This window comes from Vicia villosa, linkage group LG5 (assembly GCF_029867415.1).
Source record: "Vicia villosa cultivar HV-30 ecotype Madison, WI linkage group LG5, Vvil1.0, whole genome shotgun sequence".
In the NCBI taxonomy this organism is placed as follows: Eukaryota; Viridiplantae; Streptophyta; class Magnoliopsida; order Fabales; family Fabaceae; genus Vicia; species Vicia villosa.
The window spans coordinates 20981611-21053699 of NC_081184.1; the positions used below are offsets into that span (position 1 = coordinate 20981611).

At 35.7% G+C, this 72089-nt stretch overlaps 2 protein-coding genes, 1 long non-coding RNA gene and 2 other non-coding genes across 5 annotated transcripts; 2 read left to right on the plus strand and 3 right to left on the minus strand.

Annotated features, from left to right (window-relative positions):
* Positions 1–12890: 12890 nt before the first annotated feature.
* LOC131604340 (uncharacterized) lies at positions 12891–14732 on the minus strand. The gene has a single exon (XM_058876785.1). The coding sequence runs from the start codon at positions 14730–14732 to the stop codon at positions 12891–12893; it is 1842 nt and encodes a 613-aa protein (XP_058732768.1).
* On the plus strand, positions 14626–14732 carry LOC131608424 (small nucleolar RNA R71). Its single transcript, XR_009285686.1, has one exon. It is a non-coding gene; the product is annotated as a small nucleolar RNA R71 (small nucleolar RNA).
* Positions 14733–25670: 10938 nt separating this feature from the next.
* LOC131606378 (uncharacterized) lies at positions 25671–28736 on the plus strand. Its single transcript, XR_009284827.1, has 10 exons — positions 25671–26027; positions 26127–26296; positions 26405–26460; positions 26725–26833; positions 26971–27137; positions 27520–27585; positions 27677–27746; positions 28145–28264; positions 28349–28423; positions 28532–28736. It is a non-coding gene; the product is annotated as an uncharacterized LOC131606378 (long non-coding RNA).
* A 1653-nt stretch (positions 28737–30389) lies between these two features.
* Positions 30390–31230, minus strand: LOC131606380 (non-specific lipid-transfer protein 1-like). The gene is made up of 2 exons (XM_058878614.1): positions 30848–31230; positions 30390–30558 (listed from the first exon to the last, which is right to left on the minus strand). Exons 1-2 carry the CDS (start codon positions 31189–31191, stop codon positions 30546–30548), a joined length of 357 nt encoding a protein of 118 aa, XP_058734597.1. The 5' UTR covers positions 31192–31230; the 3' UTR covers positions 30390–30545.
* Positions 31231–67675: 36445 nt separating this feature from the next.
* On the minus strand, positions 67676–67782 carry LOC131608400 (small nucleolar RNA R71). Its single transcript, XR_009285663.1, has one exon. It is a non-coding gene; the product is annotated as a small nucleolar RNA R71 (small nucleolar RNA).
* Between the last annotated feature and the right edge of the window lie 4307 nt (positions 67783–72089).

Here is a 72089-nt window from a genome sequence, read left to right on the forward strand (position 1 = left end):
TCAAGTGGGTCAACTTGCTAAGCAGATTGCGACTAATCAATCAAATGCAACTTTCTCGGCCAACACTCAAGAGAACCCAAAGGAGCATTGCAAAGCGGTGGTGACAAGGACTGGACAGAAAGGTGGTAAGGATGAAACGGAAACGAATGAGGTTGAGGATGATAAAGAAAAGGAAGATGAAAAACATGATGGAGAAGACGAAGAATATGAAATTATTAACAATGGGGATGAAGAAGAAGATGTGAATAAAGAAGTCAAGAAGGAGAAATTAAAAAGAAGGAGTGCTAAAGATAAGATGGCGAACAACACGATTCCAAGTCAACATTTGCCATACCCCCATGCTCCATCAAAGAAAGACAACGCTAGACAATGTGCCAGGTTTATGGAAATTTTTAAGCAACTACAAATTAATATTCCATTCTCTGAAGCTATTGCTCAAATGCCAAAATATGCGAAATTTATGAAAGATATCTTGACAAAGAAGAAAAGACCGGAAGAAGAAGAGGTTATTATACTTGATGCACAATGTAGTGCTATAATATCATGCCTCCCCCAAAAGGCGAGAGATCCTGGAAGAGTCACATTGCCGGTTACAATTGGGAATCAAAATATTGGGAATGGATTGATTGATCTAGGATCAAGCATCAATTTAATCCCTTTATCAATAGTGAAGCGGCTGGGAAATATTGAAATAAAGTCAACAAGAATGACTTTGCAACTAGCAGATAAATCTACCACTCTTCCGTATGGAATTGCACAAGACATGTTAGTAAAAGTTGACAAATTTTTGTTTCCGGTAGATTTTGTGGTGATTGATATGGAAGAAGACAAAGATTCACCTATCATTCTTGGAAGGCCATTCATGAAAACAGCCCGGATGATGATCGATATCGATGATGGTATAATGAAGCTAAGAGTCCAAGATGAAGAGGTATGTTTTAATCTTTTCGATGCCATGAAACAACCCAAAGACAAGAATGATTGCTTTCGCATGGATGTAACTGAAGAGATTGTGGAAGAAGTGGCAAGCCAAATTCATCTTTCTAACCCTTTAGAGAGATCTCTTGTTGATTCTTTTAATGTACTTACTCAAGAAGAAGGAAAAAGAAATTGAGTTGTTTCTAAAGGAATTAGAGAAAGGTGGCAACACATCCACAAAGGAAAACAAAGTGGAAGATCTGGGGCTGAAAAAAGAAGTGAAAGAGTCGAAGATGGAATTAAAACTACTCCCAACTCATTTGAAATATGTATTTTTAGATGAAGAGGGAAGTAAACCGGTCGTTATTAGCTCGAAGTTGAATACTAAAGAAGAAGCAAGACTCATCCAAATCCTTCATAAGAATAAAGCTGCAATCGGATGGGTATTAGCAGATTTGAAAGGTATAAGTCCCGCATATTGCATGCACAAGATCATGTTAGAGGAAGAATTCAAACCGGTAGCTCAACCGCAAAGAAGACTAAATCCAACAATGAAAGAGGTAGTAAGAAAAGAGGTGATCAAACTCCTAGAAGCAGAAATGATTTACCTAATTTCTGATAGTGCATGGGTAAGTCCGGTACAAGTTGTTCCGAAGAAGGGAGGCATGAAGGTAATTCGTAATGAAAAAAATGAACTCATACCAACTAGAACTGTGACCGGGTGGCGAATGTGCATAGATTACCGGAGACTCAACAAAGCTACGAGAAAAGACCATTTTCCACTACCATTCATGGATCAAATGCTTGAGAGGTTATCGGGGCAGAATTACTATTGCTTTCTAGATGGATATTCCGGATACAATCAGATCGTGGTAAACCCAGAAGATCATGAGAAAACAACATTTACATGTCCATTTGGAATTTTCGCATATAGGAGGATGCCATTTGGATTATGTAATGCCCCAGCAACTTTTCAAAGGTGTATGCAAGCCATATTCTCCGACCTTATTGAAAAAAGTATTGAAGTATTCGTGGATGACTTTTCGGTATTCGGAAAGACTTTTGATGCATGCTTGAATAATCTGGATGTGGCACTTGAAAGGTGTATTGAGACCAATTTGATCCTAAATTGGGAGAAGTTCCATTTTATGGTAACGGAAGGAATTGTACTCGGACACAAATTATCTTCACGAGGACTTGAAGTAGACCAAGCCAAGGTGGAGGTAATTTCAAAGCTTCCACCTCCAATAAATGTCAAAGGAGTACGAAGCTTCTTAGGTCATGCAGGATTCTACAGAAGGTTTGTTAAAGATTTTTCAAAGATCACCAAGCCCTTGAGTAATTTACTCAACCAAGGTACGCATTTTAATTTTGATGAATCTTGTGTTCAAGCTTTCAATGACCTAAAATAACGGCTAGCCACCGCACCTGTGATTGTAGCACCCGATTGGAAAAACCATTTTGAACTCATGTGTGATGCTAGCGACTATGCCATAGGTGCGGTATTAGGCCAGAGGAAAGGAAAAAATTTTCATGTCATACACTATGCAAGCAAGGTGCTAAACGATGCTCAAGTCAATTATGCTACCACAGAAAAAGAGTTTTTAGCTATAGTGTATGCCCTTGAAAAATTTAGATCCTATCTCATTGGGTCAAAGGTGGTGATTTACACAGACCATGCGGCCATTAAATATCTGCTCACCAAACCGGATTCGAAGCAAAGACTCATTCGTTGGGTCCTTCTTTTACAAGAGTTTGACATAGAAATCCGGGACAAAAAAGGTTCAGAAAATGTGGTAGAAGATCATTTATCCCGTTTGGTCAATGTAAATGTCACCAACCAAGAAGCTGAAATAAATGAGACATTTCCGGATGAACAACTATTTGAAATACAAACAAGATCATGGTTCGCCGATTTGGCTAATCATAAAGCAACCGGTATGATACCGGAGGATTTTGACTGGAACAAGAAGAAAGAGTTGTTAGCCGATGCAAAATACTATGTGTGGGACGACCCATACTTGTTCCAAATAGGTAAGGATGGAATTCTAAGAAGATGTGTTACTGAAGAAGAAGCCCAACAAATCTTGTGGCATTGTCATAATTCACCGAGTGGTGGACATTTTAATGGATGGAGGACGGCAACAAAAGTCCTCCAATCCGGATTTTTCTGGCCAACTATTTTCAAAGACGCCCATCACCATGCAAAGAATTGTGACAAATGTCAAAGAGTTGGTGGGATAAGTAAACGAGATGAGATGCCACTTCAAACCATTATTGCAGTAGAAGTTTTTGATTGTTGGGGCATCGATTTTTTGGGGCCATTTCTTCCCTCTTTTGCTAATGAATACATTCTAGTTGCAGTGGATTATGTCTCTAAGTGGGTAGAAGCCATCGCTACACCAAAAGCGCATGCCAGAATGGTGCTAAAATTTTTAAACCGTAACATATTCACACGTTTTGGCATGCCTAGAGTGATCATAAGCAGAAATTTCAAATAGAGCAATCAAGAATATTCTCGAGAAGACTGTGTCAGAATCCCGTAAAGACTGGTCGGTAAGGATTGATGATGCCTTGTGGGCATATAGGACAACATACAAAGCACCGACTGGTGCATCGCCTTTTCAAATGGTTTATGGTAAGGCATTTCATTTACCGGTAGAGGTGGAGCACAAAGCACTATGGGCCTTACGTTTCTTCAATAGAGATGATAGTTTGGCGTATAAGAGGAATAATCAACTCCATGAGCTTGAGGAATTCAGGTACCTAGCATATGAGTCTAATAAAATGTATAAGGAAAATATGAAAAGGTACCATGATAAGAGAATCAAGAAAAAAGAGTTCAAGGTGGGCGACCTTGTGTTACTATTCAATTCTAGGCTCAGGCTCTTCCCAGGAAAATTGAAGTCTAAGTGGTCAGGACCGTTCATAATTAAGGAAGTTAAACCATACGGTGCCATTACTATCGAGGATAGTAAGACTAAAGAAAGTTGGACCGTTAATGGAGAACGGTTAAAGAACTACCTTGGGGGAGAGTTTGATAGAGAAGTGTGCACAATCTCACTTTTGAACACCTAGTTAAAGGAGTTCGACCGTCGAGCCATGCGACGTTAAACGAAGCGCTTATTGGGAGGCAACCCAACAGAGTAAGTTCTTTTATTTTTCTGTTAATGGAGAACGGTTAAAGAACTACCTTGGGGGAGAGTTTGATAGAGAAGTGTGCACAATCTCACTTTTGAACACCTAGTTAAAGGAGTTCGACCGTCGAGCCATGCGACGTTAAACGAAGCGCTTATTGGGAGGCAACCCAACAGAGTAAGTTCTTTTATTTTTCTGTTAGTTTTATATATATATATATATATATATATATATATATATCATTAAATCAGTGCAATGAGAGAAAGGAAGAGTATAAAATATTGAAGTGGGGAAGTGCTAGCAGAAAAGAGTAAAAAAAAATATTTTTTACACCGCGCCGCGAACCTTAAGTGGGCGCCGCGACGCCAAACAGAGACTTTTGCGCGTCGCGGGAGTAACCTTGCACGCCACGGTAGTGTGAAAAAAATAGATTTTAATTTGAAACTGCTCACTTCCCCCTCATTCTGTTTTTTTGAAACTTCCAAATCCTCAGAGCGAAATATCTCGAATCTGCAGTATCACCCACTAATCTTGTTCATTCTCACTCATCATTACTCAATCTACAGCAAGGTATGTTCTTCGTTCTCTACTCTTGTGTTCTAACCATTTTTTTCTCGAAGGTAACCCTAAATCTTAGGTATTAGGAACCTAATGACATTTGTGCAAACCCTAGGGTAGATGACATTGATCTGTACGTTCAATTGTTTTTCCATGGTCTGATTAAGGGTGTTAGGGCTTCAGAGAAGAACCCATTGCAGGGAAACTCTTTCAGAAGCGCCGCAGCTGGAAAAAAATTTGAGAAAAGTTGTTTTGTTTTTCTGACCCTATCTATTGCTCTGTCATTTGTTGTGATAATTGCAGATGAATCCTGCCAAGAGAGTACGCACAAAGTCAACAAGTTCTGGTCCTAAAGGAACACGTGCTACGGCAAACCAATCTGATCGATTTCTAGGTCGGGCCCAAGCAGACAGGTTCAAGAATCTGGGTTCCCGAACCATTTTAACTGAGAAAGTGGTTGTTCCCTTAGGACAAGGAGGAGGTCCTTATGCTACTATGTGGGATTATCTTGAGAATAGGAACTGGCAACGTGTGTTTGAACCACACACCGTCATTGACTATGACATAGTAAAGGAATTCTATGCAAACGCTATCAAAACCACCGATGAATCAGTAGCCTACACATATCAATCCTATGTAAGAGGAAAAACTGTGGAATTTGATAGAGCTTCAATCAGTGACTTTTTAGGAGAACCCCTCCAATTGACGGAGAATGAGAGGTGTTTCTACAGGCAAAATGTAACTAACTGCGCAAATCTTGTGGAGCTGATGTCTGAAACAATTTGTATTCCAGGGAGAGGACCAGAACTTAGCTGGCAAGGAAATCCAACTCACTATAACAGGAAGGATCTGAGCATCCATGCAAGGGGCATTTTATTTGTGATCCTGTACAACATCAGGCCAAGGACACATGTTACCACGGTTCCACTCGATGTGGCATTTTTGATAACCGCCATCATGACCGAGAATACTGTTGATGTTGCCTTCATTCTCTCGAATGGACTGCGCCGAGCAGCATTGAGTGACACACAACATGGCATCAATGCCAAATGTGTGCTACCCCTACCCGGTCTAATTATGGGATTATGCAAAGAGGCAGGGGTAGAAATTTCGGGACAGGGGCACCATGTGATTAACACTTTTATTGATGATGTTTTTATTGACAGGTTTTGTGCAAAGCCATATTATAGGGATCAATCAGCGGCCACTTCTCAAGCTGGACCTTCTGTCTCTGCAGCACCACCTAATAGTAGTGCAGCCCCTTTTGATCCTCTAGTGGCTCATCACTACTATTCAGCCATGTTTGAGGCGAACAAGAGGTCCTAGATCTTCTTGCATGATGCTATGCAACAGCAGTACAGGAACCTTTCTGCTGCCCCTAAGGAGAGAACTTTCCCAACCCGGGAAAGCTATTTCACATATTGTGGTTGGCCGGAGACCAACCCTTTTCCTGTTGGGGGGGATGCAGGTGCAGGTGATGCAGGTGCAGGTGGCGCTGGGAATAATAACCCAGAGCAAGAGGATGAAGACATTGATGTCGATATTGATTCGATGTTTGTGTGAGGTGATGTGAGAGAGAAGTGAAAATAGTTTATTTCTGGTAACTGATGAGATGATATTACTACTGCTGTTTTATTTGTTTTTATCTGACCTGTACTCTGGTGAACCTTAGGGTCACTATGACTTGTTTATTTCTTTAAAGTTTATGTTAAGCATTGCAATTAGTTTGTTTCTTTTCTATCCATTTCGATTTAGAGTGAGTAGTCCCACAACAGAGTGAGAATCTCAAGCAAAGCACCAACAACGGAGCAACATGCGTGAAAGTGGTAGTGAGTGAAGTGAATTTTTTTTGAAAATTTTTTAGTTCACTTACTTTTTCAATAAAGTGACAAAGCAGGTATGGATTTTTGAACTCAAACTCCTAATGTGTGCATGAAATTTAGGTTGTTAGTAAATACTTAACAGAAGTTCTTTATGGTACACTATTTTATTGGATCGGTTTAGCCTTAACCATTGTGAGGAAAGCCTTCCATTGTTTACTATATGCAGGAGACCATCAATTGTTTTGACTTGTTTGTATCATGCTAAACCGTTTGTCGCATCGTTTGTGGAAATCTGTGAAAGTGATTTAGGCACTTGTTTGAATCTGAGAGTTTCTTTAAGCCTATTCCAACATAAAACTTATTTTCTTCTGTGAGAGTGTGATCCTTTGCTAACCATTCTTTGAGCCTGAGGTCAAGATAAGCATCATAATATGCACCAAGGAAAATACCTGGTGAGTTTTGATCTCAATAAAAAGTTTTGTTTCGAACCATCAACCATAAAATTGGGTGATGTGTTTTTCTCTTTGACCTTTCTTAGAAAGTAGGGGAGCATTCACATAATCTAAGTACAGGTTGATCTCCAAGTTGGGGAGAATCACAATCCAAAGAAAAGTAAGTACAAGAGGTAAGCGGTGAAGGACAAAAGAAATTCGTAGCTCGAAAAAAAAAACTTATTTGTATATGAAAAAAAAAAGAACAACGTTTGAATATAACGGCTGTTGAAAAAAAAGAGTGAAAAAGAAAAACCGAGCTACGAATGAGAAAAGATGATCGGGTGAGAAAGCGAAAGTTATAGAGAAGGAGGAATGAGTTATGATTTGGATGCTTCCCTAGATTAGGAACAACCCTTGATTATCTTCTTTTCTTTGAATCTAAACCGCATTACAACCCGAGAAAGACCTTCTGATTCTCAGATTCCACAGGACTTGATGCTAACAATTTGGTGAACGTATGATATGGATTCTTGTTGATTTAATTGTTTGGATGAGTGTTTAACCCCTCTTTTATTCATCATACTTTTTGATGAGAGTGATTAGTGCTGATTCAATTATAATTGTGTAGTGTCTTGAACTTCTGGAGGTAATTTGCTTTCAAAATTTGTTTCGTGTGTATGTTCTGAGTTTGCAGGAAGAGGAGGAGTATTTGACTTGGTTACTGAATTGAACCACTTGAAAGAAACCTTTTTGAAAAATTTGTTGCATGGTCGTTGGTATGATTTGTTGGAGGTAAGTAATTTTGTTTAGGGACAAACAAAGCTCTAAGTTGGGGAGAGTTTGTTAGGAGTGAATTAATGGTAAATTCATATGTTAATATAAGTAATTTCTGGTCTAAACTAATGCAAATTGTGATAGATCCATAGGTTTTTAATGAGAATTGATCTGAAAAGGTTTAGTTCATGTGTAAAGCAAATCGAATCACTTGTGGGTATTATTGATGCAGGTTTAGAGCTGAAATGAAGCTTTAGGAAAACATGAAGAGGAAAGAAAGCTGGAAGTCTCAAAGGCAAAGCAAAAAGGCAAAAATTGACAAGGGCGCGCCGGGGAGTTCTAGCCGGCGCCGCGCCAAAGTCTCTGTTTTTGATCGCGCCGCACACATCCGTTGCCGCGCCGCGGCCGCGGCGTTAAAAGCCCAAAACTTATAAATAAAAGCCCTAGCTTCCAAGTGAAAGGAGATCTTTTATGAGCGAAATTAGGAGAGCATTCTGAGTTTGCAGTCAAGAACAACAATTGAAGGCCAAATCTTTACTAATCGAAGACATTCTGTTGATGAAGATGAATCCCTCTATTAATTCTTGTGTGTTCTCCATTCCTATGGAGAGCTAAATTCCTCTTGTTGAGTTTGAGGTAGTAATTAACCTATGAATATACAATACCATTGATTCTTTCCTATGAACAATTGTTTGAATTTATTATCAATAAGAAACTTTCCTTTTATCTTAAATTATTGTGGAGTCTTTGATCGAAAGAAAAGATTCTAACTTTTGCCCTAGGTTACTATATTGATTCAACCTCAATTTGCAGAGATGGAATTGTGATTGAGTTTTCATAATTATCGTTCCTTATTACTATTATCGATATTGATATTTGGAGAGATCGAATCTCATACCAGTAAAAGTCTATCTAATTTGATTTGCAGACATGGAATCATATTTGAGGATAAGTGAAGATAGTAATTCAAAAGATTGTTCAATTGTGAATTAATTGATAAATTGTATAGGAATAGGTTGATGAACCCTAAAGCTCAACATATTTCCTTAATCGTTAACAAACGTTCATTATTTACATTTAAATTATTGTTTAAATTTGATAGTATTATAATCATAAAACAAATCCAATTACTTTTGCTCACTCAAAATAAATAACTATAGAACGGCAGTGACATTAACCAATCCCTGTGGATACAATATATTACCGAAAATATTTACCCACAAATACTTTCAACAATCTTTGGCCAAAGTGGCCATCCTAGCAAGCATAAATTAAACTCCCATAACTGGTCTGGCTTGGAAAACACACATCATAATGCCTAGCTCATCCTTAGTCACCAAGGTGTCGCACAAAGGTTTTCCAAAAAGTGTGAAAGCTAGTATCATGTGGAAATACCTAATGGCGGGATTGTGGATTTCTGAAGAGATTCGTAGATAATTCTGGTTTCTACCAGATATTGTATTCCAGAAGTAGTCAACTATGTTATCAGGGAAGTACTCATCATCGACTTCCATTAAGGCATCCATGCCTTTAGGAAATCCTAGTAACTCGGCCAACTGACGGGTGGTGAAGCGGAAGGTGAATCCAAACAATCTGAATGAAACTCTTCCTCTGTTGAATCCTAATCCAAGTCTAGCCTCATATCGAAGGGAACTCAGAAACTCTAAGGTCAGGTTGCGGAAAGTGGGTGTACGGGTGGTAAGGAGATCCTCCCATCCAATCTGATGAAGCATAAAGTGCACACTTTCCCGGATACCTAGAACTGTCAGAGTTGCATCATGCGAGAAAGCGGTGAGACCCATCTCACGCTGTGCCAAAATCTCATATCGTCTCTGCTGATCCTCACTCCCAAAAGTAACTACCATGTCATCAGTGAAATCCATCTCTAAAGTTAGAAAAGTGGTTAGTACCCTGGAAGTTTTTAAAATCAGAAAGAAAAGTTTTAAGTTAGTATGATTTAAAACAAAAAGAGTTAGTATTTTGAAAATAGAGTGCAGAAAGAAAAGAAGATAAATTTTAATAAAACATTTAAAATTATAATAATTTAAAAGAAAATTAAAGTTAAAAGGTGGGTTGTCTCCCACGAAAGCTCTTTGTTTAACGTCGCAAGCTCGACGAATCGATGGTTAGTTTTTCGACTCGACGATTAACTCTACGAGCTTAAGACTATCAGTGTAGTATTTGTTTTCAACAATATGGTAATGTTTTAATCGCTGCCCGTTTACAACGAAGCTATCGCTCGATTTTCCTTTAATTTCGACAGCGCCACTCGGATATACTTTGGTAACTTCGAATGGACCAGACCATCTTGAACTAAGCTTTCCTGGAAAGAGCTTAAGTCGAGAATTAAATAGTAGCACCACATCTCCTTCATTGAATTCCTTCCTTGAGATGCCTTTATCGTGCCACTTCTTTGTTCTTTCTTTGTAAATCCTAGCATTCTCGTAAGCATCCAATCTAATTTCTTCCAACTCGTTAATATCTAATAGCCTCCTTTCGCCTACGGCGGTGTAACTTAGGTTTAAGGTTTTTATTGCCCAGTAGGCTTTATGCTCTAGTTCTATCGGTAAATGACAAGATTTATTGTATACTAATTTGAAGGGCGTGGTTCCTATTGGTGTATTGTAGGCGGTTCTATACACCCACAGTGCTTGGTGTAACTTAGTTGACCAATCCTTCCTAGATGTGGCAACAGTCCTTTCAAGTATTTACTTGATTTGTCTATTCGAGACTTCGACTTGTCCACTCGTTTGTGGGTGGTAAGGTGTTGCTACACGGTGTCGGACTCCATACTTTACTAAGAGTTTCTCGAAAATTCTAGATATGAAGTGGGATCCTCCGTCGCTAATGACTAATCTTGGTACACCAAACCTCGGAATGATTATATTCTTGAACAACTTAATCACTACTTGCGCATCGTTTGTGGGTGAGGCTACAACTTCTATCCATTTAGATACGTAATCGATTGCGACAAGTATGTAGTTATTACTAAAGGAAGATGGGAAAGGTCCCATAAAATTTATTCCCCACACATCAAAGATTTCTTCTTCTAAAATGCCCTTTTGCAGCATTTCATCTCGCCTAGATATGTTTCCAGTGCGCTGACATTGGTCGTAATTTCTAATAGTGATGTGGACATCCTTCCACAGGTTGGGCCAAAAGAGACCGGCTTGCAGAATCTTAGCGCATGTCTTTGACGTGCTTGCATGCCTACCATAGGGGGCATCATGGCAATGATGTATTATGCTTTCTATATCTTCTTCTGGAACACATTGGCGGAACATCCCATCAACGTCTCTCTTAAATAGCAAGGGTTCATTCCAATAATAATGTTTAAGTTCATGGAAGAACTTCTTCTTTTGTTGATAGGTCATGTCAGGCGGAAGCACTCTCGCTGCTAAGTAGTTGACGAAATCAGCATACCATGGCAGTGTGGTTCCGGTGCTAAGTGCCTTAACGGTATACGCTTTAGGTTGTTCCAATGTGTCACTTTCGGATTCTAGATGTGCTATTAAGTGTTCATAAGGGAAGTCATCGTTGATTGGTGTTTCTTCTGTTTTAATACCTTCCATCCTAGATAAATGATCGGCTACAACGTTTTCGGTTCCCTTTTTATCTTTGATTTCCAAATCAAATTCTTGTAGCAGTAGGATCCACCTTAATAGTCTAGGTTTTGCATCTTGTTTAGCTAGTAGATACCTAATGGCTGCATGGTCGGTGTAAACTATTATCTTTGCTCCTATCAGATAGGAACGAAACTTATCAACGCGAAGACCACGGCCAAGAGTTCCTTTTCGGTTGTTGCGTAATTCATTTGCGTATGGTCTAAGGTCCTACTTGCATAATATATTGCGTGGAGTTTCTTATCTTTCCTTTGGCCTAAGGCTGCTCCTACAGCATAGTCGCTTGCATCACACATAATTTCAAATGGTAATTTCCAGTCGGGTGGTTGCATTATGGGTATGGATATAAGGGTTATCTTTAGTACTTCAAAGGCTTCTAAATATTCATCGTTGAAGTTAAACTCAATGTCTTCCATTAAGAGGCTGGTCAAAGGTTTAGAGATCTTAGAAAAGTCCTTTATAAATCTGCGGTAGAAACCTGCGTGTCCTAAGAAGCTCTGTATTTCTCTAACTGTTTTTGGGGGTTGAAGATTTTCTATTACTTCGATCTTTGCTTTATCGACTTCGATTCCTCTTTCGGAGACTACATGTCCAAGTACACTCCCTTGTTTAACCATAAAGTGACACTTTTCCCAATTTAAGACGAGGTTAACTTGTACACATCTGTCCAATAATTTTTCTAGATTAGAGAGACATCCTTCGAAATCCTCCCCACACACAGAGAAGTCATCCATAAGGACTTCCATGATGTTGTCTATGTAATCAGCGAAAATTGACATCATGCATCTCTGAAATGTCGCAGGGGCGTTGCATAATCCGAACGACATCCGTCTATAAGCGAATGTTCCATAAGGACACGTGAAGGTTGTTTTCTCTTGGTCATCAGGGTGAATTGGGATTTGAAAGAATCCTGAGTAACCATCCAGGTAGCAGTAATAGGAATGTTTTGCTAAATGTTCGAGCATTTGGTCAATAAAGGGAAGAGGGAAATGGTCTTTCCTTGTGGCTTTGTTTAGTTTGCGATAGTCAATACACATCCTTGCTCCAGTCACCTTTCTTTCTGCTATAGATTCTCCTGACTTATTTACGGTAACTGTTATACCTCCCTTCTTTGGTACACAATGGACCAGACTTACCCACTGACTATCAGAGATTGGATATATAATTCCTGCATTCAGAAGTTTGGTAACTTCATCTTTAACTACTGTGCTCAGGATAGGGTTAATCCTTCTTTGATGTTCCCTAGAGGTTTTGCAATCTTCTTCCAGCATGATACGATGCATACATATGGAAGGACTTATTCCTTTCAGATCAGCAATGTTATATCCTAACGCAGATGGATACTTCCTTAACACTTGTAATAGCTTCTCGGTCTCTGTGGCTCCTAGCTCTGCGTTGACTATTACTGGTCTTTTGAGCTCATCGTCTAGGTATTCATACCTAAGAGTCTTGGGTAATGGCTTAAGGTCCAAGGCTGGTTTCTTTGGGCAAGGAATAGGGTTGGGTGTTAAAGCTAAGCATTCGCTTAAACTATCGTCTCAATATTTCGGACGCCAATTGTCATCTTCGAAAATCAGGGGCATCGGAATCTTTATAACTTCAGAGTAAGATTCTTCTGATAATCATATCTCTCTTACACATTCATCAATAACATCCACCAGGTAACATGTGTCTTCTATAGTTGGGGCTTGAAGGAATTGTGTTAAGATAAACTCGACCTTCTCCTCACCTACTTCGAATGTCAACTTGCCTTTCTTTACGTCTATAATGGCTCCAGCGGTAGCTAGAAAAGGTCTTCCTAGGATTATAGGAATATTGACGTCTTCCTTTATGTCCATAATTATGAAATTCGTAGGGATGTAGAATTGTCCGATGCGGACGGGTAAGTTTTCAAGAACACCTACAGGATACTTGACAGATCGGTCTATAAGTTGTACTAACATCTTTGTTGGTCTTAGGTCTCCCATGTTTAGTTTCTCACAAATAGACAAAGGCATTAGGCTAATACTAGCTCTTAAGTCGCATAGAGCTTTGTCTATGACAAATTTTCCTATATTGCTAGGTATGGAGAAACTTCCTGGGTCTTTCAGCTTAGATGGCATTTTATTTTGAATTATGGCACTACATTCGGCAGTGAGTGTTACGGTCTCGTTGTCTTCTAATTTCTTCTTATTCAATAGGATTTCTTTTAGGAACTTAGCATATGAGGGCATTTGGGTAATGGCTTCCGTAAACGGAATTGTAATATTTAATTGTTTAAGAAGTTCGACAAATTTCTTAAACTTCCCTATGTTTTTAGACTTCTCGAGTCTTTGAGGGTACGGGATAGGTGGTTTATAATGTGGCGGAGGTATGTATGGCACTTCTTTTTCCTCCGTCTCGCCTTCTTTGTCCTCTTTCTCTTTCGGGTTACTTGGTTTATCCTTGGGTCTACTTTCCTCCTCAGTTGTCTTACTTGGGCTTTGGAAAATAGCAGGGTTTTTAAGTCTAGGGTCAGTCGGTTCGTGCATTTCTCTACCACTTCGTAGAATAATAGCATGAGCATGTCCTTTTGGGTTTGGTTGTGGTTGTCCTGGAAATGTCCCAGCAGGTGCAACAATAGGTGCTTGTTGTTGTGCCACTTGAGAGATTTGTGTCTCAAGCATCTTGTTGTGAGTGGCCAACGCGTCTACTTTAGTCGCTAACTGTTTGATTTGCTCATTAGTGTGCATGTTCTGGTTTATGAAGTCCTTATTAGTCTGAGTTTGAGTGGCTATGAAATTTTCCATCATTAATTCTAAGTTAGACTTCCTAGGGACGTTAGAAGTATCGAAGGGTGCCTTTTGATATCCAGGTGGTACACTGGGTGCTTGACCAGGTGCGTACAATGCATTATTGTTCTTGTACGAGAATTTAGGATGATTCTTCCATCCTGGGTTATATGTGTTTGAGTAGGGGTTTCCTTGAGCATAGTTTACTGGTTCAGGGGAAACTCCTGCCAAAAGATGGCACTCGGGGGCAGCATGTCCAGACATTCCGCATATTTCGCAATTTGGGGAAACAGCAGCCACGGCGTCTACCGGTGCTACAGTGAGGTTTTCGATCTTCTGAGTTAGGGCATCGACTTTGGCGTTAACGCGGTTGAGGCTACTTATCTCATACATACCACTCTTCGTTGAAGATTTCTCTCCAGAAGTTTTCTCTGATTGAGCTCTCTCGCTTCCCCAATTATAATGATTCTGAGCCATACTCTCGATAAGTGCATAGGCATCAGCATACGCTTTATCCATCAGTGTGCCACCTGCGGCGGCGTCAATTGTAAGTCTCGTATTGTAGAGGAGACCATTGTAGAAGGTATGGATAATTAACCATTCTTCTAATCCGTTATGTGGACAGAGTCTAAGCATGTCTTTGTATCTCTCCCACGCTTCGAATAAAAACTCGTTGTCTTTTTGTCTAAACCCATTGATCTGGGCTCTTAGCATGGAGGTCTTACTAGGTGGAAAATAACGTGCTAGGAAGACTTTCTTATGTTCATTCCAGGTCATGACAGAATTGGCGGGTAAAGACTAGAGCCAAGCTCTAGCTATATCCCTCAGTGAAAAAGGAAAAAGGCGCAGTCGGATAGCTTCCGCACTGACATCATTCGCCTTTACAGTGTCTGCATATTACAAGAACACTGACAAATGAAGATTAGGGTCTTCCGTCGCATTTCCAGAAAATTGATTTTGTTGTACAGCTAACAACAACGATGGTTTTAGCTCGAAATTATTTGCCTCAATAGCAGGTGCACCAATGTTATTGTGTTGTTCAGCTTGCGAAGGAATAGCGTAAGATTTGAGAGGACGCGGCTATTCTCCCATGGTTGATTCTTCAACTGGTTCAGAAATAGGAGTAGGAACAAGAGTGCGAGTACGTCGTAATCAACGTGATATAGTGATAGAACGCTCTGGTTCGGGAATTGGCAGCGCTAAGTCCTCACTTCGAGAGCGAGTACTTGGCATGCACATAGGGAATTAGAAATATTGAGTTTTCCTTAGTCTCTACAACGTAACAGTTAATTACGATTATCGACTAAATTAGTCCCCGGCAACGGCGGCAAAAACTTGATCGCGACAATGGGGTATGTCACTGATTAAGACTGCAAGTGCACAGTCTATCACGTAGTTTTAAAAGATATCGAACCCACAGGGACTAAGAATCGACCTAAGGTAGTTAATCACTACTACGTAAATCTAAGGCTAATATCTTATTGATTATGATCAGACAGGGAATTAAAAGAAATATTATTGAATTAAATAAGCGGGAATATATCCGGTATGTAATGGTCGGACGTCGGGGATCTAGTAAACTATCGACGTGAATCATAATTTAAAATACTTTTCCTGTAGAAATCACTTGTTTAAAAACCTTCCTCTCACATTCTCGTGTTTATTGATTACGATCTCATTATTAAACCTAAGTGAGCGCTCTCGCTGTATCAAATAAAGTTTAATATGATTTTTGAAAACCGATGAAGTCTAATTAACCTTAAAGCACTCTCGTTGTATTTAAGGTTAATGTTTAATTCCTACTGTCCAGTTACAATCTCAAACTCTCGTTTTTATTGATCCTAACTTCTATTGTTTTTAACTCTCGTTACAAAACGGTTGGATTAAGCATTAGAAATAAATACCAGATAAATAAATTTCATTAATAAAAATACGTCGATAGTGTTACTCGATTCCCTCGATTATGTGACCTTACATACCGATAAAAATAATTTAGCCGGACATTGTTTTAATAAACAGAACAGAACATATATAGCAGGTGTAAAATAATCTGGACATAATTTGGTAAACTAACATAAACAAACAATAATAATAAAAGATAATAAATGAACCTGAATTAATATAGCAAAACTGAATTTGAAACAGAGCAGCACTGGTTCTTGAATTCGGTACTGAAATTGAGTTCTTGAAAATAAATCTGATGCTAAACTAAAACTAAATCTGAAGCTAACAATGAAAACTAAATCGCAATAGAATTTCCGGTGTGGAAATCTATTGTAGGAAGTGGGTAGGAAACCAAAAGCAGAACTTGAAAAATAGCAGAAGAATTAAGTGACGGCAGTAGGTTAAAAATGCGTAACCCTCTCAATTAATCTTGAAGGGTATCTATAGAGCTGCCTCAGAATCTTGTGCTGGAGTTTGTTTCGTCTCTGTTGCTGTTCTTTCGGAGGAGAAAATGGCGGAGAGTGAAAACAACGTCTCTTCTGGGCCTGGGTGTGTGACTAACGTCACACACTAGTATTAAGGGGGGTGCCGAACGGCATGAAGGGGGGTGCAGACCGGCAGGCACTTCAGTGTGCCCTCCGTCACGTGCACACTTACTCTTGCGCGTTGGGCTTGTTTTGTGTTCTGAGCCTTTTTCTTCTTCCTATTTGCAACTCCTCATTTAATTGTCATTTTAAGCAATTCTTCTTCATTTTAGCTCCTTTTTCCGATTATTTATTTTGCAAGCTTCGATTAAATAAATTCCTGAAAACAAATAGAAATACCGGCATAATGCAAAATAAAATAATAAAATCAAAATAAATTAAGATAATAATGCATGTAAATTAAGCTAAATATACGATACGTTTTTGTGTTATCAGGCACCGTATCCTAGTTTGGAAGGGGGAGCTTCTAAAGTTGTTACTTGGTCTCCTATCTGGATTGGTAATGTTTGGTCAAGAGGATGTATGTATTTGGAAACAAACCCAATAGGTGGATTTTTCGCTAAAAGAGGCCTATGATTATCTTGGTTCCCTTGTTGGTCAACCAAAGAATAGGTTTGAGACATGCTTCACGGGCTCTCTAGAATTTGGAAGAGTTGGGTGCCTTTTAAAATTGTAGTGTTCTCTTATCATCTGCTCTATAATAGGTCGCCAACTTGGTGAAACATTTTTAGGCGTCAATGGTGGTGTAGTGGGGTATGACATGTGTGGTGGACAAATGGAATTGGCTGACCATCTCTTTGAGTTGTTCAATGTAACACCCCTTTTCTAAACCCCAAATATTATAAATATTCACAGAGTAGAATATAATGCATAAACAAAAGGGCGTCACATGTTGTTTCCATAGCGATGAAAACCCAAAACATCACATACAAACATGCATCTGATCAATTCATAACACAATTTGAAAACATCATGTTTCATTAATTATGCATAACACACGCGGAAATATAATTCTCAAATAATTTCAATGAATATATCTCATACTATATTCATCTACCAATTCAAAATAACTTAATCAACATATGCTATATGAAGTCCAATAACTAGGAAACATAGCCTTCAACATAATATATCCAAAATATCATGTCAAAACACAATAAAGATGATAAATATCCAAACATCTAAAAACATGAGTTCAAAACCCATCAGTGATACATGATCAAAGATTTGACTCACTACCTAAAACAAAATGAAATAACCGATATGCTCCTCGGCTAAATCCTCGTGCAAGCACGCTACTCGTCGGAACCTGCGCGATGTCCCTGTGAACATCATTCAAACAGAAAGGTGAGAATTCACATCATAATGAATACATAATATACGAACAATGAATATATCATACAATAACATTATCATTCGTCACTCTTCATAATTTGAATAAGTTCTACAATTATTGCACATAATACAAATACCAATCCCACACGAGTAAAACACATTCATTCAATTAATCACATAACACATAATGCGACTCGAAATGCAAGTAATGTGACTCATGCATGTTGTAACATTGTGAGGTTCAAAACTCACCGCTCCCGATTAAAACAGAGTCACGCTTCCGATCCGAACAAGATCAAAGCCCTCAAAATATGAACATTTAGTTCACCACTTTCGAATCCACAAAAGGAACAAAGTCGCCTCTATTTCCACACAAGGATCAAAGCTAACCGGAGTAGAATCTCCCCATGTATGCATGTACAACATTACACAACATATGCAAATAAGATTATCACACAACCTTAATTATTCAAGCATGTCACATAATTCGCACAACTCATATTTTTCACCAAAATGTTGCACAATACTCATTAATCATTAAACAAGCATATACTTAGCATTTAATGATCATTTATAACATATAACACACAAGTCAATTCATGTTACTCACTCCATTCACAAATTCACATCATACATATACCAAAGCACATGTATCATGTATCAATTCATTTTCGATTCAAAACCTATCCAAACATCATTGAATAAATTATTAAAATTCATGGAAATCCATCTAAAATCATAATCATACAGGATCCCAAGGCAAAGAATCAAAATTCCAAAATTTCATAACAGATTGGCGCGGCGCGGCCTGTCTCCCCCGCGGCGCGAGTCAAGTCAGAGAGTTTCGCGCGGCGCGACCAAGACCTCCTGCGGCGCGACTGTGATTTTTGGAGAAAAAAACCCATTTTGACAGCATTTTGAAAATCGTTTTTAAATCAACAAAACTCATCCAAACAGTAGCCTAACTCAACTCTTACTATCTCCTTTCTCTCTAATTGGGCTTAGTAACACTTACTATCTATTTACCTCCATTCTAAGTTTTTAGGCCCAATAGCTAGTATTACTCATATACTACTAATAGTCTAGTTAATCCAATTAGCACAAAACACCAAATTAAATAATTATCACACCAAATAATAATTAAATAATTATACTAATAATAAAAGAACTATTAAATGAGAAAAAATATAAAAATCGGGATGTTACATTCAACGCCACTTCTGTTATCTAATATAAAGTGTTTAGGTGGGTGGGGCGGCCCAAGCCTTTGTTGAGGTTGAAGTTTGGGGTATTTTATTTATTTATGGGTTTAGAGAAAGGGAAGTTGGTGTCTTTAGGTCTAGTCTCGATTTGAAAATCAGTGCTCTGGACTATTTGGAATAGGTGAAATAAATTTATTTGTATACATGATTGCCTGATGGTGAATCAATGGATGTCTTCGACATAGCATTGAAAGTTTTTAAATTATCGATTAGCTGAAAATAATATAAACTAATCCCATCATAAGAGCTCAACAGCTCTAACTTACAACAGAAACAAAAGACCATATTACTTTCTGAAAGATGAGAGAAAAAGTGTTTGTTTCTCTCCCTTCTCTCTAGCTTTTGTTACTTTTCTTCCTTAGTATGGCTTGGCACAAAGTACAGAGGAGAGGTTTCCGCCAAGGCGCTCAAAAGTGGGATATTTTCCCGCACGGTGGGATGCAGGTGAGGGATAATGACATTATTTCCTCCTTTTATTTCTCGGAGATACCGGAGAGGAGCAGGGCGGTGGACATTTTCAGACTTTTTAGTTGTGTGGGAGACACGGTTGAGGTGGTAATTCCGCCCAAACATAATAAGTTTGGTAAACGATTCGGCTTTGCGAGGTTTAAAGATGTGAAGGAAGAGAAGCTTATGGCAGTCAAACTTGATAATATTATTATAGATGGGAAAAAAATCTATGTGAACCAACCTAGGTTTGCAAGGGGCAGCAAAGAGAGAAGGAACATGGAACAAGGCAAGGAGTTTTCTACAGGAGGCGAACGAAAGATGGATGACCAGGGGAGATTCAATAGAAGAATAGTGAATAATGTGTCTTTTGCTGATGTTCTCCAGGGTAACGATATTAGGAAGGAGGCTACACAGGATTCACCTTCGCTCAGTTTCTGTTCGTCTTCAGAGCTTAAGGATAGATGGAAGAAAGCGTTTATAGGGGAGGTTTTGTTCTCGGGCGAATCCTACAATATTCAAACACATATGGAGATTGACGGCTTTTTTTCTATTAAAGTTCATCCGATGGGAGCGAATCTGTGCTTGCTGGATGAGATGGAGGTAGGGATTCTTCAGGAACTCATTGATGAAGGGGAATGGTGGTGGAAGCAATGGTTCAAAAACATAAGACCATGGCAATCAAGTGATGTGGATTCGGAGAGAGTTATGTGGGTTCGATTATATGGATTCCATGTCAAGCGTGGAGTGTTGATTTCTTCGAAAAAGTTGCTAACTTTCTAGGTACTTTCATATGTGTAGATGATAATATAAGAGCTGCTGAGAACATGGATATCACAAGATTTATGGTTAGGGTTCCTTTCAATTTCACCCTAAAGGAACAGATGAATGTTGTAATTGATGATGAAAAGTTCTCTTTGATTTTGCGCGAAGATACCTACGGCCCGATTAGGTTAATGGAGAAGAGGACTTCCGTTTCTAATGGAGACTCTAATGGAGAATCTATTTATTCGTCAGAATTTGTTATGGAGTCAAACAGAGAATACAGCGAGATGGAAGGAGACGAGTCTCAAGACGAACAGATTGATCCAACGGTTTCTGAGAGACAAGGTAGAGGCGATGTGTTGGCAGTTTTGGAGAAGGATAACTTGGGTGAAGAAGGAAAACTTTTACACGGCAAAGGAAGTAGACTCAGATGTAATCATGAAATTCCTTGGGACAACACAAATCCTTTGTTAGGACCAGTAGGCGCCGCACATGGTTCTTCATTCGATAAAGCAATTCAGGCAATTCTAGAACTCAAAAGGCAGGAATTGGGCAATCAAACTCTCTCACCAGAAAGTTCCTCTGAACGCACTTTATCTGTATCTCAACAACCAAAGCTAGTTAGATCTACTACGAGTGTTGGTGGGACCTCTGTTCCAGCTGGTTCTTCTAATTCTTTGTTTAAGGAGAGAGGCTTTAGTGGGGCCACGATAGCATGTGACATGGATAGAGACTTGGTTACTAAAGTGGCTAGTAAGAAACAGTTTATTTTTAAATCGTTAAATGGCTTGGGTGGGACCAATGACAACACGAAAAAAAGGCCCAAGAAGAGCTTCTTTTCTTCAAAGCCCAACCAAACTCGCAAGGACATTTACGCTGCAAAGGGAGGACAAAATCAGGTTTTATCTCTTCCTTCTAATAGAGATTATCACATGCTTATTAGCCCCAGTGATGGTATCGAATCTTCTTTTATTGCTTCTCAGCCTGTGGATTCGGATATTGTCAGGTGTAATGCTAGAACACTTTCCAATTTTGGTAGCAGTGGTAAGGATAGGATGGATTTAGAATTGGCAAAGTTAGGAGTTATGCAGAAGAACAGTGGGAACTTTTCCCGGCAGCAACCAATATCCATTTTGAGTAGGAAATTAAACAATGATGAAGGAAAGATGGTGCCCCTTAATTGTTTTAAATGATAATTGGGAGCTTTAACATTAGGGGGGAGGTAGTCTTATTAAAAGAAAAAAGGTTAGAAGTATGATTTCAAAAGGAAGGGTTGATTTCTTTGTTATTCAAGAAACGAAATTGAAAGTTATAACTGAGTCGATGGTTAGAAGTTTATGGGGGGAGGATGATATGGACTTTTCTTTTTCTGGATCGAAAGGATTGTCGGGGGGTTTGCTGACCATTTGGAGAACTCAATCAGTTACTGTTGTGGCTAGTTTTTCTGGACCGGGGTACCTTGGTTCGAAATTTATGTGGAAAGGAAATGTTTACTATATTTTTAATGTTTATTCAGCTTGCACTTTATCTCTAAAGCGTATTTTGTGGAAACGGTTGATCGATTTGAAAAACAAATATCAAGATGGAGAATGGATAATAGGGGGAGATTTCAACATAGTAAAAAAGAGGAGTGAGAGATGTGGTCTGTCTTCTAGGAATTGCAATATAGAATGGAGGGAATTTTCGGATTTCATTGATGAAACCGGTCTTATTGATGTGCCTTGCAAAGGAAAGAGGTTCTCTTGGTTTAGTGGGGATGGTAAATCAAAGAGCAGAATTGATAAGTTTCTTATTTCCAACAACATTATCTTGTCTTGGGGAGTAGTTGGTCAATGGATAGGATTGCGTGATGTTTCCGATCATTGCCCGGTTTGGTTGATGGTAGACAGAGAAAATTGGGGTCCTAAACCGTTCAAGTTCAATAACGAATGGTTTAAAGACAAGAGTTTCTTTGACTTTGTTAAGAAGGAATGGGAGGGGTTTACCGTTCATGGGAGGGGAGATTATGTCTTAAAGGAGAAATTTCGCTTTCTTAAAGAGAGATTGAAGTGGTGGGAGAAAAATGTTTTTGGAAGGATAGATCTAGAGATAGAGGAGAATGTTAAGGTGTTGAACGATTGGGACGATAGAGATATGTGGGAGGAAGAGTTGCATCTCAACAAAGTTAAGGCTTCTAAGAACATTTGGTTCAACCTTAAACTCAAAGAGAACATGCTAATTCAAAAAAGTAGGTTGAAGTGGTTAAACGATGGGGATGTCAATAGTAGATTCTTTCATAACGTGGTTAAGGAGAGGAGACGTAGGAATCACATTTGTTTGCTAAATTCTAATGAAGGAGTCGTTTCTTCGGTTAAGGAGGTGAAGGATAAAGTGAAGTCCCATTTTGAGTGCAAATTCAAGGAGGATTGTTTCGAAAGACCTTTGTTGGATGGTATTGCTTTCAAATCGTTGAGTGAGGATCACGCTTGTTCGTTAGAGGTCCCTTTTTCGATGGAGGAAATAGAAGAGGCGATTTGGAGTTGTGATGGCACTAAAAGTATGGGACCGGATGGCATATCTCTTCTTTTCTTTAAGAAATGTTGGTCTTTCCTTAAAGAGGATGTTATTGCTTGTTTCAATAGCTTTTTCTCCGGAGCGATTTTATCCAAATGTATTACTTCTTCTTTCATTGCTCTAATTCCAAAGAATAGCAATCCTTTGGTTTTAGATGATTACCGGCCTATTTGTCTTGTGGGAAATATCTATAAATTAGTTGCTAAAGTTTTGGCAAGTAGGATCAAGAAAGTATTACCTCATATCATTTCTAATTGCCAAAGTGCTTTTGTCCCGGGTAGACAAATGATGGATGGAGTGTTAATCGCTAACGAGTTAGTTGATTTTGCTAGTAAGGAAGGAAAAGAGTGCCTTCTTTTCAAAGTTGATTTTGAAAAGGCATATGACAAAGTGAGTTGGAATTTCCTTAGGTACATGTTGAGTAGATTGGGGTTCGGGAATTTGTGGATGAGGTGGATAGAGGCGCTTATATTCTCTAGCAAAATGTCGGTGATTGTCAATGGTAGCCCAACGGAGGAATTCTTGGTGGAAAGGGGGCTTCGTCAAGGAGATCCCATTTCTCCTTTCCTTTTTGTTACAGTAGCAGACGGTTTAAAGGCCTTGGTTGGTAGAGCGGTAGCTAATGGGGATTTTGTTGGATTTAATGTGAATGGTAAATGTTTCTTAGATATTCTCCAATTTGCCGATGACACGCTCTTAATAGGTGACGGGAGTTGGAAGCATCTTCGGGGTATTAAAGCAGTGTTGAGGAGCTTTGAATTGGTATCGGGCATAAGGATTAATTATCACAAGAGCAAATTGATCGGGGTCAATATTAATTCGCACTTTTTGGGAGTTGCCACTAATTTCCTTAATTGTAGAACGGAGGAAAAGGAATTCAAATTTCTTGGTATTCACATCGGATCAAATCCTAGAAGAATTTCTTCTTGGAAACATCTTTTAGATAATATCAAGAGGAAATTGAATTCTTGGAAAGGGCATTGGCTTAGTTTTGGAGGGAGGATCACGCTTATTAAATCGATATTAAGTAGTTTGGCTATTTTCACTCTTTCTTTCTACAAAGCCCTAAAGAAGGTGATAGCGGAGATAAACAAAATGCAAAGTAAGTTTTTATGGGGAGGGTTGGAGGAAAGGAGGAAGTTGCATTAGGTTAAATGGAACGACTTGTGTCTTCCGGTGGAGAATGGCGGTCTTGGTTTTAGAAGGTTGGATCAATTTAATAAAGCGCTTCTCTTGAAGTGGCACTAGAGGATTTTGGGAGCTTCCAAAGATTTATGGTATAGGATGCTTAAAGCTTGTTACGAAGATGTGAATATTAGATTGTGTTGTGATAGCTCGAGCGTTATGAAGGGAAGAAAAAAGTCGGTGTGGTGGGCGGACTTAAGCTCTTTAAGGAAGGATCTTCTGGAGAATTTTTTCACTAACAATTTTCTTTTTCAGGTTGGAGATGGGCACACAACATCTTTTTGGCATTCACAATGGTTGGACGGAGGCCCTTTAAAAGATCGTTTCGCGAATCTTTTTAATTGCTCTTTGTTGCAAGACGCCTCAATTGGAGCCATGGGAGGATGGGTTGAGGGGGAGTGGTTTTGGGGTAATTTTGGCATTCCCGCAACTCAAGTCTCCGAACCAACAATAGTGATGATTGCTGGCACACACCCTGCTACTGATTTCGGGCTGCACACTGCCACTGGTTCGGTAACAGCTGCAACAGATGAAGCTGCTGCCCGAACTCACAAGCTGCCCAACCTTCTTTCGGTTCTGTCCGCGGCTGGCTTAGCAGAAACGCAGCCGGATGCGGCTGTTTGGAAGTTTGAATCGGATGGTATATATAAAGTTGCTTCTTGTTATCACTATCTCTGTAGTTTTTTGGTTCCTTTTGGTCCGGCAAATAAATTTGATGTGGCTTTCAAAGAAATATGGAAGGTGGAAGTCCCATTGAAAGTGAAGGCTTTCGGGTGGAGGTGTTTCATCAACAAAATTCCGACTAAGGATTCTCTTTGGCATAAAGGTATTCTTTCTAATTCATTGAATCTAGATTGTGTCTTTTGTGCCAATTGCAACGAATCTCTTCTTCACTCTTTCTTATCTTGCCGAAATGCCGGAATTGTTTGGAGGGAAATGGCCGAATGGATTGGATTAACCTTTAAAATCAGTTTAGATTTCTAAGAAAACTTTTTGTTATGGAACTCCTTTTGCCGTTTGAAGAAAGTCAAAAAAGGAAAAGTTGGTACCGTTTGGCTTGCTATTTTATGGAGCCTTTGGTTGCGTAGGAACGACATGGTTTTTAACAACGGATCTTGGAATTCGCGGGATGTAGTTTGGAGTTGCAAAGCGCTCGTTTGGAGGTGGTCGTACATCGGGAAAATTACTCAATCCAATTATAACTTCTTTGAGTTTAGCAATAACCCATTGTTTTACTTAAGTTAGGTTTCAATCGGTCTGTAATTTTCTCTTTTTGTTTTGTTGGGTGTATCTTCGACTCTTTGGAGCTTTAACACTACTAGAAATTTGGCCTACGGCCACGCTAAAATTTTCCACAGCTCAGAAACTGTGGCCACATATATGATTTGGCCAGGGTTTTCAAAGCGTAGAATTATGTTATAAAATATTGAATCCGGAGTATGAAACTGTGGCATTTACTTCAATTGCTACAGTTATACAACTGCGGATATTTTAAGCCGCAAAAAAAAACCGCGACCTTATAATTTTGACTAAAAACTATGACCCAAGTCCAAAAAATTAGTGCCGCCATGTTTTCCCCCTCTTATTTTCGTTTCCCTCTTTTCTCTTGTTTTATATATATATTTTTTTTTTAAGATTAAAAAGAAAAGAAAAACTAAAACAAATAAAATATTTCTCTTGTCCTCTCTCGATCATTTTCGTTTCCTCTTTCTCTTATCCTCTCTCATTCCATCTGTTTCCACTCTTCTCCCTCTCATCACTCGCCTCTCCTTCTTCAAACGAAAACCCTCACACGGCATACTCTCTCCATCTTCAAACGAACGGTGGCCAACCCCTCATTCTTCTCTTTCTCAGATGTGGCGGTGGTGGATACACTCCCTTTTAAACCCTCAAACCCTAATTCTATTACATTTGCGGCGCTGCAGAACTCTCTTCACTCTACGGCCGTATCCATAATGTTTGTTAACAAACCCTTCTCCCACTTCTCTGACGGCTTCCACCACCTCGGTCATTCCAATTTCCAAACCATAATGGTAACTTTTATCCCAAAATTCCATCGCTAATTTTCTCAGATCTGTATCACTATATTACATTGAGCTTAATTTCATTATTTGCGTTGTTAACCTTAACAGGCACCTAAGAAGGAGAAGGCACCGCCACCGTCGTCAAAGCCGGCAAAATACGGAGGAAGAAAACAGAAGAAGAAGAAGAAATGGAGCAAGGGTAAGCAAGAGGAAAAGGTCAATAACATGGTTTTGTTCGACCAAGGCACCTACGATAAGCTTCTGACTGAAGCTCCCAAGTACAAACTCATCACTCCATCTGTTCTCTCCGATCGTGTGCTTCTCATTCTCACTGAAGCTCGTTAAATTTCTAAGTTTTTTAATTTGTTTGTGTTGTTTTCTTACAGATTAATGGATCTTTGGCACGTGCGATCAAAGATTTAATGGCGAGATGTTTGATTAGGTTTATTTCTGCTCATGCTAGCCAACAGATTTACACCAGAGCCACTAATAGATAAGCGGTTTGAGGTGTTTATTTATTTTTCAGATTTTGTTTAGGGAAATATTATGAGGACGAGTTGGTTTACATGTTTATTTTGCTTAAGACTGTTAAAACTTTGTTTTTGATTAATGATGACTAGTTAAATTTGGGCAAATATCTCTAACAGTTTTGATTAATGTGGTAATGTTCTTGCTGCTGACTTGTATTTTCTTCCTTGTGTCAAAGCTGCAGGGCTGATATTAAGTAAGTGAATGATGGAGCTTCAGAGTTGGCCAAGGGTTTCGGTTGTGTTCTGAATTGACCATGACTGGTTCTGTTTCTCTTTGCGACGCAGGTTCGATTTAGAGACTACACAGCTCCAGTTTTTTTTCTTGTGGTTTGAAGCATAATGCAGATTTTTTTTTCTGATTGTATTTTCTCTTTTCCCTTGTATGTTGAATGCTGAAATGATTTTTAATATGTCTTGTGCAGGGTTTGAATGCAATTCAGTTAACTAATGCAGCAGGTACCTGAATATGTGATGCTGAGTTGTGGTTTGTTGGCAGGCTGATTTGTGCAGGGCTCATGGTTCATCATAGTGAGGTTGGAATATGCTGAGTGTCTTGGACTGAATTTCCTGGATCGTTTCGATTTGGCAGGTTATTACTCTGAATTCATTAATGCATAATTCAAGTCAGTTTTGGATTGAATGATATTGAACGGGTTATGATGTGCATATGGAAATGAATGGTATGGTTTGATTTAGTCTATGGTTTAAGATTGTTAATGTGTATATGGTGAAAATGCTGCCTTGTGTGATCCTGTTCTGACTTATGACTTATGAGTTGTATTGAAAATTACTTTACTGGTTTGTATCAAAATAATCTAAATCTGAAATGTTAATCTCTCTTACCTTATTTTTCTACATTCTTCGAGCATTATTGTTGTTGTTTATGTTCTAAGAGTTTGATCTTATTGCTGTTGTTTATGTTCTAAGAGTTTGATCTTAATACTACAAATCTTCCTATTGAGAAAATTAAGAAATGTGTTGGTGACCCTGAAGCTGATGTGGAGAATGAAGTTCTAAAGATCGAACAAACAGCACAGGTTAATATTTATTACTTATATGATTTCTAAAAATTAATCAATTGCTTATGTCGAATAACTTATATGTTGCTGATCAATTTGTGATATAAAGATTGGGGGAGGATCTCGTGGCGATGTAACCATCTTGCCAAGACAGAAGTGCTAATGTAACTGCTTGCAAGGTATAGATAAAGAATTTATGTTGCCGATTTTTCTTACAAAACATAAGCACTATGGACATAAATAAAGGATTAAGCTGTTGTGAGTTCCATCAGCTTTCACATGAAATAACCTGCTGTAATAGGTTTCATTTGTATTGTTACTAATTTGAAATAGTTCTGGCTTATTAGTGACAGTTTAATGTGTTCTATTATCACTCCAGTTCTCCACTGCGATCTCGTTCTCGATCTCACTCCAGTTCTTCTGCGTGATCTCTATCTTTCTCCATTCCAATCTCTATCATCATATTTTAATTGGAAGAAATTATTGGATACTCTTCTGTATTTCTAGCTTTCTTATTTATTATTGTTACTCCCTCCCCTGCAATATATATTATCATGGAAGTAAAATGGAAGTAAAGTTTATGAGCAGAAGAAGAAAAAAAGTATAGAAGAAAATGTCAATAACATTACTTGTAGCACTCTATCAGTTTAGACAGGAGAACCTTCCAGCATGTAAACCTGTCCTTACACCTGCAGCAGTTAGTTCTTTTACATTACTTGAATATTTTATGATGCCTTTCTAAAATAATGTGAATTCTAATTCTTAATCATGTTCTTTGCAGGTCATTTCTACATTTCTATTGATGGGTTTAATTTTTATTCCTGTTGGAATTGTTACACTTCGTGCGTCGTATAGTGTATATATCATTTCTTCTTACATTAATGCTATGCAATTTCTTCATCTTTTTCCTTTCAAATCATTATCCATGTGCTTATTGTGATTTTTTTAACCAATGGATATCTAGGTTGTTGAAATTGTGGACAGATATGACAATGACTGTGTACCCGAAGAATACCGTGATTTCGCTCTCATGACTATTTTGAAACTACTCTAAATTTTATCTTCTGCCCTCTAGATGAAAACATGTAATATTTATATAGATGACCTTATTTGTTTGGTGCAAAGACTTCATGCTGTAAGTTATACTCTGTCTTTTTGTCTAAATCATTATGTTTTAGACAAGATGTCATACACATATATTCATGTTATGAAATTATGGTATCCAATCATGAGAATTTTATTAAATAAGTGAACAATAGAAAGTGATGGCATTATATAAATACATAGTCCACGAGCAAAACTTTTAGAAGGTCAGTGGCTCAAATGTGGAGCTTTTCCTGTCAAATTGGATTTGGTGCAAACACCTGTTTGGTGGTGCCACAACCTAACTCAATAAAGTGTCAATTTAGTCATTAAATAAATTCCAACTTCTTAATGAATATTTTGTTTTTGACGTTAATGTTAATTTGCTTGTATTTAGATTCTAATCCTCAATGTCTAAAAAATTAGTATTATTGTTGAAGTTATATATATATATATATAAAATTACATATTTATGTAATGATAAAGAAATAAACCGCGGTAAGATAAATGGTTTAGAATGCATAACATATAACCACGGTTTTAAGTCTGTGGTCATAACCAAACCGTGGCTATATCTTGAACTAATACTGTGTCGTAAACGTTAAAATGAAACCGTGGCTTTACCATATAGCCACAGTTTTTAAGTCATGGCAAGTACAAACCGCGGCCTTAATCAAGCTACCTAAACCGTGGCCTAAAAAAGCCACGTTTGTAAAAAAGGCGTGGTCTATACCAAAAAACCGTAGACTTTACTTTAGGCCACGGCCGTATACGCCACGGTTATTTTGCATATAGCCTCGGTTTTCTGGGCGTGGCAGGAGGCCTTTTTTCCTGTAGTGTAATATATTTCTTGATTTCAAAAAAAAAAATGGATGTCTTCGACTATCAGTTTGGTGTGGAAATGGGTTCAAGCTCATACTCCGAGTTTTGTCGTTGCTCTACTTGATTGCGAGCAGGATTCGCTCAAGTGGATGGATATTTAGGAGTGTGTTGGGTGGTCATTTGTCCTCCTTTATTTTGAGAGGTGCTCGAGTTCTCCTCTATCCAACTTGCTCTCTCCGAAGATATGTTATACTTATGACTGAAAAATAGATCGGATCCGTAGATGGTTGACATTTTCCTCTTTTATTGAGAGGTTTAATAATTGGTTCTGGCTTGTTCTTTTTTGCTTTGTTGTTAAGGGGTTGTCCCCTTTGTGTGGTTTTCTATGGATAAAGTGTCCCTGATTTTGTCTGATTTTATGGTTTTAGTGCACTATTGTTATTCTTAATTCATTATTTGTATTTTTGTTAACTTTAATTTTTATTAATATATGATTTCCTCCTTTGTTATTAAGAATCAATCTTCATAAAAACAATTTTTTCAAAATAAAATCTTGTGTTTTTCTATTTCAGCTAACCCTCTAACTATATTTTAGCTATGTTTTAGGTGTAAAGAGTTGTATAAATCTTTCCCTTGTGTCCTTATAGTGTCCCTTATCAATTGTGAGTGTCCTTATAGTGTCCCTTATCAATTGTGAGTGAATTGAATTTTAGTTGGTTGAGATTGATTCCTTAACTAGCAAGTCAATAATGTATCACTTTCGTTTCTACGCATGTGTAAATGTCTTGTTCTTATACAGTAATATTATTATGCCCTAATAATTTGGAAATTTGGAATGAGCAAGAACAATAAATATAGCATGGAATAATATATCATATGTCTTTATTACATTTACCAATACCACAAACAAACTAGGAAATAATTCATTGCACACCACAAAAACATAAGGAAACTTGCATAGATTGAGCCTTCATTGCTCTTCATTTATTTAATCATACAGCTAGTGCTAGTAATATTGAAGTAGAAAGAAGTGCCATGCTATCTCCTTCTTCCTCTCATTTCATACACACTCTTTAGAGAGTGATGCTACAATACATGAAAAAAAAAAAACCAATTAATTAGGTTAAATTATATCATCATTTTCAAAGAAAATAAGAATATGTAATGAAAAGAATCAGTCATAAATCCAAGAGCACTTGTATCATATGTTGATAAATTTCTTCCACATAACTAGAGGTTCTTAGTTCGAACTCAACTTTAAATTGAGGTCGAACTCAATTTTAAATATGCAACAGTGTTAAATTTTTTTGAAAAAGAATTTTACCATTGTCTGATATCTAAAAAAAACAAAAAAAGAATAAGATATAAAACGTACCCACTACAATCGGTATCAGGGCCAAACTTATAGGGAAGGTTAAGATCGCATTTAGCAGAGAGAGTACCCGCGTTGGTGTCATTCAAACCAGAAACGAAACCAGCAGCACTCTTCAAGCATTTGCAAGTAGCCTGACGGTCGGCGGTAGTGCCAGCCGTCCCGTTAAGCTTCTTTGCTCCAAAGCAGCATAGTTTCGAGGGACCACTGCCTCCCTTAAGATAAGAAAGGCATGGAGTAAGGTAAACACTTACCTTAATGCATGAGACTGAAGTTACTGCTATTGGTGCAGTAATAACCACCATGCACATCAATGCAACCACACAAGAAACTCTCAAGTTTGCCATTATTACTTCTCTAGGGAATGGATTGAATTAGAAATATTGAAATTTTCGTTTGCTTTTGCTTGGTGAGTATAAGTGATTCAAGGTGTGGGTTTATATAGAACTTAAGAAGGGTGGTCTTTGGTATGTGTTTGGTTTTAAATTAGATTTTTTTTCTTGTTGCACTCAACAAAAATATCAAATTATACTCAACTAGAATCTTACGTGAATTTAATATAAATCTAAGTGAATTAGGTATGGGTTGATATTATAAGGGTGCAAGTGATTATTAGAATGTGTATATTAGAATGTGCAAGTGAATTTTATATTATTATTATTATTATTATTATTATTATTATTATTATTATTATTATTATTATTATTATTATTATTATTATTATTATTATTATTATTATTATTATTATTATTATTATTATTATTATATTATTATTATTATTATTATTATTATTATAAAATTAAATTTTTGAATTTCTTATAAGACACTTTTTGCTTTGCAACATTTAGGTGGTTTTGATATTTTTTTATTAATGTATTGTTTTATCATTAAAAAAATAAATAAAAAAAGTAAATCGTTGCAAATTCAAATTCATGGGTTAGTTGGATACTTATCAATATTATTAATATTCAAGATTATGACCCATCTTCTAAGAGTGCATGCATAATATCCCACGCATGACCATTTTTGAACGAAAGGCTAGAAGAGGATATAGAAGAAAAAAAATGCAAACATATAAATTTAGTGGATCAACCCTCAACAAATATATATATATATATATATATATATATATATATATATATATATATATATATATATATATATATATATATATATATATATATATTATATATGTACACTTTAACATATATATATATATATATATATATATATATATATATATATATATATATATATATGTATATATATATATGTTAAAGTGTACATATATAATATATATATATATATATACATATATATATATATATATATATATATATATATATATATATATATATATATATATATATATATATATATATATATATATATATATATATATATATATATATATATATATATATATATATATAAAGAGAGAGTATAAGGGATACTTCACCTGACGAAAAACAGAAACAAATATTTAGCACAGTAATTTTTACAAAGACAAAAAAATCATTTTGTATGATTGTAATTTCAAAAAAAAAAAAAAATCGCAAACCTTACAAATTACAAATTTTAGATGAAAAATTATAATCCTCTCAAAATGCAATATTTGCATTGGAAAATTGCAAACACTCTGAGTATAATTTTTGCAAGGAAAATCTCAAATTTCATTACATTAACAGAGTTAGAATTCTTATTGTAAAAAAATTAAAATAACATATTTATTTATAATAATATTTTACTTTTTTCCTTCTCCCTTAGTGTTGAACTTGGATAAATATTCACTTTAACATAATATTTTGTATTGTCCTATATATGTGCGCTTCATTGAGTGCAACTAAAATAGTTCTTTAACATTAAGTATTTTGGAGTTTGTAATGTTATGTCTATAAAGTATCAAGTGAAAACTAATTCTAAATCCAAGAAAAGAAAGTTCCAGCAAAAAATATATTAGAGTCCATTCCAAAAAAATAAAGGAAAGTTTTAATAATGTAGTCCTTTGAAATTATCCATTTGAGAGAGTCATGAAAAGTGTTAATGTGAGACTTTAGAATTATTATTTCTTTCAATGTTCTATCTTCAACCAACAACCAACAGTATTTTTTTTCATGATTGATAGGTTCTAATACTATATTAGAGTTTGACTTAAGTCATCTTTACAAAATTGATTTGTAAGTTGAAGAATGTCACTCTATATAAGTTTTTTCAATACTCTATCTCAATGTGGAACTATAGAATATTTCTAATAGAAGATTAGAAGACATATAAAATACACGATTTAAATATTGTCTCTGTTAAAGTTTTTTTTTTAAGTAAGATATTATATAAGGGAGAACTAAGGGTTCTCCAACTTGTTTACACGAAGAAACGGGATTATCCGACAAAAAGAAAAATTACAATCCAATAAAGTTACGAAAGATATAACAAAGGCTCCTGGCTAAACTTGTAAAATGAACAATTAGAATGTGTAATTTTTCCACAAAATGACCACTTCCACACCAAAAACTTTATGTTCCACACCATGTCACTGAAGTTCCAATTCTCCTCTTGAAAACAAACTCCATTTCTAACCAACCATAAAGTCTAAGTGATAGCAAGCTAAATAACATCGACCTTCCTTTCTATAATTTTTTGTAAAAAGGGCCTAATAAAATATTTTTCAAATTATAATATCGTTAAATAAAAATCCAATTTATTTGATTAAAATATTAGTATTTGGAATGAACATTATCTAAAAATAGTTTAAAGTAGAATTTAATTCTCAAAACTTATTCAAACTTGAGTCCTTCTCAACGTCGACGTGAAATGGTCCTTCATTCTTAATGCTATTTGGCAGTCAGTTGGATCAGATGATAACGGCAGTGTAATACCGACGTATCACTATCATTAGCATCATAAAACAACATTTTACTCTTTTAATGTAAAATTGACTACCAACTTTTCATCGCATGTAGTCATGAAAACAAATATATGTGCTTAAAACAAGCACTATATCTGTCTTATAATACGGGTTTTCTTTGAGATTTTTACATTTTTAAAAAAAATGAATAATTATGTTGATTTCAATGATAAAATGAGTCTCATTTACTAAAATAACCTTATTAATAATAGATAGTAGAATATTTAAATAAATTAAATACAATAAATAAAGGTAAATTAGTTGAAAGAAATAATAAATATTACATTGATATTTTAAATGAACAAATAATTTGAAACAAATACAAATTGAAAAGAGGACACCTATTGTGACACGGGGGGAGTGTTTAATCAAAATTATTTTTAAAGATGAAATAATTTATTTTTTACTGAAATAATTTATTTTTTAGCGGAATTTATATAAATATAATGTATTCATGATATATGATATAGAAGAGTAAAAAGGTGAATATTAATTAATAGTCTAAATTGAATTTTTTTGGGTACAATATACATGATCTATTGAAGGAGGTATATCATTTGTCCCGGTTGAATTTGGTGGGGATCCATCTGGTAATATGCTAGGGACAATGATCCAAGTTGCCTAGTGTATTAGGGATATGGGGTATAAGATGTACTTGATCTAAAAATTAGATGATATTGGAAATTCACTAAAAAAGGACTAAGAAATGACTCCGATTGCGGTGGTTATTTCGGTTGGTTTTAAACAATCTCTCCAAATTAGATTAAAAGGTGGCATTCTATGTTTAATGAGATAAATATTAAGCTATAGATTTTGTCTTTTCCATTCTGAATATTTTTCATAATCACTTAACGGTTGTTTCATCCAAATTATTTACGCACAACAACTATTTGAAACAACGTATTCTATTTCAGTCGTAGATAACACAACATTCGTTTTTTTCTTTCTGTCACAGACAAGTGAGTTCATAAGAAAATGACATGTATCACTATTACTTTTTCGATCTAATTTACATCCAATAAATTTGGAATTAGAGTACTCAACTAAAACACATTCCGTTTCATTGGGGTACCAAAAAGTCATTAGTAGTGTGTTAGTGAGATATCTCATAATGCGTTTTACTGCACTGAGATATGATTTCTTAAACCATTGCTTCATTTCTTAAACCAATGTCGTTTTCATCGAGTTTGTTGTGAAAGATTCGTTTTCTTTCAATCACTAGATTAATCTTAGGCCTGAGAACAAGTTTTCAAACTTTTTTCCTCTCAATTGATTTAACTTTCACTACAACACGGAAGGCCTTCTAAAGCGCTTATTTTGGGCTTTAAAAGCGCTTTAAAGCGCTGTAAAAGCCAGCGCTGGCGTAGGTAACAAAAGCGCTTTTGAAAGCGCTCTGGTAGACCCCCCTATAAGAGCGTTTTTTTCAGAAAAGCGCTCGCTTTTCTAGAAAAAGCGCTCTGGTAGCTCCCCCTATAAGAGCGTTTTTTCCAGAAAAGCGCTCTGGTATCCCACCCTATGAGAGCGCTTTTCTGGAAAAAGCGCTCTAATAGCCCCTCCTATAAGAGCGCTTTTCCAAAAGCGCTTTCTTAGGTTGCGTTTTTTTTATTTTTTATGCTTTTTTTTTAATCTTTGGCAGCGCTTTTTGTTATAAAGCGCTTTCGTATGTGGCCCTTTAAGAGCGCTTTTTAAAAGCGCTGTCGTTGCTAAATGAGGTATTTTAAAGTGCAGCCTGTAATTTAAGCCTCCCAGTTCGACCTATAATATTTTCGACCGGTAATATATTTTCAACTTGTAATATTTTCGACCTGTAATATATTTTCGACGATATATTTTCAATCATAGGTAGGACAATATATATATACTAATATAATACCATATATTATAATTAGTATCCAAAATTATATATATACATCATTATAATTCCTGTCAAACAAACTATTCTCTGTAACATCAACAATATTATACTTCAAATATTGGCAACAGTATGAACAAAGTAAGTAACCATATATCCTAGAGTACTATAATTTGATACTTCAAATTGACACAAATCCTACATGAATATCTGATGAATATAAAATTGACACAAATCCTCTTTGATTTCTTCCAACTTAAGTTTCGTGTAAGAAGCAGCACGGAATTCGTCAAAGTACTACAGAACAAAAACATAATATGAATGATTTAGTTAAATGTAATAAATTATAAGAATTTATCTAATTAAGTTATAAATCCATACCGTGATTGGAATCTCTAATTGATTCATTTGAAGGATTTCTTTCATAAATCTCAAAACATAGTATCCGCAATCTGAACTGTTTCGCTGTATCGGACACTACATAGAAAAACAAATAACATTTTATAGTTGTACGTCTTGTTTTATCAAGTAGCATAAATATTATAAGCAAAATTGTGAAAAATAATGTACCTGCACTTTGATCCAAGTAATGTTGTTTGATTTTGTCCGGGATACATGTGCGTCTCGTTGACTTCGGAACACTTGTATTGATCTAACAAAAATATAAAAGTAATTATTTAGATCAATCTCACAAATAATTAAATATATAAATATACAAGAATATTTAGAACGATCCCACTTACAAATCAATCATTTCCTTCATAGCCGGATAATTGCTCCACTCACCATCTACCGAATTCAGAAAATATACCACTTCTCTTATCGGGTTGATAGCAAGCAACAACCAGTGTGCTCTATAAATTAAAACAATAGGTTATATGAAAATTTTGCTACGCAAAAGAAACAAAGATTAGATGAACTAAGAATGAGAAACTAACCCTACTGGTCGGGTATTATACGCCCAAAGAATCAGACTTTCTGTATTGCCGGAGGACATGAATCTATCGACTAAGCGTTGTCTAACTGATTCCGGTTCCGAAGCAATTGTCATTCCGCTGCAATGGGCGGAAGACACGAAATGGAATCTGTTTGACAATGCAGTCCCGCGCAACACTCTGTCATGCAACAACCTTAAATAAAAACATAATAAACATATTAGATTATTTTCATTGAAATGTGTAAATAAATTGTTTGACTAATTAAATAATATATCGGATGAGTGAATATTACCGGGTGTATGAGTGCATATTAGCGACGCCTAGTTGTTCATGCGTAAAAATCTCTTCCAAGTCATCTATTGCAATATGTGACATGAATTCAACACCAAAGACACCTTCATCCATATTGATATTACGGAGAGCACCATCCTTCAAATTGGACATATCAACAAGTGTTCCGAGCGTCGTCCGGTATCGAGGCACAAAAGCACCACCTTTTTTTGCCGCTTGCTTCGGAGGACCCTTAGGTGGTACGCTACGAACTTGCTGTGTCACTTGTTGTGACCCCCGAGCAGATGCCTAAAAGTCATATAACAATCGGTAAAATATAAAATCATGCAGTTTTAGATTCAAATTATATATTAACACCTTAAATGTACCTCTTTTAGTGATGCAATAGACTCCTCCTCCTGTAAAATCCCTTTACCCTTAATTGCGGGTTTTGTAGGAGCAGTCTAAAATTAAAATGTAAAAAATAATTAACGTAACGGTGCAGAATTGACATTCAAAAACTAAATGATTATAATGGTTTTTAATATACCTCATCACCAATGATAATGAGCTCCGAGGGCCATGCAGCAAATGACCCTATTGCATCTCGCATCAATGTTGTCTCTGAGACCATGTCAGGTACCGGTAGCACCGCATCATGATCTAATACAACATCAACTGATACTTTCAGGTGTCCATCCGGGAGCGGTCTATGGTGAAGTAAATCTCCCACAGTGTTGTGCACTTTTCCCTTGCCAACTAGGCGATAATTCGGCGACGATAAGTATAGTTGGCAAGAAGAAATGCCCTAAACCAATAGTAAATATAAAGTCATTATCATTGATAAAATAGAACAATTTGTAAGGAAAAGAAATTTATAATTACCTCGGGAAGTTTTCTTTGACAGTTGAAACTAGCTTTATCACTAGTTTCTTTCACCGATGCAGTATTACACTTTTCTCTCATATACATATCTTTATCTCTTTGCAATTCAGAGACTTGTGCTTGCAATTCCTGCAATTTTTGCAACACTTATTCATTGGAAGGATTTCTTCTCCTAGGATGCTTGTAAAAAGAGGTTGGAGTCACACCATGACCCTTACCCCTCACCCGACCGGGATACTTAGGAGCATCTAGTGCTCTACTAAGTACGCTCCTATCATCCTGGTCCTCACCGGTGGATACCGATTGCGACAAGGTCTTCTGTAATTCATTTACATTTCAATAATTATTAGTGGAGATAAAAAATTATTTATATATTAAAAAACATTTGATTTAATTAAAGACACAGTATTATACTTACACATTCAGCATAAACTCTTTGAACATCGGGATCGACAGCTTGATTCTTACCCACACGAGCTTCCTTCCACAACACATGTACAGGAAGTGAGGTTTCCTCACTTTTAGTCTCCTCTAACTATGCATTGACACAAATGATAAAATCGTCAAATAAAACATATTTAGACAATTAATTAAAACGCATTTCTATTTACTTACAATTTTATCCTCTAAGCGTGCATATCCCAAACGCCCTTTTTTGTATGGATACGCGGGTTTTGATGCTCTCGCACTATTTGTGGCACTCCTTTTCCGAAAAGCTTCATCTCTTTGCTCTAAAAACTTAGCCCAATCTTCTTCATCAATGAATAGCTCATATTTTTTTGGCCGTTCCGGTGCCTCTTCAAGAAAGTTTCCATCTTTATCCTTAAGATAGGTGTTTGTCAAAAAAGCTTTCCACCCTCTATATCTTTTTCCGGCCAAACTAAGTATGTAGCGTCTACGCTCATCTGGTATGTCAAAAGTCCTCTGCAAAAAAACATACGCATAGAGTGTGTTAGTATAAGTAATTTAAACAAATTATCGTCAAGATAATAAGAACAACCATATATGATACCTTAAGCTCGTCCCAAATCGCTTTTTTTTTCGCATCCAACTCTTCGCTTTTCAGATTCCATTTAGCTACGGAGACTGGAATATGCATACGAACAAGTGTACCAATATAGCTTGTCAACTTTGCAGAATTAGGACCAATTGGTTGGTTATCAGAATTTCATTCCAAATGGTATATTAATCCTTGGTCTCTATGTCGAATGATTCCCTTCATAATGGTGATGCCTTGTGCTACTTCTTTTGCTTCAGTATCAGGTGGAGCATTTGTATCCGAAGCATCTCTTTCTTGAGCATCTCTTTCTTGTGAGTTTTCTTGTGAGTTTTCAGGTGGAGCATCTCTATCCGGAGCCATTGAACCTGTATCAAACAAACTAAAGCACATTAGTACACTATTAATAAGATAACAATCTATACAAGTCAAATGGAAGTCAAACCATGCATGTACAAGTAAATCGGAAACGAAATCGGTGAAATCAAAATAAGCGTCAAAAAAAGAAAGTTGTCGGAATTGAACGAAATTTACATGGCTATGGTAAAACGTCCCCACGGACTCAAAAATAAAGTCGGTTTTCCGAAATTCAAACCCTAAGCCCGACTTTTGATTATGGGCAGAAGCAAAACCGATAAAAAAACAGTCCCGAAATGTAAAGATAAGTGCATGAGCAGCTCCGAAATCGTCAAAATAGTATAGTTACATGTAAAGAAGTCGACAAACGGATACATGGTTCAAAAGTTATGTACAAAACGAAAATATGCACCAAAATTGAATAAGTATACTATTGAATAAAACAATCGGTACAAATTGAATAAAGCAAATTAGTCGGAATATGTATACATGGTTGAAAAAAACTATACAAATTGAATATATAACAATTGGTACAAATTGAATAAAGAAAATTAGTCGGAATATGTATACTATTACCTTTATCACTAACGTCTCTTTCTTTTCTTGGTAGGATTGTGTTCTACGTGTCTCTTAACAACGCGGACGGTTGGATTGATCCAAATACCCTCATTATGATCATTTCTAGTACAAGATTCATTCTCATTTTGATCGTTTCTTGTACAAGATTCAATGCCAACACCAATATCACCTTGATCTTCAATGTTTTCATCAACTATTTTGTTAGATAAAAGCACTATAGACCATTTCGTACTTGTCGGATCATTGACATAGAATACTTGTTTAGCTTGAGAGGCTAGAATGAAAGGCTCATCTTTGTACCCTCCCTATTGAGATCCACTTGCAAAAATTCTGACTTATCCATTCGTATGCCACTATTATTTTCAACCCACTTGCAACCAAATACAGGAATCTGAAACTTCGCGTAATCAAACACCAAAATGCGCTCGATAACCCCAAAATATGACAAATTTGCAAATTTCAGATTTAAGTCATTCGCACTTGATATGTGCATTGCTTCAGCTACCAAGGTAACACCACTATTTTGCATAGTACTTTTATCATCCTGTTCTTTGGTATAAAATGTGTATCCATTAATTGCGTATGCGCTATAAGAAAACACAATTATACTTGGACCATAGGCTAAACATCTCAACCTTTCTGTTACTGAAGCAGGATCTGAACGATACTTTGAATAAATATGTTCCCTAAACCACGGTATGAAACTTCGATTGTGCTCTCGTACTATCCAGTTCTCATTTCTATTCGGATTTAAATCTCGGAGAACAACCTTGTGCATTTCAACATACGGCTCAACCTCAATCTCATTGTGCAGAACATACAAGTGCGCTTGATCCCGTTCGACCATTGATACTGTCACAACTTTATTTCCAATTAGCCTTTTTCCTTCTTTTTTTTTCGACAATATGAGATTTGGGGAGTCCAATTGATTGAACATTTGACAGATATTCAGTACAAAACTCAACCGCTTCTTCAACAACGTATCGTTCGGCAATACAACCCTTCGGTCGACTTCTGTTTTTCACGTAGCCTTTTAATATTTTCATATAACGTTCAGCAGGGTACATCCATCTCATATAAGCTGGTCCGCACAATTGTGTCTCTTTCACAAGATGAACGACTAGATGAACCATTATGTCAAAAAACGAGGGAGGAAAATACATTTCAAGATCACATAAAGTAACAACTATCTCTTTTTGCAATGTTGGTAAGATCGCGGGATCGATCACCTTACTGCAAATTGACCTGAAGAAAAAACACAGTTTAGTTATTGCGCTTCTTACTTTTTCTGGCAGAATAGAACGTATACCTATTGGTAAAAAATGTTCCATTATAACATGGCAATCATGCGTCTTCAAACCCTTTAACTTGAGGTCTTTCATGGACACAAGTCTTCTAATATCTGAAGAGTAGCCTTCTGGAACTTTAACTTCACTGAGGAACTTACACAATGTTTTCTTTTCCTTTCTAGATAGAGTGTAAACAGCAGGTGGCAGATATGTTCGTCTTCCTTTCGTCACGAGTCCCAATTCAGTTCTCATCCCCATGTTTACCATGTCATTCCTTATGTTAACGCCATCCTTAGACTTTCCTTGTATATTGAGTAACGTACCTATAACGCTATCAAATACATTTTTTTCAATATGCATAACATCCAGGAAATGTCTTACGTACAACGACTTCCAATATGGAAGTTCAAAAAAAATTGACTTCTTCTTCCACCCACCCTTGACAAGTGAATATGCAAAAGGCTTGCCAAACTGAGTGCTCATATCTTTCACCTTTTCAAAAATTTGATCACCTGACAAAAAAGGCGGGGCTGTACGATGTTCTGCCTTTCCATTGAATGCTTTTCTCCACCCACGGTAGTGATGATTAGAATTTAAGAATCTACGATGGCCGAGAAAGACATTCTTTTGACAAAGCTCCAATCGTGTCGTATCGGTTTCATCTTCACAAACAGGACACGTTCGATTGGGAAGAACATTATCCTTTGGTAGCATATCATTCATAAGGGCTAATAACTCTATGAAACTTTTATCCGACCATCCATTGTCCGCCTTTAAGTTGTACAACTTTAACACCGCAAACAATCTTGTGAATTTTGAACAACCATCATACAACGGTTTCTCTGCATCGCTTAACAACCTCTCGAACATTTTGGGACAATCCTCAAGATCTTCTATAAGCGCTTCTGCAATCTCTTCGACTCGATCGCAATCGTATGTGTCTGTGCAATCTTCGTTTGAAGCATACTTCCTATTACACCTCGACTCAACATTCCCGTTACTTTTCTCACCATGCATAGTCCAACATGTATAACTTCTATCAATTCCAAACCGTAGTAAATGCGATGCCAACTTATTCCCGTCAACCTTATCCCCATAACATCAACCCAAGCAAGGACACGGCATTCGAATCGGGTCTTCGGAGTGCGCAACCGCAAACTCAACGAATTCCCATACCCCTTTTTCGTACTCTTTCGACAATCGGTTTGAATTCATCCATGTCTTATCCATGTCTTAATTAAGCTAAACAAATGCTTCTTGGTTTCTCTATCAGGTACTAAGGAATTCTGTCAAGATAATAAATAGCTATCATCATTATGTCTTGATCAGAATACCTAATGAGATCTTATAAAGTATGAATAATAGAATACCTAATCAGAATACCTAATCAGAATACCCGATTTCTTAAAGAAGACATTACCTTATTTCAAGGTAATATAAGTCCACAAACCAAAAAACTGATTGAGAGACACTAAATTGAAATTAAATAGAACCATAAACAATAAACTATAAGCAGAAAACAACAAACTATAAGAAAGAAGAAAGGGATAGTAACCTGAGTTAGACTTGATGTGGGAGATGGGTAGGTTTGAATCGGCGTTGTACAAGTAGAAACCAGAGACTTCAAAGTAACTGTAAAATTAAACACAAACATGATGCAGTTAAGTACACCACTACTAACAAATATCAAAATAAACCCAATCTAGAACTCAATTATTTAAAATGATATGAAATCAATTATCAATTAGCTAGTAACTACAAACAAGAGAAAGAACAGATGCATGCATGTGTACCACAGCTCATGGTATATTCCAATTAAGTTCAAAATTGGGCAAAACAATGATTAACTCATGGTTTTATCATGCTATTAGTATCCGGGCAGCCACGACAACAATAGTAAATCATGGATTTATTGTTAAGTAAGCTAAACAAAAACACTAATTATTCACGAAACTAATTGAACAAGAAGAGGCTATTGAATCTTATCTTAACACATATTGAAATTATATAAGAATATTATAATAACAATTCAATTTGAATTGAAACTAATTAGACATGACATATTAGACACAATTTCTAACAATTTATAATAACTACTAAGCTATGTCAAAAAGTTTAATAAGTTCTCAAAGATTAGAAAAGTGTTGTTGCCGCGTATGAATTTTACAATTCCTAATCAAAACATTTCATTTATCAAAATTACTAGATTACTTATAACAACTGGAACCTTTCAAAGGCAAGATTCACCTCAAGAAACTAATACCAGGCAATTACTAATTCAACAAATTCCGTAGATAGTTTATCACCTCAAGAATCTAAGGAAAGAAAAATCTTTTATAGCTATGTATCAAAGATAAAAACAGAATTTCAACTATAAAAAATATATGAATAAACACTAAAATCATGTTCATATATATATATATATATATATATATATATATATATATATATATATATATATAATTTTGTTCTGCAGCAGTAGGGTGTGTAAAAGTATTTTCACAGCAACATATCGATTCGGCAGCATAACGACATAGTAATCTCTCAACATCAAACCAGAAATCAAACATATTATACTCTCAGATTATAGTGTCTGATGGATAAAACCAGCATCAAACCAGCATCAAACCAAAATCAAACCAAAGCATTGTTATTCAATTGAAATGAAAAAATATAATTTCAGTGTTATACTCTCAGGTTTTATTCTGGCTGTGTCCTTTGAATAAAATACCTATAAACACTAATCTTTCAAATGTCAAAAACAGAACTATAAATCGTGTACCTCATTCGTCTTCTCTTCGTCTTCGTATTCTGGCCAGTGATTCTTCTTCGTCTTCGTATTCTGGGCAGCAATGGAGTTTTTATGGAGATTAAGTGTTGCGGTTTTGAGGATGAGATACGGTTTTGAGGAGTTTTTATGGAGTTTTTATGGAGTTCTTCATTCTGGGCAGCGATGGAGTTCTTCGTTCTGGGCAGCGATGGTAGTGAAAGAAGATTTAGGGATTATGAAACGCATATCAGAATTATTTTGATTTTAAAAATTTTAATTAACGAAACAGCTATGAAAGCGCTTTTAAAAAGCGCTCTGGTAGCCCTGCCTTTACCAGCACTTTTTAGGGTAAAAGCGCTTTCGTACCCCCCCCCCTTTAAGAGCGCTTCTGAAAGCGCTTTCATAAGCCCCCTATAAGAGCGCTTTTTGAAAGCGCTTTCGTACCCCCCTATAAGAGCGCTTTTTGAAAGCGCTTTCGTACCCCCCTATAAGAGCGCTTTTTGAAAGCGCTTTCGTAACCCCCCCCCCCCCCACCTTTAAGAGCGCTTTTTTTGCGTGTTTTTTTATTTTGTTTTTAGCGAAACCTATACCAGCGCTTTTTCCTAAAAGCGCTTTAGTAGGGGTGCTGCTAAAAGACAAATTTGGCGTAGTGTTTTCTTGCATAGAAAGAGAGACTAATCTATAAGAGCTTCACAGATGTCCTTTGGTTCAATTTGAGAAACAAAAATTATAAAGTTACATACTTGGTTAAGAGAGTGTCAATTGGCTACTCCACTAGAAATACCCCCTATTACGTTCAGTATTGGATGATCTCTTGTTATTCGCCATTCCTTAGTGTATTTGTGGTAAGTACACAAGTGTAGACTCTACTTGCGTTAGGGAGTTTAATAAGAAATTTTGGGATTCTAAGTATGTAAAAAGTGATATTGTTTCCAACCATGTAGTTGGGATATTTATAAGTTTGACCCTTTGGTTAAGCAGTTACTAAGGAACTTATTCCATTACCTAGCTGTTTGTCTAGATATTGGGAATATGAGGAACCAGGATTCCCCCTTATTAGGGGGTGCATTTTCATTCTTGGACAGGCGGTGTTGCGGTTACCTTTCCTCACACGTGTGTTAACACGCCTTTATGTGCTTGGGCTAAACCGAGTGATCAATACCCAAGGTGCGTTGAGTCGGACTGGGAGAGCTCACGTGCTCCCCACATGATGGTGTCCTTTTGCTCCCAATCTTCTCTCGTGTTACTCATGGGCTAGTCATGCTATGGGTATATCTTGATTGTCCTTACTTAAGCAAGGTTATTCTAGTTGACTTAGGTATATCTTGAATGTCTTTACTTATTTCTTAGATTTTATTATTATTTTATCTTCGGTTGGATTTTTTCTTTGTCTTTATCTTGGTCTTCTAAGAGAGCTTTCTCCAAAATACCTGCACATTCAAAACTTCTACCTTTATCAACTTAGGGTTAGTTTCATCAAAGGTAACATGAATTATAAAGGCCCATGGGCAAGAGTTGTAAAGTTCTCTTTGTAGAAATGATATATTTCGATTTAAATGAGGCAATTACCTGTTTACCTTTTTGGCACATATCATATAACTGATTCTTTTCAAAACACAAGTTTAGTACACCAATTACAATACTTTGGGGACTACTTTGTTCAAATGGTCCATGTTGATATAGGCTATTCTTCTATGTCTGAATAATGATTTGTCATCTTTACTTAAAAGATAAGTGTCATATGAAGATAGTTTATTAAAATTTACAGTGTAGGTATTTCCACTTAAACTAGTAAATTTTTTTGATTGTTTTTAAGTTTTTATGACCCTACATACAGACAAATAAAAAGGCATATTATATCATTTGTCACAAAAATTATATTAGCGCTCAATAAGTTATGTTTTAAACCTTCACCTTAAAGGACATCCATTGTCGTTGGATTTGGATACTTATGAATTATACCAGAATCTATGATTCTCCTTTATTATTATCACCATACGCCAAAAATTCTCCATTTCTAGGAGTAAAAGAGGAAAACATATATTTATCTCCAGTCATATGCTTTGGACAACCACCATATAAAGATACCATTTAGCGTTAGACAATGTAAACCGGCATTAAGAACTTAATTTTTTTTAGGTACCCAAATAATTGAATCCTGTATCATTAATGTAATACATGTTATTCTTAGGTTTTCAATTCAAGTTATGATTATAGAAATAATATGAAGAAGAATTATTTCTTAAGTTTTCTTCACAGTTCTTTTATATGGATAAGGTGGAGAAGAAACATTTTTATTCTCAGGATTATTTCTAATAAAGAAGGATATAGTTATCTGACCACTTCTATTGCAATAGTTACATTTAAGCATATTACATTTCGAGGTCCTATTTGCATGGAAAATATTACTAAAATACTTTGCATTATTTTTATTCTTATAACTTAGACAAACTTTATTTAAGGATTTTCTTTGATTACCTAGAGATTCAAGTTATCTTTCCTTTTGATAAATTTTTCAAGTGTGTTATGCAAGTCATCATTTTTATTTTCTAAAAAACAACATTTTTCACACTTAACAGATTTGCCAAAGTTTTCATCAAAAGAAGAATAGGAAGATTTTTTATTTAATGAAAATTGTTCTTTCTCTAAGACAATTTATTTCCTTTGACATGTTTTTATTTTCTTTTTCAAGAGAGGATAAAGTTAACTTAGAGACAGAAACAATGTCTTCTAATTTGCTTGACTCATTATCTAACTTTTTACAGATGAGGAATTGTTCATGATAAGTAAAATAGGAAGTTAGATCATTTATCATGTTGTCTTCATCCTTTTCCAAAAGACAGATGTTGGCTTCATCCTATTTTTTTATTCCACCGAGAAATTCTTATCATTATCATCACATGCTATGTATGCTTTCTTTGTTTCTTTTTGAGATCTTTTGAATATCTCAACTCTCTTCTGGTAACTATATTTAGATTCAATTCCATAATGGTTGTTACACGATACTATATTGAGATGAGGTTCTCTTGAAATATTATCCAAACAACCAAGTAAAAAATATTTGGACATAAATATAAAATTGTGTCATTAACTAACTCTCTCCAATTAAGATCAAATAAAAAATATTTATAATATATATACATACATACACACACACAAATATATATATATATATATATATATATATATATATATATATATATATATATATATATATATATATATATATATATATATATATATATATATATATATATTTATTTTGCAACATAAATATAAAGTTGTGTCATTAACCAACTTTACCATTGCATTAATCACAAAAAATAAGTAATTAATCACTTATTTTACTTATAATTTACTAACCACTTTCACCACTTTATTAACCAATAAAATAGATAATATCAACCAATTTTTAACAATAATTATAAAATATACTAACCATTTTTTACAATTTATAAACCTTTATTTTATTATTTAAAATATTTTTTATATATTTGAAAATATGTATTAACCAATCTTATGTATACAATTAATTATAGTTCATTTACTGCATAAGACTATTTTTTAATGTCTGGGCACTTAATAATCAAATTATGATATATATTATCAATTTATTATACTCAACTAATCAATTTTGCTTTTCTCAATTTTAATGTCAAGACATATTAATCAAATTATATATTGTACTAACCAAATTTTTACACTCTATTAATCAAAATTATTTTGAAAAGAGAGAAAAATTGGATAAAAGTCAAAACTGTGAATATCACTCTTCAACGTATTCGTGAACAATAACATACGTTTTAGTGTCAAAATTGAAATTTTTTAAACAATTACTAAGAAGTTAAAGAAGAAGTTACATGTAAAATATAAGTGAAGGATAAGGAATATGTGATACACTTCCCATTTAAATGATGGTTAAATCACTATGGTATTTTAACCATCTACAGTTTTTATTTATTTTGCTTCATTGTAATTTTAGTAATAACTTTTCAAAATTTGGACTAACAATTACAATATTATTTTCTGATATTTAAGAATTCAAAATTAAGAATTCAAAAAATAATTAAGAATTCAAAATATCAATTTTTAAAATAAATATTAAATATTTTAAAAAATAAAATAGAGCAGCTAAACTTTAAAGGAAAAATTGGCTAAGAAATTAATATTATTTTTGTCTATTGACGTTTTTGTTTGAATTAACAGAAAAAAAGAAAAAGGTATTCTGACGTTTTAAAATGAAAACTTCACATCTTCTTAATGTCGGCTATATAAATAAATAAATGGTGTTTTTGGCAATTGTATAGCTACTACCATAGTACGGTCCTCCTAATAATTGTCTCCATTTAGGTTTAAATACTTTAGTTTAACTAAGATATTTTTAAATTCAAATTTTGATAGATAAGTGAGTTTTTATTTTGAACAATGATTATAATATTTTATTTGAAATTTAAAAATTATTATTATATAAAAAAAAATTAAGTTTTTATTAATAGGTGTCTCTTCTATGTTTAATTTTAGACTTATGTTTACATGTGTCAAATTATTAGATAGGTTTTTCCGAACATCAAACCAACAAATAAATTAGCTCTAACAAAATTATTTTAATTCACAATATATTTTAAATAATAAAATAATTTGTTTGTTATGCCTTTTAATCTTTGAGTGGTCTTAGTTTATTTTAGTCTCCTGACATATTTCTTATTCCTCTATCACTCTTGAGATTTAATTCTTTCTCTTATCTAAGATAATTAGAATTTCACTAAGATAGTTGATTTTGTCAAAGAACTTCATTATGACTTTGTCTGCGTGTTTGGAGTAGAGGGAAAGACTTTCGAAAACTAAATTTAAAAAAAAATAAAATAAAATATATGACATTTTTTGAAAAATCGATTTTTTTTAAATGATATAAGAGTCATTATCCATATTTAGATATTTGAAAAATTTATGTAAACCCTCCAAAACCTTCCTTCAATACAATTTTTGAGTTTACCCATATTAAGAGGTTTTTGGTGTTATGAATAAAATAAAACCCTTCAAAACTCTCTTACCCAAAATCTTTCTATTCTTTTCACCTAATTCTTCCTATTTTCCAAAGTCCTCCCCTCCTGCTATGTTTGCGAGTTTGGAGGGGAGCGGAGGGGAATGTTTTCGAAAACAAAATTTTAAAAAAATATAGAAAAATATTGGCAAAATATACTTTTTGGTCCCGTATGTTAATCTCGGGGTTCATTTTGGTCCCTTAACTTCAAAAAGTAACAAATTGGTCCCTTAACTCTGAAGGATAGAAAAACACTTAGAAAGGGGGGGTTTGAATAAGTGTAGCTTTAAAAAACTTGACAGATAAAAATAAATTGCACAGTTATTTTTATCCTGGTTCGTTGTTAACTAAACTACTCCAGTCCACCCCCGCAGAGATGATTTACCTCAACTGAGGATTTAATCCACTAATCGCACGGATTACAATGGTTCTCCACTTAGTCAGCAACTAAGTCTTCCAGAGTCTTCTGATCACACACTGATCACTCCAGGAACAACTGCTTAGATACCCTCTAAGACTTTTCTAGAGTATTCTGATCCACACGATCACTCTAGTTACAACCTGCTTAGATAACCTCTAAGACTTCCTAGAGTATTCTGATCCACACGATCACTCTAGTTCCTTACAACTTAATGTAATCAATTCTAAGAGTATTACAATTGCTTCTTAAAAGCTATAATCACAAACTGTGATATTTCTCTTAACGTTTAAGCTTAATCTCACTAATATATTACAACAGCAATGTAGTGAGCTTTGATGAAGATGAAGATTCTGAGCTTTGAATAGAACAGAGTTTCAGCAAGTTAATATGAGTTGTTTTGTGCAGAATCGTTAACCTTGCTTCTCATCAGAACTTCATATTTATAGGCGTTGGAGAAGATGACCGTTGAGTGCATTTAATGCTTTGCGTGTTCCGTACAGCATCGCATTTAATGTTATACGCTTTTGTCAACTACCTCGAGCCTTGTTCACGCTGTGTCTACTGACGTTGCCTATTATAGCTTTTAACGTTCCTTTTGTCAGTCAGCGTAGCTTGCCACTTGTACTTCCTTCTGATCTGATGTTTGTGAATACAACGTTTGAATATCATCAGAGTCAAACAGCTTGGTGCAAAGCATCTTCTGATCTTCTGACCTTGAAGTGCTTCTGAGCGTGATACCATCAGAACTTCAGTGCTTCTGATCTCATGTTCTTCTGATGCTTCCATAGACCCATGTTCTGATTCTGCTTCGACCATCTTCTGATGTCTTGCCAGACCATGTTCTGATGTTGCATGCTGAACCCTTTGAGACAAAGCTTCTGAGCGCTGAATTATGCATACTCTTTATATATTTCCTGAAAAGGAAATTGCATTGGATTAGAGTACCATATTATCTTAAGCAAAATTCATATTATTGTTATCATCAAAACTAAGATAATTGATCAGAACAAATCTTGTTCTAACAATCTCCCCCTTTTTGATGATGACAAAAACATATATAAATGATATGAATTTGCGATCAGAAAGAGCAGACGGCAAAAGACAAATTACACAGCTATAGCATAAGCATATGAATATGTCTCCCCCTGAGATTAACAATCTCCCCCTGAGATAAATAATCTCCCCCTAAAATAAATACTCGAAGAACTTTAATAAAAGACTTCCCTGATTATTTCGGTAGAGACGATCACATAAGCTTCTGTCTTTAGAGAATTCATAGCTTCTGACTTCTGCTTCCATTGGACAGCTTCAGAACTAGAATTTCTTTAGATCCCTAGAACACTCACAGCTTCTGATTTCTGCTTCCATTTAGGACAGCTTCAGAACTTGAATTTCTTTGATCTTCAGAACATTCACAGCTTCTGATTTCTGCTTCCATTTAGGACAGCTTCAGAACTTGAATTTCTTTGATCTTCAGAACATTCACAGCTTCTGATTTCTGCTTCCATTTAGGACAGCTTCAGAACTTGAGTTTTCTGGATCTTTAGAACATTCACAGCTTCTGATTTCTGCTTCCCTCGGATAGCTTCAGAGCTTTGAATTTCTACCAACATCACTTCATGCTAGATTTGTATCAGAACATTGTTGAATGTACCAGAGCATCATCAGAGCATCTCTACATCCTGAAATGTTACAGAACAAAAACTAAACGACAAAAGTCAGCATGAACGAGTCAGAACATAAAATGTATATTCAAACACATGATATGTATCAGAGCCATATAGGCTGAAATAATGTATCAGAGCAAATAGAATTTTGTCAGAGCAAATAGACAAATATGGATCAAATTCTATTATCTGTGCTTCTGATTCATTCTTCTTTCTTGCTTCTGATTTCTGAAGCTTGACAGCACTCAGCTTGCTTCAGTTTCCATGAGCTTATTCTTTTTACAGAATAACACTTCTTATGGTTTTGCTTCTGTGTTTGCTTTGAAGATTCTCTTCACTTCTTTATACCTGCAAAACTCTTAAACCATATAGAACTTGCAGTTCTTGTTAGTAAATGTGTGGGAGCTTTACCCAGCAACTGATAGATTAATCAAGTCATTTATCATTTATCTTCTCCCCCTTTTTGTCATAACATCAAAAAGAATATTTCAAAAGATTCAGATGAATAAAACGACAAATAAAATCACTGGAATGTAAAAACAAAGAAACTTTTCATTGATAATCAAAAGATATTACAAAAGGTTCCTATGTTTAACAAGATGAGAAACATTCCTAGCAAATACATAAAAAGTCATCCCAAGAGGAAATGACTACAAAAATTAAAAACAAAACCCTAGCAAGACACATTCTGTGTCAACCCATCAAGAATCCCCGTGGTCTTCTTGTCTTCCAGACTAGAATCTCCACTGTAGGAGAGATTCAAGAGACCAAAGAGGAAGAGAGGGACAGTTCACAGACAGAGAACTGCTGTTGCAAACGGGGCTTTCCCTTAACATAGAAGTTAAGAATATCATTCTTAACCTCTTCCCATAACTCAAGAAAGTCTTCTGTCTTTGGGTGAAAGTTGATAACAACATCAAAGAAGAGGTCTGACTTGAGAGGTATTAGGAGAGCCATCCCGAGATATGCAGAGATCTGCCGCCTTTGAGTCATAGATCTTCAACAGGCTTAGAGCATGATTAAGAGATCCAGACAAAGGATTCAAGATGAACGCTAGGTTTGAAATAGGATTTTTAAAAGAAAGAAAAACTTTGTTTGAGCAAGAGAAGAAAACGGAAGAGAGAGAGAGAGAAAAACTTGATGAGGAATGCAAAGAGATAGAGAAGGAAAAACAAAAAACAGAGTGTAATAGAGAAAATATAAGAGGGAAGGAGAAGCGTTTGAAGAGTATTTAAAAGAAAATAAAATGAAACAAATGATGGACAGCATTTAATGTTACGTGACATGAGGAGAGATAATAAAGACAAATGAGGTGACTAGCACAGTTACCTATGGTCGGCGTCCCTTCAACTGCACGCGCGCTTATCCATGAACAGTAACGACAGGTTTACCATCCCGAGATAAAACGTTACAGCTGTTTTGCTTTAAAAGAGGTTCTGAATCAACTTAGACAATGAAACGTTAGTAATAACTGAATCATAATTTCTAAAAGATTTCAATCAGAACTTCTGATTTAAAAAATCCACATTCATTTCAGAAGATACTCATACGTAAGAACTTCTCATCTTCTCATTCTGGGCATAAATCCATACTGATGTTCTTCAGAATGAACTTAAACCTATCTTCAGCCAGGGGTTTTGTAAAGATATCAGCCCATTGATGGTCTGTATCAACAAAGTTTAAAGATATAACACCCTTCTGAACATAGTCCCTTATGAAATGATGTTTAATCTCAATATGTTTAGCCTTTGAATGAAGAATAGGATTCTTAGATAAACATATAGCAGAAGTATTATCACAGAATATAGGAATGTTACTCTCATATATCTGATAATCTTCTAACTGACTCTTCATCCAGAGCATCTGTGTACTGCAACCAGCAGCAGCGACATATTCTGCTTCTGTTGTTGATAGAGCAATAGTTGCTTGCTTTTTGCTATACCAGGAGATCAAATGACTTCCAAGAAATTGGCAACTTCCTGAAGTACTCTTTCTTTCAATTCTGTCTCCAGCATAGTCAGCATCGCAGAATCCTACTAAGTTGTATTCTTTAGATTTTCTGTAAACTAAGCCAACATTAGTAGTACCTTTCAGATACCTTAGAATTCTCTTAACAGCAGTTAAATGAGATTCTCTAGGATCTGATTGGAATCTAGCACACAAACAAACACTGAACAGAATGTCAGGTCTAGAAGCAGTCAAATATAGAAGAGATCTAATCATACCTCTGTATAACTTCTGATCTACCTTCTTACTTACCTCATCCTTACCTAGGATGCATGTTGGATGCATAGGAGTTTTGGCTTCTTTGCAGTATAGAAGATTAAACTTCTTCAGAAGTTCCTTCACATACTTGGTTTGGTGAACATACGTTCCTTCTGATGTTTGATTTATTTGTATTCCAAGGAAATACTTGAGTTCTCCCATCATGCTCATTTCAAACTCAGCCTGCATAGACTCAGCAAACTCCTTTCCAAGTGTAGCATTAGATGTTCCAAAAATAATATCATCTACATATATTTGACAAATTAAAATATCCCTTTTAAAGGTTTTACAAAAGAGAGTAGTGTCCACTTTTCCTCTAGTGAAACCATTATCCAGAAGGAAAGAACTTAAGCGTTCATACCAAGCTCTGGGAGCTTGTTTCAATCCATACAACGATTTCTTTAGTTTAAAAACATGATTAGGAGACATAGAGTCTTCAAAACCAGGAGGTTGATGGACATAAACTTCTTCATCTATATAACCATTTAAGAAGGCACTCTTAACATCCATCTGATAGAGAGTGATGTTATGTTGAGTGGCAAAAGAAATTAATAGACGAATAGATTCTAACCTGGCCACTGGTGCAAAGGTTTCTGTGTAGTCAATCCCTTCTTGCTGACTATAACCCTGAGCCACCAGTCTGGCTTTGTTCCTTACCACTTCACCTTTCTCACTGAGCTTGTTTCTGAAGACCCATTTTGTACCGATTATATTGAATCCATCTGGTCTAGGAACAAGATCCCAAACATCATTCCTTGTAAACTGATTCAGTTCTTCTTGCATAGCAATTATCCAGTCTGGATCTTCTAGAGCATGATCAACAGAAGTTGGCTCGATCAAAGATACAAGACCTAATTGACAGTCTGCATTGTTCTTAAGGAATGCTCTTGTTCTGATTGGATCATCCTTCTTTCCAAGAATGACATCTTCTAAATGATCAGAGAAGAGTCTGGATGATCTTCTGACAGATGGTTCTTCAGAAATGCTTAGATTCTCCAGAGAAGCTGATACTTGATCTTCAGATTCTTTGCTTATGAGAAGCTCTGCTTCTGATGCGTTGCTTCTTGGCTCAGCAACTTCTGATATATCAATATCCCAATCTGCAAAATTATCAAACTGCTTTGGTTTTTCAGAACCAAGCTTATCATCAAACCTGATATTGATTGATTCTTCCACAATCAATGTTTCAGTATTGTATACTCTGTAGCCTTTTGAGCGTTCAGAATATCCAAGAAGGAAACATTTTTGTGCTTTGGAATCAAACTTACCAAGATGATCTTTAGTGTTCAGAATAAAGCATACACATCCAAAAGGATGGAAATATGAAATGTTGGGCTTTTTATTCTTCCACAATTCATAAGGAGTCTTATTTAGAATAGGTCTGATAGAGATTCTATTCTGAATATAGCATGCAGTGTTTATTGCTTCTGCCCAGAAATGCTTAGCCATATTGGTTTCATTGATCATGGTTCTGGCCATTTCTTGCAGAGTCCTATTCTTTCGTTCTACAACTCCATTTTGCTGTGGAGTTCTAGGACAAGAGAAATCATGGGCAATACCATTTTCTTTGAAGAATTCTTCAAAGGATCTGTTCTCAAATTCACCACCATGATCACTTCTAACCTTTATGATTTTACACTCTTTTTCAGATTGAATCTGAATGCAGAAATCAAAGAACACTGAATGAGTCTCATCCTTGTGTTTCAAGAATTTTACCCACGTCCAGCGGCTATAATCATCTACGATGACTAATCCATATTTTTTCCCTCTGACAGATGCTGTTTTGACTGGGCCAAACAGATCAATGTGCAAGAGTTCTAATGGCCTTAAGGTAGAAACAACATTCTTGGACTTGAATGCAGGTTTGGAGAACTTGCCCTTCTGACATGCTTCACAAAGAGCATCTGATTTGAATTTCAGATTAGGGAGTCCTCTGACAAGATCCAGTTTGTTAATCTGAGAAATCTTTCTCAAACTAGCATGACCTAATCTTCTGTGCCAGACCCACTGCTCTTCAGAAACAGACATAAGACAAGTCACCTTCTGACTCATAAGATCTTGCAGATCTGTCTTATAAATGTTGTTCTTCCTCTTGCCTGTAAATAGGATTGAGCCATCCTTCTGATTTACAGCCTTGCAAGACTTTTGATTAAAGATTATATCATAACCATTGTCACTCAATTGACTGATAGATAAGAGGTTATGTGTTAATCCTTCTACAAGAAGTACATTAGAAATGGAAGGAGAGTTACCAGACTTTATAGTTCCAGAGCCAATTATCTTGCCCTTCTGATCTCCTCCAAACTTGACTTCTCCTCCAGACTTAAGCACCAGGTCTTGGAACATAGACCTTCTTCCTGTCATGTGTCGTGAGCATCCAGAGTCCAGGTACCATGACATGTTGTGCTTTGTCCTTTTTGCAGCCAAGGATATCTGCAATAGGAATAATCTTATCCTTAGGTACCCACATCTTCTTGGGTCCTTTCTTGTTAGATTTTCTCAAGTTCTGATTGAACTTGGGTTTAACATTGTAAGCAATAGGAGGAACAGCATGATAATTTTTAATGTGAGTTTCATGATATTTCCTAGGTTGTGTCACATGCTTTTTGGTGTGTGTTATGTGAAAACTTTGAGCATGTGAAGTGTGCCTAATATCATGGGAGTGGCCATACTTGAACTGATCATACAATGGCTTGTATGTGAGTTTCATTTCATCAACCGGTTCAAGTTTGTATGGGGTTTCACCCTCAAAACCAATGCCAACTCTTTTGTTTCCAGACACAGCATATATCATAGAAGCTAGCTGACTTCTGCCAATACTTCTAGATAAGAACTTCCTGAAACTTAAATCATATTCTTTCAGAATATGGTTTAGACTAGGAGTGGATTTTTCTGAATCAGAAGGAGATCCAACATTATTGGATAATTTTAAAAGTTTTTCTTTTAATTCAGAATTCTCCAACTCAAGCTTCTTTGTTTCAAATTCAAATAGCTTTTTTAGCTTTTTGTATTTGAGACTAATCTGAGACTTGAGTTCCAGAAGTTCAGTTAGACCGGAAACTAACTCATCTCTAGTAAGTTCAGAAAATACCTCTTCAGAATCTGATTCTGATGTAGATTCTGATCCGTCATCTTCTGTCGCCATCAGCGCACAGTTAGCCTGCTCATCTTCAGAGTCTGAGTCATCTTCTGACTCATCCCAGGTTGCCATAAGACCTTTCTTCTTATGAAACTTCTTCTTGGGATTTTCCTTCTGAAGTTTTGGACATTCATTCTTGAAGTGTCCAGGCTCATTGCATTCATAGCACATGACCTTCTTCTTGTCAAATCTTCTGTCATCAGAAGATTCTCCATGTTCAAATTTCTTTGAACTTCTGACGCCTCTGAACTTCCTTTGCTTGTTCTTCCAGAGTTGATTTAGCCTTCTGGAGATCAAGGACAGTTCATCTTCTTCTTCAGATTCTGATTCTTCAGGATCTTCTTCTCTAGCCTGAAGAGCGTTAGTGCATTTCTTGATATTGGATTTTAATGCAATAGACTTACCTTTCTTTTGAGGCTCATTTGCGTCCAGCTCTATTTCATGGCTTCTCAAGGCACTGATAAGCTCTTCCAGAGAAACTTCATTCAGATTCTTTGCAATCTTGAATGCAGTCACCATAGGACCCCATCTTCTGGGTAAGCTTCTGATGATCTTCTTTACATGATCAGCCTTGGTGTATCCCTTGTCAAGAACTCTCAATCCAGCAGTAAGAGTTTGAAATCTTGAAAACATCTTTTCAATGTCTTCATCATCCTCCATCTTGAAGGCTTCATACTTCTGGATTAAAGCGAGAGCTTTAGTCTCCTTGACTTGAGCATTTCCTTCATGAGTCATTTTCAAGGACTCATATATGTCATAGGCCGTTTCCCTGTTAGATATCTTCTCATACTCAGCATGAGAGATAGCATTCAGCAAAACAGTTCTGCATTTATGATGATTCCTGAAAAGCTTCCTCTGATCATCATTCATTTCTTGCCTTGTCAGCTTTACGCCACTGGCATTTACTGGATGTTTGTAACCATCCATCAGAAGATCCCATAGATCACCATCTAGACCAAGAAAGTAACTTTCCAGTTTATCTTTCCAGTATTCAAAGTTTTCACCATCAAATACCGGCGGTCTAGTATAACCATTGTTACCGTTGTGTTGCTCAGCAGAGCCAGATGTAGATGCAGGTGTAGACTTTGCAGATTCATCAGCCATCTTTTACTGAAGCGTTTTTCTCTTCCTGAATCTTTTCTAAACACGGTTAAGTGCTTGCACCTTAGAACCGGCGCTCTGATGCCAATTGAAGGATAGAAAAACACTTAGAAAGGGGGGTTTGAATAAGTGTAGCTTTAAAAAACTTGACAGATAAAAATAAATTGCACAGTTATTTTTATCCTGGTTCGTTGTTAACTAAACTACTCCAGTCCACCCCCACAGAGATGATTTACCTCAACTGAGGATTTAATCCACTAATCGCACGGATTACAATGGTTCTCCACTTAGTCAGCAACTAAGTCTTCCAGAGTCTTCTGATCACACACTGATCACTCCAGGAACAACTGCTTAGATACCCTCTAAGACTTTTCTAGAGTATTCTGATCCACACGATCACTCTAGTTACAACCTGCTTAAATAACCTCTAAGACTTCCTAGAGTATTCTGATCCACACGATCACTCTAGTTCCTTACAACTTAATGTAATCAATTCTAAGAGTATTACAATTGCTTCTTAAAAGCTATAATCACAAACTGTGATATTTCTCTTAACGTTTAAGCTTAATCTCACTAATATATTACAACAGCAATGTAGTGAGCTTTGATGAAGATGAAGATTCTGAGCTTTGAATAGAACAGAGTTTCAGCAAGTTAATATGAGTTGTTTTGTGCAGAATCGTTAACCTTGCTTCTCATCAGAACTTCATATTTATAGGCGTTGGAGAAGATGACCATTGAGTGCATTTAATGCTTTGCGTGTTCCGTACAACATCGCATTTAATGTTATACGCTTTTGTCAACTACCTCGAGCCTTGTTCACGCTGTGTCTACTGACGTTGCCTATTATAGCTTTTAACGTTCCTTTTGTCAGTCAGCGTAGCTTGCCACTTGTACTTCCTTCTGATCTGATGTTTGTGAATACAACGTTTGAATATCATCAGAGTCAAACAGCTTGGTGCAAAGCATCTTCTGATCTTCTGACCTTGAAGTGCTTCTGAGCGTGATACCATCAGAACTTCAGTGCTTCTGATCTCATGTTCTTCTGATGCTTCCATAGACCCATGTTCTGATTCTGCTTCGACCATCTTCTGATGTCTTGCCAGACCATGTTCTGATGTTGCATGCTGAACCCTTTGAGACAAAGCTTCTGAGCGCTGAATTATGCATACTCTTTATATATTTCCTGAAAAGGAAATTGCATTGGATTAGAGTACCATATTATCTTAAGCAAAATTCATATTATTGTTATCATCAAAACTAAGATAATTGATCAGAACAAATCTTGTTCTAACAAACTCCTCAAAAGGTGTCATTTTAGTCCTTTTGGGCATATTAGCGACGGATTTAGCGACCGATTTTTGAGTTTTTCCGTCGCTAATATGACAAAAAGGACTAAAATGACACCTTTTGAAGAGTTAAGGGACCAAATTGAAACTTTTTGAAGTTAAGGGACCAAAATGAACCCCGGGGTTAACTTACGGGACTAAAAAGAGTATTTTGCCAAAAATATTTGACTTTTTTTGAAAAAATGATTTTGTTTAGAATGACAAAAGAGTCATTATCATTACTAAATTTTTAATTTTCATAATAGTATAACAACCTAAAAGATATTTAGAAAATCTATGTAAGCCCTCCAAAAGTCTCCTTCAATATAATTTTTAAGTTCCCCTATTTTATGAGGTTTATGGTGTTATGAATAAAATTAAACCCTCCTACCTAAAATCTTTTTATTTTTTTCATCAAATTCTTCATATTTTCTCAAGCCCTCCCCTACCTTGTCTTCCAAACTTGCAAACAAATCCAAAGAGAATGTTTCTACTAGAGGTAACTTGTTTAAGTGTAGGGTGTTAGCGGGTCATGTGGATGTATTTTGTTTGATTTGTAGAGAAGAACAAAGACGATTACCCATTTTTTTGAGACCTACGACTTGACAATGTCTGTTTCGTATATCATTTTTAGATTGTCGGGTGGTTTTTATTCTTTCTAAAAATGTTAATAGTATTTATTTAATCTTTTGATAATTTGGAGGTAGGTTTAGGTTTAGGATGTGGAAGATAAGAGTATATTCCTAACTTTGAAATGGTATCTTGGTACACCACAAGAAATCTGGATATCTGTGAGATGTTTATGCCAGAAGAAAAACACCTCGAAGAAAAAGTTACTTTCCAAGGAGAATAACTCCTCGCATCGCAGTTATTAGAAAAAAATTCAATTTATTGAGTGTTGTACATTTTAGCTAAGCAAAATCTAAAAACCTCCCGCTTTTCACAAACTAATAAACACAACAAAAAGTTCATAAAAATCATCCTCCATTTTTCTCAAAAACATAAACACGATAAAATCTAAGCATTGTGAGGTGTTTTTTACCGAACAAAGTAACATGATGTTGTGAGGAGTTTTACAACTTGCAAAGTTGCGAGGAATTTTTGATCTTGCAATGTTGCGAGGAATTTTTTATCTAACAAAAAGTAGCGACAAGCGTTTTTGCGAGGTAATTTTACTCCTAAAAAACGTGAATATTGCGGGGAGTATTCTTACATCACCAAGAGTATTTCTCCTTACAAAATAGAGATTAATTGGAAGAGTCTCCCCTTACCTCAAAGGTTGATTCTTGGTTCTTCCTCTGCTTCGCCTTTCTTCAGTTTTCACGTTCTCTGTTTCCTTCTCTTTTGGCTCTTTTGCTTCTAACTCAAAAATTTCCTCTTTTTCCTTACTTTATGAAAAATAAAAATTCACTTTAGTAAGGGACTACACTTAGCACCCCCCTTTTACTACACACAACCTCAAGCCCAATAACCTCATTTTCCATAATTCTCCAATAAATCCAATAAAATGCCAAATAATTCCAATAAATAACTTAAATTCTAATTAAATTAAATAAAGAAAAATATGGGGTGTTACAACTCTCCCCCATTAAAAGAGTTTTCGTCCTCGAAAACATACCTCAAGTAAACAGCTCAGGATAAGAGTCATTCATCTGACTCTCTAGCTCCCAAGTAACATTACCACCTGTTGGTCCTCCCGAAGCTACTCTAACCATAGCTATCTCCTTACCACGCAGTTGCTTCAGTTTTCGATCTTCAATCCTTACAGGCAATGCCTCAACTTTCAGATTGTCTTTCACTTGAACATCATCCACTTGGATCACATGAGAGGGATCAACAATATACTTTCTCAACTGCGACACGTGGAACAGATCGTGCAAGTTTCCAAGTGTCGGCGGTAGAGCAATACGATATGCTACTATTCCCAATCTTTTCGTAATTTGAAAAGGACTAATGAACCGCGGCGTCAACTTTATATATATAAATATATATATATATATATATATATATATATATATATATATATATAAAATATTAAAAAAATACGTGGATTTAAAAATAAAATAAAAAACTATTAAACGGATCACAAATTTTATTTTTAAGGGGAAAAAAAATCAAATATCGCTTATTTGGCAGGAGGTATAATATATTAAACTCTAATGGTTCAGACATAATCTCAACCATTTATTTTAAAATCTAATGGTTCAGATTCATTCTCACATTCTCATATAAAGAAGACATTCTCATATGTTATGCCATACATATATATATATATATATATATATATATATATATATATATATATATATATATATATATACATATATATATAGAATAAATTATAAGTTAAATAATAATTGTATCAATTATTTTAATGAATACTCGCAAAAAATACCAACAAAGGGTAGAGTAAAAATAAAATGGATACAGAGGCGGGCACTAGTAATTACCTATTATCCATTAAAATAAGTAGGTATGAGTACGGATACGACTAACTTAGTACCTATTCCACCTCATACCGCACAATATATATTTATATATTTTAATTTATATCATATTATAAAAAAATGTGTTTATCTCTCTAAAAAACACTCACAATTAAACTATTAGACCTTAATATAGTTAATATCGGTGTTTGTTTATTTCATAATTCAGTGGTTAAATTTTTAAATTTTTTTGATAATTTTGTTAAAAATTTAAATTGGTATAATATTTTTTAATTGATAGATTTATTTTTATTAGAACTGCGGATAATAAATACATATATGGGTATTTGGATATCCATAATGTATGAGTACGAATCTAAAGATTGGTGTTCACGTTGTATGGTATTAGATACGAGGATTTTTCATACTTCGAATATAGGGATGGATATTATAGCACCTTATCCAAACCCTGTCCATTGTCATTCCTAGGTGGATGAAATAGTAATTGGTATATGTTATTTAAGTTAAACAAGTCTAAGTTGCTCTTTTAACATTTAATCTCTAGAACATTTACTTGTATTTTATGCATTAATATAAATAAATTGTTAATATTTATAAATTAATTTTTAAAAGTAAAATAATAATAAATTATAAGTTTTAATTCTTTATATGATAAAGTAATTAAATTAATTAGTTAAAAACTATAAATTAATTTTTGTGTAGGTAATATTTTCTTAATCAAGTGTAACTTTTACGATTTTTATAAAAATTCGTCGAGTGATTTAAGATAAGTTTCAGCTCGTGAAATTTTTTTTTTTTCTGAATTTAATTCTTGACTTTTTGTAAGCAGGTTCTTCACTCATGTATTTTTTATTAGAATGAAATGTCACATGTACGAATTTATACTACGACAATTTGATATTTATGCATAATTATCACTTGAGTTGATTTAATGTGATAATATGATTAATATTTACTATAATCATATAAAAACTGGTCAAATATTTATATCTTATTCATCATATAAATTTTAGTATGGGGTAGAGAGAAAGAAACTAAAATATATTTGATATAAACTAATAAATAGTTGATGATATATTTATTAAGATTAACAACACTGAACTATTTTATGAATATAAAATGATATATATATATATATATATATATATATATATATATATATATATATATATATATATATATATATATATATATATATATATATATATATATATATATATATATATATATATATATATATATATATATATATAATTTAAAGAAAAATAATAAATTATAAGTGGGGTGAATATAGGGTAACAATTGTATTTATTAATTTAATGGATACTCGCAAAAAATACCAACAAAGAGTAGAGTAAAAATAAAATGGAAGCGGGCACCAGTAATTACCTACTATCCATTAAAATAAGAAAGGATGAGTATGAGTACGACTAACTTAGTATCTATTTCACCCCATACTGCACAATGTATATTTATTTATTTTAACTTATATTATATTATAGAAAAAATGTTTTTATCTCTCTAAAAAATTCTCATAATTAAACTATTAGACATTAATATAGTTAATATAGGTGCTTGTTTATTTCATAATTCAATGGTAAAATTTTTAAATTTTTTTTGATAATTTTGTTAAAAATTTAAATTGATATAATATTTTTTAATTAATAGATTTATTTTTATTAGAAAGTGTACGAGTGCGAATCTAAAGATTCGTGTTCACGCTGTATGATATCAGATTCGAGAATTTTTCATACTCCGAATATGAGGATGGATATTATAGCACCTTAACTAAACTCTATCCATTCTCATTCCTAGATATATGAAATAGTAATTGGTATATGTTAATTAAGTTAAACAAGTCTAAGTTGTTCTTTCAACATTTAATCTCTAGCACATTTATTTATATTTAAGCATTAATATAAATAAGTTGTTAATATTTATAAATCAATTTTAAAAGAAAAATAATAATAAATTATAAATTTTAATTCTTTATACGATAAAGTAATTAAATTAATAAGTTAAAAACTATAAACTAATTTTTGTGTAGGTAATATTTCCTTAACAAAGTGTAATTTTTACGATTTTTGTAAAAATTCTTCGGATGATTTAAGATAAGTTTCAGCTGGTGAAAAAAATTTCTTTTCAGATTTAATTCTTGACTTTCTTGTAAGCAGGATCGAGTACCCCTAATACTCTTTATATTGAATTTTGCTTATAAAACTATAAATTAATAAAAATAAATTATAATATTGTTAGAAAATAACTGTTGCCAAAGATTTTTTTCTGTTTTCGTTAATAGTACCTACAACAATTGGCTATTTTTGGTGTGGTTGAAGAAACTCTCACCAATTGGCTAATATAACCCATACAGAATCTCTGTCACTACACTATTTTCACATTATATCTACTGTTACTATTTATTTGGACCTTCAAGGTCATATATCTTATGGTTGGACCAGGCTAGACGGTACCACTCTACATGATCTCTATCTTTATATTATATGGTGCATTTGGAAGGACGATAAAGGCAGCCCTATAATTAGTATCATACTTAAAACAACATATTAATCTTTTAAAGGAAAAAAAGAACTAGGTGTATCTATATCCTTTCTTGTTTATTTGTAGGCCATAAAAATGTCCTTCTAAATAAAATTCAGGCAGTATTTGTTTTCTCGCCAACTTCGTCGTAATAAAATTTTCACTAAAGATTTCTTGTATTATTTGTCAAAAATTGTTGCAGTCGACCAATGAGCTTTTTGTTATTTGTAAAGTGACGATTGTTGCATGGTATAAGATGTTTAAGTGGTTGGGACGAGATTTGGTGTTGTGTAAGGAACTTTGAATCATATTTGAGTCATTTAGATCTTTAGGGGATAGAAAAAGAGTTTCACTTGTTTTGACATTTTGTAATATGAACTCTTGAAAAAACTCGAAATGATGCAATTTAAAAAAAAAGTGATATAAATGGAATTGGTGGATAAGATAGTCTTTTGTTCTTGAAAATGATATATTGATATTGTAGTGTTATACTTGTGAGCATCCTAAATAAGGGCGCCCTCACTTAAGAATGGTATCGCCTAAGCACCAGAAGCCACGGCCGCCTTCTCGGATAATGCAACTAACGTCCACCCTCATAATGGTGATCTCATGGTCTTTATCGTCAAGTGAGAAGATTGAGAAATTAAAAGAGTTCTCGTTGACCAAGGAAATTCTGCAGGCATATTATATTGGGTACATGTAAAAGAACATATCACCCTGAGAATCACTTTTGGAGAAGAAGATCGAGCCAAAAAAATGAAGGTTATGTGTTTGGTTATAGATGCCCCATTTTCCTATAATATGATTAACCGGCGACCAACCTTTAACCGGCAGGGTGCCGCCATGTCGACTTTGTATTTATGCATGAAGTACCCACTCCCTAATGGGTGGGTTGGGATTATCCAAGGAGATCAAAAGATCTCCAGAAAGTGTTACACAAAAATCTTTAGGTTAAAGATGCTCTATACTCTATGCATGAAGGCAAGGAGGATGAGTTCAGGAATAAAGCCACAAGAGGGATTTTGCAAAGGCGATGAGACCTCCCCCCATCCTCTGAGGAAATTGAAGATTAAAGATCCTGGAGAGATACCCTCTATGGACATCGGCATAGTCGCCTTATGTTTTCTTTATTAAAGTTTAATTACTGTTCTGGCAGTTTGTATATGCGAGTATTGCATATCTGCCGATTGTAAAGAACAAGTTATTTTGTTGGAGCACTCTTTTCCCTTTGCACTTTTACACAAGCAAATGGTTTTTAATGAGGAACCTCACTTTTTATTATTTTAGAGTTAGTATGTTTGGCTATTCCTTTCTTTGCATGAAACTTAAAAATTCAAGAGAAAATCGCTCATGGAGGCGATCAAAATTGTTGGATCCTTAAGGGGGTTACTCGTTGACCATTGAGGCGATCAATTTACTGGATCATTAAGTGGGATCCTTGTCGCCCATAGAGCAATCAATTTGTTGGATCCTTATGTGGGATCCTTTCCGCCCATAGAGGCGATCAATTCGCGGAATCTCTAAGTGGGATCCTTGCTGCCCAAAGAGGCAATCAATTTGATAGATCCTTAAGTGGGATCCTTGCCGCCTATAGAGGTGATCAATTCCCTCAATCCTTATGTGCGATTCTTGCCGCCTATAGAGTCGACCAAAATTGTTTGATCCTTAAGTGGGATCCTTGCCACTGATAACACGATTTTATATCGTATATTTAGCTTAAACTCCATAAGTATTATTAGCATTTTCTTTTAATTATATTGTTTTATTATGATATTATGCGGGTATTTGCGATGTTTCAGGTTTTAAGTTCATATCAAGACTATTAGTGAAAAGAAGAAGAAATGGAGCAAAATTCATTATTATTTACTCTTAAAAGATGCAAGAGAGGTGTTGAAGTAAGAAAGAGGTGCAAAGAAGACCCAATTATGCAAAGATGCAAAGCCCAGCCCACGAAGGAGCTGGAAAGAACCACTTGAGCACGTGGAGACGCTCGTCTCCAACGTCTCTCTGCCACGTCACGCAATGGAGACACCCGTCTCCAACCGTTCCTATATTTTCTCCACTTGAGATGCACGTCTCAAGTCCGTTGCCTGGGTCTCCTCAAAAAGTGGAGATGTGCGTCTCCGAGTCCCAAGTCAGAATTCCCTACTTTCAAGCAACGTATCTGCAGATCCTCACCTATAAAAGGAGACTGATACCTCAGTTCTCCGAGTCCGGATTTTTGCTAACGAAGTGCTGCCAAATTTATTTTCCAAGCATTAATTTCTTTCCTGCATTTTATTTCACCACTTCTTTTTCTCATAACAATTTCTACACCGGAAATTGTTGTGAACCTTTTATAGATCTAGCCTTACGTTAGATTTATTTTTATTTTCCTTGCCTTTTAATTTTACGCCCAATAATATTTGAAGAACGATCCAGCCAACCTGTGGCAGAAGTTCGAGTACTTCAAGATCCAGATATATTTCAGATTAGTTTTATTCAGCCGACCTGTATGCCTTTTAATATGCCTTTCATTATAAACCAAACAAATTTATGCATGTTTAACCGTATCAATATGTCTGGCTAATTAATTAAGATATCGGTATGTAAAGTAAGTTAACCGTGGGGTCCGAAATAAATTGGCTTAATTATGTTTAATTAAATATCACTTGTTTTTGGTTTTATGTCTAATTTAATTAATAGAGTCTTAAAATCAATAGAGCGAGAGTTTGAGGTTTTAAGGCCGACAAAGGTTAAAATCAATAGAGCGAAAGTTTGAGATCTTTAACTGGATTGTAGACATAGGACATTAGTTTTAAGGATGGCAAAAGCGTATTAAAACTAATTAGGAATTATTTACTTTCAAAAAGTGTTTTTAAACTCGACGCGGGATGGCGAAAGCGTATGTTAGGGAATACTAGCATGAACCGAGTCAACAGAGCGAGAGTTTGAGACTAGGGGATTTAAGTAGATAACGACTTCATAAAGCAATCATTTTATTAACTAAGTTCTTTTCAAAAAGATTTTCTAAATCTAATGGGATGACGAGAGCGTACATTATGAGTTAGGATAGTGGTCTAAATCAACAGAGCGAGAGTTTGAGAGGAGGACTTTTAATCAACTAAATTAATAAAGATTTTTAATCGAATAATACCATTGCCAATGGACCTTCGGATCACCTAAGTTAGACGAAATACATACTGATATCCGTTATTATTATATTTCTTAGAATTCAGGATTAGCCTTCCCTTTTAGAAACAATCAAAATATTAGTAGCCTTAGCTTTACATAGTAACCTTAGATAACGGTAGATCGATTCATAGTCCCTGTGGATTCGATATCTTTTAAAACTACACGACACGAATGTGCACTTGCAGTTATCAGATTTATAGACACGTAAAGTCGCGATCAAGTTTTTGGCGCCGTTGTCGGGGACTATTTAAGTCGATATCGTAACACACTGTTACACCGTAGAGACTAGGGCAAATTCTTTCCTTTCTTTTTGAACGATTGTATGCCAAGTACTCGTTCACAAGGAGGAGACCTGATACAATGAATCAACGAGATCGAAAGTTTTGTTAACGTAAGATGTCGAGCTTATCATCTTCCCGAAGTAGCACCAATTTCGATTTCTTAGGAATTGATCTTTACTGATCAAATCAATCAAATTACCCCGAAGTTAGAGATGGCTGCCCCTCGTCCTCTTAGAGACTATGCCGCTCCTTCACGAGCTGAACCGCACTCAAGTATTACACCACCTGCGACTAAGGCAAACAATTTCGAACTGAAACCTTCATTGGTACAAGCTGTCCAACAGAACCAATTCTCTAGAAGCCCTGCAGACGATCCTAATCTCCATTTATCCGTGTTCGTGCAATATGCCGACACTGTCAAAGCTAACAACGTTAGCTCCGAAGCTATTCGATTACGCCTTTTACCCTTCTCCTTGAGAGATAAAGCTAGGGCGTGGCTTCAGTCCCGACCTTCTAATTCCATAACTACATGGGACGAACTGAAGAGAGTATTCTTAGCTAGATATTTTCCGCCTAGCAAAACTGCTATGCAAAGAGGTCAAATCAACGGATTTACCCAAAAAGATAACAAATCACTCTTCAAAGCTTGGGAGCGATACAAGGACATGCTTAGACTATGCCCTCATCATGGACTCGAACCATGGCTGATCATCCATACTTTCTATGGTGGTCTACTTAATAACACTAAAATGACTATAGATGCCGCTGCTGGCGGAGCTCTAATGGACAAACCCCATGATGAAGCATACAACCTCATAGAAAACATGGCACAAAACCATTATCAATGGGGAGGAGAACGAGCTGCTCTAGAGAAAACCCAAACCAAAGGAGGAATGTGCGAAGTAAGTGGTATAGATCGCGTTAACGCTAAAGTAGACGCTTTAACTCAAAAGATCGAGAACTTAACCATCACTCCTTCAGCCACCACGGCTGCTGTAGCACCTAACTACGAGATTTGTGGATTAACTGGACACGTCGTTGCCGAATGTCAACTCCTGACTGGTATTCCATCTGATCAAGTAAACTACGCTCAAGGAAACCCTTATTCTAACACCTACAACCCTGGATGGAAGAACCATCCAAACTTTTCGTATAAGAACAATAATGCGTTGTACCCGCCTAGACAAGCACCTGCTGTCCCACCTGGCTATCAAAAAGCGCCTGTAGCTGTTCCAAACGCCCCTAGGAAGTATAATCTAGAAATTATGATGGAAAACTTCATAGCTTCCCAACAACAAACCAACAAGGACTTCCTAAATTAAAACATTCATAATAGCGAGCAACTAAAACAATTATTAAACAAAGTAGATGCTTTAGCTACATATAACAAGATGTTAGAGACACAAATCTCACAAGTAGCTCAACAACAAGCACCTACTACTGCCCCTATTGGCACGTTTCCTGCTCAACCACAACCTAATCCTAAAGGACATGCAAACGCGATTACACTGCAAAGTGGAACGAACTACGATGGACCTATCGATCCTAGAACTCAAAACGCACCCATGTCACAACAAGAGCCAAAGGAAACCAAAAAGACATCAACTGATGATCAAACTGCTAAAACAAATGAAAACAACACCGAAGTGGAATCTGAAAAAGAGAAACCTTACGTTCCACCACCACCTTATAAGCCACCAATTCCTTACCCTCAGAGATTAGCTAAATCTAAAACCGAAGCGCAATTTAAAAAGTTTGTAGAACTTCTGAAACAATTAAACATAACCATACCTTTCACAGAAGCTATAACTCAGATGCCTTCGTATGCTAAATTCTTAAAAGAAATTCTATCGAACAAAAAGAAATTCGAGGATAACGAAACTGTAACGCTTACCGCTGGATGTAGCGCTATCATTCAAAACAACATGCCTCCCACGCTAAAAGATCCTGGTAGTTTTTCCATACCCTGTGTAATAGGAAAGACTGTTATAGACAAAGCCTTATGCGATTTAGGAGCTAGTGTTAGTTTGATGCCTCTTTCAACCTGTAAGAAACTAAAACTAGGTGAGCTTAAAACAACGAGAATGTCTCTTCAACTGGCTGACTGTTCAGTTAAATACCCTGTAGGAATGTTGGAAAATATCCCTGTGCGAGTAGGTCAATTCTACATCCCGACTGATTTCATCATCATAGATATCCAGGAAGATTCCAACATCCCAATCATATTAGGAAGACCATTCTTAGCAACTGCTGGTGCAATCATAGACGTTAAACGAGGAAAACTAACCTTCGAAGTTGGAGAAGAGAAGATTGAATTTATTCTGTCTCACTTCTTAAAAGCACCCGCAATTGACGACACATGTTATTTCATGGATATTACTGACGAATGCGTCAGAGAAACAAAGATCGAACCACTCGAAAACCCTGAAATCCTAGAAATCCCAATAACCAAAACATCTGATGATGACACACAAGAAGAAAACCAAAACCTAAGTTTAACCAAATGTTTAGCACCAACACTTGAACCTACACCTGCTCCTGGTAAACTGAATGACGAACTAAAAACGCTTCCTAACAATCTAAGATTTGAATTCTTAGATACCGAACTTGAAAGACCTGTAATAGTCAATGCTGACTTAGGACCGATTGAAACCGAAAAACTATTAGAAGTCCTAAGGAAATATCCAACAACTTTAGGCTATAAGATATCTGATCTCAAAGGGATAAGCCCTTCTGTCTGTATGCATCGAATTATACTCAAGGAAGACTCGAAAACCTCTAGAGAACATCAGAGGAGACTTAACCCGATCATGAGCGAAGTAGTTAGGAAGGAAGTTCTGAAATTATTAGAAGCTGGGATAATATACCCCATATCCGATAGTAAATGGGTTAGTCCTGTTCATGTAGTACCTAAAAAGGGAGGAGTCACGGTGATAAAGAATGAGAAGGGAGAAACTATAACCAAAAGAATTGAATCTGGTTGGCGAATGTGCATAGATTACAGAAAACTGAATAAAGTCACTCGTAAAGACCATTTTCCCCTACCATTCATAGACCAAATGTTAGAACTCTTAGCTAGGCATTCCCACTTTTGCTACTTAGATGATTACTCTGGTTTCTTCCAAGTCCCAATCCATCCTAATGACCAAGAGAAAACAACTTTCACCTGCCCTTTTGGATCCTTTGCCTACCGACGAATGCCATTCGGATTATGTAACGCACATGCGACATTCCAAAGATGTATGATGGCAATATTCACCGATTTCCTAGATAATATTATGGAAGTCTTCATGGACGACTTCTCCGTATGTGGACAAAGCTTCGAGGGATGTCTTGCGAATTTAGAAAAAGTTCTAGAACGTTGCGTGAAAGTTAATTTAGTCCTAAATTGGGAAAAGTGTCACTTCATGGTACAAGAAGGGATTGTGCTAGGACATATAGTATCAAATAGTGGAATTGAAGTAGACAGAGCTAAAATAGAAGTTATTGAAAACCTTCAACCTCCAAAAACTGCTAGAGAAATACGAAGTTTCTTAGGACACGCTGGATTTTACCGACGCTTCATTAAAGACTTCTCGAAGATAACTAAACCATTAACCGAACTACTAATGAAAGACGCCGATTTCGTCTTCGATGACAATTGTTTAGAAGCCTTCAAAACCCTTAAGGAAGCATTAATCTCCGCACCCATCATGCAACCTCCTGATTGGACCGAACCATTCGAAATAATGTGTGATGCAAGCGATTACGCTGTAGGCGCTGTCCTAGGTCAAAGAAAAGATAAGAAACTTCACGTTATCTGCTATGCAAGTAGAACTATGGACGAAGCTCAAATGAATTACGCTACAACTGAAAAAGAGCTTTTAGCTGTAGTTTTTGCTTTGGATAAATTCCGCTCATACCTAGTAGGAGCCAAAATAATAATATACATCGACCACGCCGCTATTAGGTACCTATTAACCAAGAAGGATGCTAAACCGAGACTCTTAAGATGGATCTTGCTATTGCAAGAATTTGATTTAGAAATAAGAGATAAAAAAGGAACAGAAAATGTAGTAGCAGACCACCTTTCTCGTTTAGAAAACCTAGAACCTGAAACTGTACCTATTAATGATGATTTTCCTTACGATAAGCTTATAGCTCAACTTGAAAGAAATAATTCCGACGAACCTGCCGCAACTACCTTTGTAATGACCATTACACCCTGGTATGCGGATTTCATAAATTACTTAGCCGCTGGTGTACTTCCCCCTGATCTAAGCTACCAACAGAAGAAGAAATTCTTCCATGACCTGAAACAATACTATTGGGACGACCCCCTTCTTTTTAAGAGAGGCCCCGATGGAATCTTTAGACGTTGTGTACCTGAGGAAGGAATAGGAAGTATAATAACGCATTGCCATTCAGCCCCTTATGGAGGACATGCTAGCACGTCTAAAACCAGTGCTAAAATCCTCCAATCTGGACTCTACTGGTCTAATCTATGGAAAGACGTTCACTTTGCCGTTATAAACTGTGATAGATGTCAACGAACTGGAAATATCTCGAGACGAGACGAAATGCCTCAAAAAGGCATTCTAGAAGTAGAAATATTTGACGTCTGGGGAATAGACTTTATGGGTCCCTTTCCATCATCATTCAGAAATAAATATATCCTCGTAGCTGTCGATTACGTTTCGAAATGGATAGAAGCTATCGCTTCTCCTACAAACGACACACGAGTAGTAATCAAACTCTTTAAAAATGTTATCTTTCCTAGGTTTGGTGTACCAAGACTGGTAATTAGCGATGGTGGATCTCATTTCATTTCAAGAATCCTTGAAAAACTCCTTCGAAAATATGGAGTGAATCATCGAATAGCTACACCATACCATCCACAAATAAGCGGACAAGTAGAAGTCTCTAACCGAGAAATAAAACAAATATTGGAAAAGACTGTTGCTATATCTAGAAAAGATTGGTCATCCAAGTTAAATGAAGCTTTATGGGCTTATAGAACAA

What these genes read in the sequence shown, in the direction of transcription:
- LOC131604340 (XM_058876785.1), bottom strand. Translation starts at nt 14,732, where the DNA reads ATGCTAAGAGCCCAGATCAATGGGTTTAGACAAAAAGACAACGAGTTT.
- LOC131606380 (XM_058878614.1), bottom strand. Translation starts at nt 31,191, where the DNA reads ATGGCAAACTTGAGAGTTTCTTGTGTGGTTGCATTGATGTGCATGGTG.